Raw genomic sequence first — 63,985 nt, 5'->3', positions numbered from 1 at the left:
ACTCATAGATATATACGCATGAATGTATATATAAATGTATATGCATGTATATATGAGTGTACGAAATGTTTCTTTTTTTCCCTTTTTCCTGAAAAGGCGTGTCCATGCCATAATTATCGTGATAGGCGTGGTAATAACTGCTGTGCAATTATTATTTGATTGTGAATGGGATGCTGTCACGCGTCGCTGACATCACCCTCCCCAAAAACTGTTCACCTCTCCCCCTCTATAAATATTTCCCTTTCTCCCTTGTTTTTTCTTTTACGCGAACACTTGAAAAGAGAGAGAGCAATAAGAGATTTTACAGATATTTTCGGAGCTTTTCTTGTTGAAGCCTTCACATTTCCTTATGCTACTTGTAAGTGTCTTTGTTCTTTTTGCTTTCCTCTTACATTTTATTCCATGCATGCCGTCGTATTTGTGCGAGTTTCCCCCCCGATAATCTTTGGTTTTTTTGTTCGAGTTTTGTGGGAGTTGTGTTGTGTGTTTGGAGTTTTTTAAGACGATTTTGCAGTGTTGTTGGTTTGCATGGAGTTTTTGGAGTAGTTTCGTGTTCTAATCGTGTATAGAAGCTTGTTTTTATATGATTTGTATGGGGTTGAAAATGGGTTTTTGTAGTGTAACATGTATCTGAGCCCGGGGTCTGTTCTTGGCCTATATTTCTGGTTAAGATTGTATGATATCTCATAGATCTTGTTTTTGGGTTTAGATTTGTACATGAACTGTTTCTAAATCTCTCATGTTATTTGTTTTATTTTTGTTGTTGGGTTCGGGTTTGGCATTGACTTTGGGGTACGTATATATGTATGTAGTATATGCAAGGTAGGAAGTTTAAGAATACTGCTAACCTTAGAGTCCGATACCCAGAGTGGCCTAGTGGTTTGGGTGAACTATTTTCGAACCTCTCTTCCTCATCTTCTTCTAGTAGTAGCTCCCTCGAAATGCCTCCCCGAGTTGAACCACCCCAGCAAGTTCTAGCCTAGACTTTAGTTTTAGGGCCGGAGGACACTTTGGTCAATGACGATGGTTCCTGGGAGGACGTGGATCAGTATTTTGTCCAATATAGAAGGGACCCTAAACCTTTGAGTTTTTATTATAGGGACTTGTCCGAGGTGTATTGGGGCCCGGAGAGCTTGGACGGTAGGGAGCGATACAATGAAGCGGATATGGACATGAAATTCTTTAATGCCCCGGGTACACGTTATGAGTGTGGGGCCGTACATAAGGAGATTGGTGAGAAATACACCGATGAGCAGGTGGATAGTGCCCTTAGGTTGGCCTTTAACCTCGGGGACGAGTATGAGTGGCGGTGGCCCAAGGAGAACGAGAGAGTTTATCATTGACTGGCGGGGGGCTTTGTCGGGGTTTTCTTAGAGCATCTCCGGGGTATGCGTCTAGGGTTACACCAGTTTATAAAATCCCTCTGCCGGGATATGTATGGGATTCCCTTCACACAGTTAGCCCCGAATTCTGTGAAGTGGATTAGTTGGTTTCTGGATTGTTGCCATGCTAAGGACTATCTCCTAACCTTCAGACTTTTCCACCATATTTTCAAAATTAAGAGATCCACTGCCCGGCCAATCTTTGAGTTCTTGTTTAGGATAGAGGATTTTGGTTATCCTTCAGACAAGATGGTCCTCCCGGTTTGCATGTTAACCTCCCTCAAGGGTTGGCACCGGGAGTTCATTTTTATCCGGAGTGGGAATTTGGAGTTTATGCCACTCCATAAACTTGAATTAAAAACAGATAAATTTCCGGTCCAGCGGCTCGGGAAAGCAGCTCTCACGATGGTGTATGCCTTCTGTGGGGCACTCGGGACACAGTGGACCCGAGATTCATTTAATAACAACGAAACCATGCATGCTGCCGGCTGTAAGTCTTTGGCCTTAGCTTTATTTTCTGGTTTTAACTATCTATTGTTTGTCTTGATCCGGGGTTGATATTTTTGCTGTTGCATTTTCAGGTATTCCGAAGTTAATCCCCTACCCCCAAAACATGTCTGCTCAACTTAAAGATTTGGCTGCAAAGTGTAGGTTGATCGGTGGTCTGAACAGCTTGGAAACCGAGAAGAAAAAGGTCGGTGAAGGAGAGGAAGGCAGTGCCAGGGCCAGAAAGACTGCGCTGACCCGTCCTGGGCGGACTACAACGGTGATCAATGAGCCCCAGGCTGATTCCGGAAATGAAAAAGAGAATGAAAGGGAGCTGGTACCCCGGAAGAGGAAGGGTGCCCCTGTTGAGTCCGGAGAGAAGGATGGGGAGGGTTCTGAGAGCCGAGCTTCCAAGAAGATCTCTACCGAGTTGGCTCCGGACACCCCTGAGATCTTGAAGGCACCGATGGCTAGCTTTACTCCGGAGACACGCCAGAAAGAGCTTTTTGAGAACTATGCCAGGACTGCTGAGAGGAAGAAGTACCGGAAGGAACCTCTCGAGGACTTTCTGGTTTCACTTCAGGAGGAAATGTCTGCTGTAAGTTTCTTCCTCATTATTTTTTGTACTTGTCTTTTTTCTGCCTTATATCTTCTAGTTCTGACATGTAGTTTTTTCAGGCTAACTCCCGCGTTGCTGTATTGGTTTGCATTGCCCGGAGCTTGAAGGCGAAAGCTGAAGCCGAGGATGTTGCCAAAACAGAGGCAGAAAATATGGCCCGAGAGGTCAAAGAGCTGAAAGAGGCTAATGTGAAGGAGGCTGCAGCTCACAAGAAGATTCTAGATGAAATTAGGGAGAGGCAGGACCGTGCCGAGGCGTCTGTCCGGGAAATGAGGGCGGAGAATCAAAGACTGAAGAATGAGCTTGCTGGCCGTCCTTCTCCGGAGGAGATCTTGGCGGGTTTCCGGGGAACTCCCGCCTACTTCGAAGAGCTAAATGACAAGGCATTGGAGAAGATCCAAATATGCTGGAGGGTTACCTCCCGGTACCTCGTCGACAATCCCGGGGGTACCATCGATGTCTTCCTCGATAAGTACATTGAAGAAGAGACCCGAATGGAGAACGAAGCAAATGCCATCTTGGCCAGGGAATCCTGGAGATGGACCATCCACCACTGCGCCTCCTCTGCCCGAATCTCCTTTGGCATAGCAGCCTCCCCCTCCCCAAGACGATCCGGAGCAGGTACCTCCTTCTCCCCTCGAGCCACCAGCACAAGATTGATAATTCGGCCATAAATGGCATGTAATTTGACTTTGATTATGTTTAAGTGTTCCTGAACTAAGCCTTTTGGCTTCTTTATCTTGTTTGTATTTGAACGCATTTTGGTTTGTCTCCGAGGCTTGTTTCCCCGGATTTATTTCAATGCATTTGTGCTTTCCCTTTCATTTCATTGCTTTTATTTTGATTTAGGACTTAGAAAGTTTTCCAAGTACACATAGGGTGTGTTTTGTGACCCCGGGATGAGGTAAAATTTATAACATATAGAAATTTTCCTAAGTACACATGGGCTGTATTTTTATTGACCCCGGGATGGGGTAAAATTTATAACACGTAGAAATTTTTCTAAGTACAGATGGGCTGTTTTTTTATTGACCCCGGGATGGGGTAAAATTTATAACATGTAGAAATTTTTCTAAGTACACATGGGCTGTGTTTTTATTGACCCCGGGGTGGGGTAAAATTTATAAGATGTAGAAATTTTTCTAAGTACACATGGGCTGTGTTTTTATTGACCCCGGGATGGGATAAAATTTATAACATACATAATTTTTTCTAAGTACACATGGGCTATGTTTTTATTGACCCCGGGGTGGGGTAAAATTTATAACAAGTAGAAATTTTTCGAGGTACACATGGGCTGTGTTTTTATTGACCCCGAGATGGGGTAAAATTTATAACATGTAGAAATTTTTCCAAGTACACATGGGCTGTATTTTTATTGAACCCGGGATGGGGTAAAGTTTATAACATACATAAATTTTTTTAAGTACATATGGGCTGTGTTTTTATTGACCCCAAGATGGGGTAAAGTTTCTGACTTTTAAGAAATTTTTGTAAGTAGTGAATTTATTTAAATCATGCATTCGGGTATGCGTATGGTGACAGTAAACAAACAACATAATGCAATTGATTCAAGCTATGGGACGCTCAAAATAAAGTTTTTTTTTCAATTCGAAATATAGCAAAAATTACATTCTGTGGTGAATGAGAATAGTGTTTAAATCAAGATATCATAGTATGAACATAGAGATGATCCCAGAATGTGCACCTTTCCCTTACTGGTAGAACTTCCTTAGCCGGGCTCCGTGCCAGGTGTTTGGGACCTCGGTTCCGCTGAGGTAGTTTAACTTGTATGTTCCCGGAGGAAGTACATCTTTGACTATGTATGGACCTTCCCAATTGGGTTGTAGCTTTCCTTGGTTTGTTGGGTCTGAAGCTTCGGTGTCCCGGAGTACTAGATCTCCCACCTCATAATCCCTGATCTTGGCCTTTTTTGTGAAATAGAGCTTTGTCTTTTCCTTGTAGCTTTCCATCTTTTCCACAGCCCGGTCTCTTACTTCATCCAAGAGTTCCAGGTTGGTTTTAAGGCCTTCAATATTTGAGACTCCGTCAAAATTGATGACTCTGCGGGAGGGGGATCCGGTTTCTATTGGTAGCCGGGCTTCGGTGCCATAGGCGAGCTTAAAAGGAGTCTCTCCGGTTCCAGTCCTGGAGGTGGTCCTGTAGGACCATAAGACTTTCGGGAGCTCATCCGACTAGTTCTTCTTAGACTCCTCCAACCTCTTTTCTAAGCCTCAGAGTATTGTCCTGTTGGTGACCTCTACTTGTCCGTTTCCCTGGGGGTAGGCCATAGATGCTTTCTTATGCTTGATCCCGAGCTCTTTCAGATATGCTTCAAAGTATGAACCAACAAATTGCGGTCCGTTATCCGAGATCAAAACTATTGGAATCCTGAACCTCATCACAATTGAATCCATGAATTTGATGCAGTCCTGTTGATTGAAGATTTTCATGGCCTTGGCCTCTGCCTACTTAGTCATATAATCAATCGTCACTAGCACATAACGCAAATCCCCTTTGGCCCGGGGAAAAGGACCCATGATTCCGATTCCCCAAACAACAAATGGGACCGAGGATAGCACCGAGCCCAGAAGGCTTGGACTCTGTTTTGGCACATTGCTGAATTTTTGGCATTTGCTGCACCTTTTTACATATGCAACTGTGTCTGTGTGGATAGTTGGCCAATAATAACCTTGTCTAATGACTTTGTAGGCTAGTGCTTTGGCAGCTAGGTGATCTCCGCAGATTCCTTCGTACACCTCCTGGAGACAATAATCTGCCTCATCTAGATCAACACATTTGAGAGTGGGCGCAGAGATGGTTCGCCTATATAGCTGATTATCTTCTAGGAAGAATCGAGCAGCTTTATACTTGAGGTACCGTACCTTGTTCTGATCTTATGGTAGGGTTTTATCCCTCAAATAGGCTATATATGGAGTCATCCAGTTATCCGGGCTGTTGATGCACATGACTTCTGCCCTATCAATGCTAGGCGCCCCGAGTTCTTCAAAATAGACCGAACTACTTAAGTCTGAAGTGTTCTGCACGAGATTGGATAGCTCATCTGCCTTGGAGTTTTCTTCTATGTTTATCTACAGGACGGTGGTATCCGGGATGGTTTCCAGGATACCGCACACCATGGCTTGATATTGTGCCAGTTTGGGGTCTTTCGTAATGTACTCACCATGGGTTTGTTTGACCACAATCTGGGAATCACTATAGATGACCAACTTTTTTAACCCGAGTGACTTTGCCAGTCTGAGTCCGGAGAGGAGTGCTTCATATTCAGCTTGATTGTTCGTTGCTTTAAAGGCGAAGGTTATGACCTGTTGAATTGTAAAGCCATATGTGCTAGAGAGGATTAGGCCTGCTCCGGACCTTTCGACTGTCGCCGAGCCATCAACATACAATGTCCATGCATTATTGTCGTTAATCTCCTTTTCGCCTCTGGATTGGTTTGTCGGTACATCTGGGACTTCGGGGAAAGTGCATTTCATGACAAACTCGGCCAATGCCTGGGCTTTTATGGCCGTCCTTGGAACAAACTTAATGTTGAATTAGCTTAGTTCAATTTCCCAATTTACCAGTCTCCCGGATGCATCCGGTTTGTGATTGATTTTTCGGAGTGGCTGATTAGTAATCACCTTGATCTCCCGACCTTGAAAATATTGCATCAGCTTCCTGCTTGAGTGCACAAGAGCTAAGGCAAATTTTTCTAAGTTTGGGTACCGGGTTTCAGCGTCCTTAAGGACTTGACTTACAGAGTAAACTGGGCTATGTATCCCACCTTCTTCCCATATGAGGGCTGAAGAGACCGCTATTGCTCCGGCTGTAATGTAGAGATGAAGAGGCTCCCTGGGCTGTGCTTTTGAAAGTATAGGCGGATTCATCAGGTGTTGTTTGACTTCTTCAAAGGCCGCGTGGTAGTCCGGAGTCCAGTCGATCAGCTTTTTGTTCCGGGCTCCTTTTAGTAACTCAAAGAAATGCAGGCATCTTTCTGCCAGTTTTGGGATAAACCTGCGAAGGGTTGCCAAGCATCCTGCCAGTTTCTGAATGTCTTTCTGAGTCCGGGGAATTGCCATTTCCATAATAGCTTTGATTTTCTATGGGTTGGCTTATATTCCCCGTTCAGCTTCATGTTGTACTTCCTCAAATTGTCGAAACATTCCTTGAGGTCTTTGATATGATCAGGGATCGTGACTGACTTGGAAATCATGTCATCGACATAGGACTCCATATTCCTCCCAAGTTGCCTTTTGAAGATGGTGTTCATCATTTTTTGATATGTTGCTCCGGCGTTGATTAGTCCGAATGGCATCATGACGAAGGCGTACACAGCCCGGTGTGTGATGAATGCAGTCTTCGCGATGTCTTCTGGATTCATTTTGACTTGGTTGTATCCAGAAAAAGCATCCATGAAGCTTAGCATAATATGGCCCGAAGTTGCATCCATCAGCTGGTCAATGTTGGGTAGGGGTAGGAGTCTTTAGGGCACGCTGAATTGAGACTTGTGTAATCAACATACATTCTCCACTTCCCGTTGGGCCTCTTGACTAGTACAACATTTGCTAGCCAATCCGGGTACTTAATTTCGCAAATGATATCTACCTTCAACAATTTTTCCACTTATTGATCAATTGCTTGCTATCTCTCCGGGGTAAAGTTTCTTCGCTTCTGCTTGATGGCTCTTTGTTTTGGATCTACGTCCAGGATGTGTATTACAACAGATTCATCAATCCCTGGCATGTCCTCCGGGGACCAGGCGAATACATCAGCATATTCTTTCAACAGATCAATAAGCTCTTTCTGAAAGGTGGCCTCCAGGCCCTTACCGATTTTGATCTTCCAGGTGGGGTTCCCGGGCTCCAGCTCCACTTTCATTATCTGCTGGGCAGGTTCGACTTTTTTCTTCTCTTTGGTTTCTAAAAACTTCTGAATCCGGACGTCAGCATTGGTTACGCTATACCCCGAGTCTTCGATCATATTAACATCTAGTCTGGCCCTTTTACTGAGATGCTCATGATATTTTTTCCTGCTTTATCCCTTGGGTAGATTATCTTCTTTCTGTTTTCTGAATCTGTTTCTGCCATGACTAAGGCTTGGCCATAACACCTCCATGCCATCTCTCTGTCTCCTTTTAACTCTCCAATACCTCCCGGGGTGGGGAATTTGAGCTTCAAGTGAATTGTTGAGGGAATTGCCCTGAGTTTGGTGATCGTGGGCCTTCCCAGGATCATGTTGTATGATGAGGTTGCATTTATCACGTAGAACTTCATTATATCAGAGACCTGCTAGGGCGCGGTTCCAAAGATAATGGGAAGATAAATGACACCCCGGATGGGAATCATTATATTTCCGAATCCATACAAAGGGTCTTCGAGGCAGGGGTCCATGCGAAGATGACCGAGCTCCATCATGTTGAGTGTGTGCTCGAATACAATATTAGAAGAGGAACCATTATCAACTAAAATTCTTTTTACCTCGTCATTTGCCACATCAAGGGTTACCACCAAGGCCTGATTGTGGTCCGGATTGAGCCCTTCATAGTCAGAGTAGGAGAAGTATATTGGTTCATCCTCAAAAGGCTGGATCATCATCACATCATTATCCTGGTTCGGACTCCGAGGTGGAGAGGCCGTGCCTCCGAAGACAATATTTACCACATTCTTTCCGCTTCCCGGGGCCCTGTCCTTGTCACATATCCTCCTTTGAAGATACTGGTTCATGTTTCCTTTCTTGATTTGATCTTCGATGAACATCTTAAGAGAGAAACATTTTTCTGTTGTATGTCCGTGATCTTCATGATACCCATAATATTTGTCCCGGGCCCTGTTCTCAGGAGGTGCAAGTAAAGGTTTCGGCGGATAATAGAATGGCTTACCTTTAACTTCACGCAAAATGTCAGCATGGGGCCTATTGAGGGGTGTCCACTCTGGTTCCGGTTTGGGCTCTCTTTTAGCCATAGGTTTCCTCTCATTCTTTCTGGGTTCGGAGTAACTGTCCCAGGGTGGGGTCCCCCGAGATTGTTGGATGTAATTCGCTTATCTGTCTAACTTAGATCTTTTATCCTTCCGGGAGGACGAGCGACACTCCGGGGACTCATCGTCATCATGGATTCTCCTGTTCATCTTCATTGACTTGAGAAAGTCATTTTCTTTTATGAACTTTGATGCCAAGGCATAGGCAGATGCTAAGCTCTGGGGTTCTCTGTGAATCAAATCTTTGACATATCCTTCGCATGATATTGGATGCAAGTTCCTTCGAAAGATGTTTATAGCTTCCTTTTCTTCTAAGTTGGAGAGCTGGTTGACTGCTTCCTGGAACCTTTTAATGAATTCGAGAAGGGACTCTTTACTTCTCTGCTGGATTATCTCCAAGTGGCACATTTGCAGCTCATTCATTCGGTTAGCCCTGAACCTTTTTAAGAATATTTCGCAGAAATCTTTCCAGGAATCTACACTCCGGGACGGAATTTGGCTAAACCATTTTTGAGCCCCAGCCTTGAGTGTTGATGCGAAGAAATGGCACCTTGTGAGGTCGCTGTAATCGTAAATGTTGGAGATTTGTTCAAAGTAATTTAGATGCTCTTCGGGGTCAGCTAACCCGTCAAAGGAGTCGAAATTGAAGTGTTTGAGCCCTGATTCTCTGGGAGTTGATTCTAACTTTCTGGTAAAGGGGGTGGCCGTCGCACCAACTTCCATGTCACCCTCTACCTTTCTCTTAAGATCACGAAGAGCCCGGGCCATTTGCTCTTGTTTGGATTCTTTTTCAGGCTCCGAATCCGAGGAAACATGAATTCGGTGGGACATCTTTTTCAACTTTGCTTCTTCATCCCAGATTCTCTTCCCTATGATTTCTTTGGCATTGGCTTCTTCTTCTTTCTGAATCCTTTCTCGGAAGGCAGCTCTTTTGATTTCATCCCGGGCGTCTTCTGGAGGTTACTTCAGGTTTTTTGCGATTCGATCCAGGACTGATCCCCGGGATTCTCCAGAACGCTCCTCCTGATCCCCTGGGCGGGTTTCAGGTTCAGCATTATGCTTTTCCTTCCACAGGTTCATTGCAGCATGTATCTGATCCGGGGTCATGTCCCCCCAGGGATTGGCCGAAGTTTCGGCATACTTGTGAGCAGCTTTCTCAATGGTTAGTCTTTGATCTCCTGGTTGGAGATTTTGGGAGGGAGTCCGGGGTTATGGGGAGCCCTTCATCCACATCCTCCATTTCTCCGTCCCTGGGTTGGGGCGGAGGCGGCATGATAGAGGCGGAAATGGCTGTCTTGCTCTTTCTTGATGTCATGGTTGTTTAACAATATTACGAGTTTATAGTAATATATTCGCAACTTCAAATGCTAACACAGATATTTTAGATCTAAAGCACGCTGTAATCAACTATTGAGAGCTCCAGAATTATTATAATGTTACGACTAGAGTGGCTAAACAAGATCCACTAACGGCACTCAAAGCAAGTAAGTTCAGGGTAAAAAGTAGATCTGAGAGATTAAGAGTAAAGTCCTTACTGGAGTGTGGTATTCTGATTTCCTGGGTGGAGTAACAGCGGAAAATATGAACACCACTGGACGGAGGTTCGCCCCCTCCTTCTAGCGCCAATGATAATCCCAGATCACCCCGGGGTCTCTTCCTTGTTGAGCCCGTACTCAAACTATGTTTGGGCAGAAACGATGGCGGCGTGCGGTGTAGCTATAGGGTGATAACCTTAAAAACATAACCGGAGGGGGGTGGCGTCCCCGCGGCACCTCCGGCGTGAGAATGAGAAAGGGTTTCGAAGGAGAAAGGGGTAAAACGGGAATTATACGAATATATTGTGGTGTGTGTATATATGTGTGTATATGAGAGATGAAGTAACCACTTATACTCCTTTTGTTCAGCCTTTTATAGGCTTCCCGTTAGGGTTTAGGGGTTTGTACCTTTTGATCTGGACCGTAGGTGCGTTTTTTGGACTGTAGGACGTGTGGACGTCCATGATGAGCTGGTGTACTACTCAATCCGAACCGTAGGAAGGTTCTGGATCCGAACTACTTGGACGGTAGAGATATTGCCACGTGTCCTGGGGTCTTCCAGGGTTATTGCTAAACGGACCCTGGACTCTTCTTATTGGGCATTGGGCTCTTATTTCTGGGCCTGTGCTATTATAGGCTATCAAGCCCTACAACAACTTGTACATGTAAAACTGTTGGAAATAATAATTCAAAATTATTTGAATTGTTTTTTGGATTGATTTTGATTAGGTTGTTAGAAATAGAGTTTAAATATTTATTAGATAATGTAGTTTTTGAATTATAGATAAGGTTAGGGTTACCTATTTATTAGGTGTATTGGTTAAATGTACACCTATATAAAGAGGTGAATTATAATGTATTTTTATATATAGAAGTATGGCTTCAGATAATAAAATAGTTTTGTTTTAGTTTACTCTTTTAGAATATCTTTTATCAGTTATCATTTATTTATAAAAATCCAACATGGTATCCGAGCTATGTTCGATTGAGTAACTGGGCGTCAAAAAATTGCTGCGAACAAATGAAGAAATGGAAGACAACAGATGGTAGTATTGCTAGAGATTCATGAAGAATGAGATGTGTGTCTCAGGGCTTCAAAAAAAATATTTTTTTTGAGTTATTGGTGATTATGTGCACCATAAAGAAACTATGGAGAGAAGGACTCCCGAATGAAACTGTGGAGAGAAGGGCTCCCGAATGAAATTGTGGAGAGAAGGGCTCCCGAATGAAATTGTGGAGAGAAGTACTCTGCAACAATAGTAGAGGTGATGGGAAGTACATCACTGGTCAAGTAATTTTAAAATTTTGAATTAAGAGGGAGTGTTGGAAATAATAATTCAAAATTATTTGAATTGTTTTTTGGATTGATTTTGATTAGGTTGTTAGAAATAGAGTTTAAATATTTATTAGATAATATAGTTTTTGAATTATAGATAAGGTTAGGGTTACCTATTTATTAGGTGTATTGGTTAAATGTACACCTATATAAAGAGGTGAATTATAATGTATTTTTATATATAGAAGTATGGCTTCAGATAATAAAATAGTTCTGTTTTAGTTTACTCTTTTAGAATATTTTTTATCAGTTATCATTTATTTATAAAAATCCAACAAAAACATGTAACAGTATCAATCATATTTCCCAGCTGAAACTTTTTCTGTCTTGGTTGATGCATAACTACCTAAAGGGGCTTCTGAAACAATCGAACTGGACTAAACTACCTTATGAGTCATGGAATCTATGGAAGGAAGACAACAAGGCAGTATAGTCTTCCATAAAACCTTATAAAATATATAAACCCTGCTGTTTGGGAATGCATCTAAACTATCTGTCACAATGAAAATCACATATATACGTAATATCTACATCAGGGACACCAGATGCAAGAACCCAGTTTGTACCCATCTTTAGAAGACAGAAGAGTATAAACTACACAACTACCATTAAAAGCACAAGAAAAAGAAAAAAAAATTAGAACAATTACTTTGCTAGAACAGAGTCTAAGGATATTCGTAGATGAGTGCTAGAGAGTAGTAAATATCCATAAACAAAACCATCATCTAGATCATAAGTCATTAGAGTTGATAAGCAGAACTACAGAAGTCTAGCTTTGACAGAATATAGGTCTATGCTGGCTTGTATGATAAAACATGCAACAATATCGATTAATAGCATTACCCAACCGACCCTTTTCTCTTCTTTGCTCGATCCATAGCAGCCTGAACAACATTCTTAATAATTTTCTCAGAGGTAGAGAAGCCAAGACATTCTCTCCTGCAGGCATGAAAACATACTAGTTATGGCAGTTATATCTAAATTGGCTTATTTTTAACCTAGGGTGACCACTCTTACATCACTCCATATTTTTATTCATGCTTCACTTTCTAAACTAAAATTGAAGTAGTTGACAGTGAAAACATATAAGAGATTGAAATTCTTACAGTGCGTCCTCCCTTTGTTTCCTTTCTTCTTCTTCTGACTAGGAATCCAATTCAGAAGCATTGATTTGGAAAATACTTTCATCGTAATTAAGCACATCGAACGACTCTGGAAACCCATGAAGCGCAACATTCTTAAATTGATTCCTCTCACGGTCATACCACACAAGCCTATTATTGTCCACCATTAAAAGAATTTCATTCCGATCCTTTGAAAAAGCAACAGGATACATGAATTCGAAAGATCCTAGTAATCCTGGACCGGGTTGCTCTACTGATATTAACTTCGACCAAGATTTCTCCACCCTGTTATTGTTCAAAACCCACATATCTAAACGAGAGCCCGGGCAAGTACCAATGAAGCACAGACATTTATCAAAATCATGCAGAGCCTTTCCATTCTTCTTATCAAAACCAGGAGGAAATGAGAGCTCGCTTTGTTTGTGAACCCCGAGATCATAAGCATAAATTTGTCTTTTCCGAGCCAAAACAAAGACGCATTTGCAAAAACACCAAACTTACTGTATAAGCAATAGCTATTTAAGTCAATGGCAGTTGATTTAATAGCTTCAGCCCGTGCCCAAGCATTGTTTTTAAGGCTATAAACAGATACCACTATCTTACCAAGCCCATACCCAGAAGTTCTCACAACCTTGTAATCATCATTGACATGATCATACCCAAAGCCGACCAGTGCCTGCCCAAAAAGTCTGATAGGAATAAATATCATCCTCAGCCTCTTCAAGATCAGTCGGCTTCCAAAAGCCAACTACGCCATTGCATAACGCAAGATACTTGGTTTCAGATAGACAAGTCCTAACTGAACAATCGTCTATTTTTGTTGCAGTGAATCATACATGGAATCAACATTCACCGAATAATAAGTTTCCGGGAGTTGGACACTTGTAGCAATGAACTTTTGACCATTAGGAAAAATTTCATGTTTTAGTGCAAAGCTACTGGTAGTACTATCAGTATGAGAGCACAAGGGTTTAGACATAGTACACCTAAAACAACCAAGGAGAGGCTTAACCGGTAGACAACGGAGTGATGTATTCATAGTAACAGAGTGATAAAACTAGTGTTGAGAACAGGTAAGCCAAGAATTTGAACATCTAGCGCCAGATAAAAGAAAACAAAGACTCAAATTAGTAAAAAATGAGATATAATATAAGGTACAATAAATAGCATCATATATCTCACTAAAACAACAAATAAAGCTCTTGAAAATGTACTACTGCCACTATTAGCACATATGTACAGAATGTCAAATTAACTATTTCTGTCCGATAAGAAATTCGTCAGGAATCAGCTTTTCCAAATCACACCTATAATCGACATTCACAATGTAACGAATTTAAGATTAGCAATTAACTTTTGAGAATTAGGAAAATTTTAATGTTTCAGAATAAAGCTAGTGGTTATCAACAAGAGAGCGCAAGAGTTTCGAGACAGTACATCTAAAACGACTAAATAAAGGCTTCACGGGTAAATGATCGAGCAATGTATTCATCGTTATATCCTAATTTATGAAATAACAGAGTAATGAACCCTAAACCCTAATGTACCCTACACCTTAATGTTAAGAGCAGGCAAGCCAAGATTTGAACAAAGCACTCACAATATAAATGTAAAGAAACCTAAGCCTTAAATATTAATTTAAAATGTTCTCACAGTAACAACAAATATAATGAGTTCTTGAAAATGTACTACTAGCTGCACAGTAAATAGAGAGATATCTAAATGTGTATTTCTTTTTAATAATTAGGCTCACATGTAGTATCTATTCTAACAAATCTCGTAAACGAGCAAGAATCGAATCCGGAACGTGAGAAAAAAAGAAGAAGCACTTATCGAAAATTATTTTAAATGTATAATATAAATAGAGAATGGTAAATCATACTCAGATGTAAAAGAAGAAGCTTTGAGTTGTCTAAATTATTCTCCAAGATCAATGTTAAACTCTGCTGAGTGTAAATATGTATGTATAACCAAGAGGGAGAGACAGAAGAGAAAAAATAAAAGGCTGGCTGTAATATGTTTTGGACGGGGCTTTGTGTTTCAGGTGTTTGCAGTTGGCCCATTTAGTTGGTCAGACGATACTCAGCTGGCAGGTCCAATTATAATAGAGCAGTTTGATATTTTAGAAGCAGAAGAGTGCACCATAAAACTAAACAAACAATTTATAGCAAGGAAGAAATTTACTTGGCTAAGCAGATCAAATCTGTACTGAGAGATTGAAAGAAGGATGATAAGAAAAAGCAGGCAGCATTAGTACAAGTAATTTTTAAAACAACAGGGCATTGATCGAAATTACAATCATATATCTACACAATTTTAATATCAGGGACACCGGATGCAAGCGAGTTAATAACTAAACAACTACCATTAGAAGCATGAATCGCAATTTTTCCTTGCTAGAATAGAGTCTGCAGATATTTATAAACATATGACAGAAGGTAATATAATATATAGTCCCAAGATCCAATCATATACATCAAAAGAAGCATTTCCTCATATGCTAGTCAATATAACCACAATGTAGATCATTAATCTTAGCAGTCGATTACAAAAAGAACTGCTAGAAGAAGTACTATGGTCGGGCATATATAACAAAATATGGGTCTACTCCAGCTTGAATTATGAAAATGCAACAATATCAATCACATTACCTAACTGATTCTTCTCCATTCTTTTCGTGATTCAGAATTATCTTAATTGTCAAATCATCATACTCGATTCCACACTTATCAGGATAATCTGTTAAACAACTCATGTAGGCACAAAATTGCCCCATAACAGGTTCAGGTTGTTTCTAACATTTTACCTCGAGTAAGTCATCAACACTAGAAGGGGGCTTGTAAGAATATTAAACCTGGCAAACGTACCTCACGAGTCACAGAACCTCCTGAAGGCAACGAGGCGTTGCAGTCTTTAAGAACCTTATAATAAATTATAATCCCTGCACCGGGCCTTCTTGGGGTGCAATGCACAATTACAGTCACGTATAATCTAGACAGCATTAACATCAGGGATACATTTACCCATTATTCGATTTAAAGCTGAAAAGCATGATATATTCTCATGCTGAAACATTCTAAAGATAATCGAATGTAGATGGTATAGAATAAGCTCAAAAAAAACAATTTCGCAAGTTTCAGTCAACAAAGCCATACAATTTAATCACAAACTTAATTACTCAGGTCTAGCATTAACAAAAGATAGACCTATTACAGACATACTAATTTGTTTCATCCTTGATTGATCCATATCACCCTCAATAACGCTCTCAATTGACCGAGTCATCAAATTTGATTCCGCATTTAACAAGATAATCTATCCTGCAGACATACAAAGCATATTAACTGTGGTAGTTATGATATACAAATTGTGAAATTCATATGCTTATTTTTTAGCCTATCACGGTCGCTCTTGTAACACTCTAAAGTTGAAGTTATTGACATCAAAAAAATAAAGGAGATAAAATTCTTACAACGTTTTTGTCCTTTGTTCATCTTTTTCTTTTTCAGATAGCTTCCCATCCAATTCGGAATCACTGATCTGGAAAGGGCTTTCCTCGTAAACAAGTATATCAAATTTCTTTGGAAATCCGTGAAGTTCGATATTCCTAACTTCACCGGTTTCACAGTCATACCACACAAGTCTTTTCCTGTCCACCACTAAAAGAACTTCATTTTGAGCCTTTGAGAAAGCAACAGGATACACATGATAGGAATCTGGTATTCGTGCTTTCTCTACTGATAATAACTTGGACCAAGAACTCTCCACCCCTTTATTGTTCATCATCCACAAAATCAAAAGCAATAATTTTGTTGTTACTTTCCGCAAGCCAATACAAAGAACCATCCACAAAATGACCAAATTGTCCATAAAAGTTATAGCCAGTTGTATTAGTTTCAGCACGAGTCCATGAATTGTTTTTAAGGCTGTAAACAGACACCATTATGCCAACAAAATGACTATTAACTGTTCTCATAACCTTGTAATCATCACTGACATGATCATATCCAAATCCAATCTCGCAAGGCCTAATACAATTGGTTTTGGTAGGAATCATGAGATTAAGTGCTTCAGGCAATTTCTTAATCTCTGCGGTTGTTGGGTTCCATAGAAAAATATCATCCTTATCTCTACCATAAGGCTTCCACAAGCACACCAAGCCATTACAAGAACCAACAAAACAACTGTCTGATAGATATGTCTTAAGAGGATCATCAACTATTTTTGTAGCAGTGAAGTCACACATGGAATTGACATTCACCGTATAAGAAAAATCACTCTCTAGATAATGTCGAACAACAAAATTTTCACCATTTGGGAAAATTTCATCTTTTAGAACAAAGCTGCTGGTAGTAGTATCAGTGCAAAAGCACAAGGTCTTAGATATAGTACATCAAATGACCAAGGAGAGGCTTAACCGGTAGACGACGGAGTAATGCATTCATAGTAACAGACTGATAAACACTAGGGTTTAGAACATGTAAGCCAAGAATTTAAACATCTAGCACAAGATTAAAAAAAATGCAAAGACTAAATTAGTGTAACATGCAGATAATGTATATGGTACAATAAATAGCATCATATATGTCACAGAAACAACAAATAAAGTTCTTGAAAATGTACTACTTCTAGTCTACTACTAGCACTATTGCATTGTGTTTATATTAAATAGAGGAGTTGGTCCGGGATTAATTTTCGAAAGTAAAAAATTATTTTAAAGGAACAAATCTCGTGCTACTTACTAGATCCCCTAGGTCCACACACAGTCCAATATGCTAAAAATCATATGTTAGGAACCGGGACTCATCATATATTGTTTATTATAGGTAAATCATACTCATAAGAACAAAAAAGAAGCTTTGGGAAGAGATAGTACTAGATATTGATGGTGAAAGTGTGTTCCCCGTTTTTTTCCACCATCAAGTTCTGTTCTGCATACAATATGAGACGACAGAGATGAGGAAACCAAAATAAAAAGATATCAGAAACAGAAGTTAGGGTAAAAGGCAGTGCATCTGATTTATTATATTTTCTTTATTAACATCTACGAGAGGAAAATCATTTTATCAATTTATTATACCTAGGGATCTCAGGTCGTGTTTCTAAACTGGTCACTTTTGAATCATGTTAAAATTATCTAAACATTAAATGAAATCAAAAATTGATCAAGTGTCTGACAAAAAAAAATTGATAAGTGTATATATCTAGTCACTTTCAGGTTTAGCAGGTGGTGTTTGAGTCATTTTCGAGTTTTTTTCTCACTAAATCGAATGAGTTACGAATCAAATCAGGTTCAAGTTATATCTCACATTGGCATCTCTCATTATTTTGCAATTTTATCAAGTAACATAGTTATACTAAAAAAACATTTTTCATAAAAAAATTTGAAACTAAAGTATAATTTAGGAACACCACGTACAACTTTTACTTGTTCCTTACTGTTTTCTTCAACCTCATTTTATTTCTTCTTAAAAATTTCATTATCAGACCTCTTGTCCTGCAACATTTTCATTGTGAGGTGGAAAGAAATTCTGAATTTACACTTTGTAGACATCAATCTTACTTTAAGTTTTAACCATATACAAAAAATTTTAAATTAAATCTAAATAATCTTCATTTTAAATAGTTTTCTTTCATTCTCTATAATCTGCAGTATGAGTTTCATAAACTTCAAACAATTTTCATAACTTCGCCTCAAGCTATATATCATTCCAATTGCTTACACTAAATCAATTCAAGCACTTTGAACATCTTTGTTTAGGTAGGCATAACAGTTCTCAATGAAAAACATCAAAAGTTCAACTACCATTTCTCTCATTCATCTTCCTATCCTCTCAGTTCATCTATCATCAGTACTAGACATTATCGTTTCATCGGAAGAAAGAAGAGTCAGACCTCAATTGATTATCTGATTTGATATCAAACTTACTACAGACAACATAGCAGAACACGCACAATTAGGACAGATACGTACATCGGTCCCAAATTTTTGATTTGTTACAACATAAAAATTTTGCTCACCTAGCACAATAGCATTTTACTAGCAAAGTATGATCTTCAGGTAAACCATCTTCATCATTTAGATTTACTCCATTTTCCATGCAGTTGACCTTGCACCTCAATACCTAAAGGGCTTGTGAAACAATTAAACCTGTCTCAATTAAATACCTCAGTAGTCATGACTCTTGTAAAGTGAACGACAACAATGCATTATAGACTTCCATATAAACCTTATAAAAGATATAAACCCGCAGCTGACCTGCAACTTAAGAATGAATTTAGACTATTGGTTGCAATTACAATCACATATCTCAACACATTAAACATCAAGGACACCGGCTACAGGAATCCAAGTTAGTACCCATCTATAGAAGAAAATACACTACCCAACTCCCATTAAACATCCCCCTCCCCCAACTTAGTACCCATCTATAGAAGAGAATTCAAGTCAAATATCGTCTAATTCATATATAAGTGAGCTGGAACATGTTAATATACATTACTCAAAATCTATCATATGACATTAAAAGCAGCATTTTTCTCATATTTAAGTCAATAAAGCCATCACTTAGATCAAAATTCATAAATAGTTGATTACAAAAGGAACTATTGAAATGTAGCCTTAACAAAAGATAGGTTTACACCAGCTTGTATTTTAAAACATGCTATAACTTAAATCATTTTACCCAGATGACCCATTGCTCTTCTTTGCTCGTTCCATAGCTTTCTCAACAGCGTACTTAATATCTTTCTCAGTGGTCAAGTGTTCAGGCTTGAATCCACCCTCCTGAAAAAAATCTCTCCTGCATACAGGTAAACATAGTAGTTATGTTAGTTGTATTTGATTTAAAATGCTTATTTTTTTACCCAACTACTCTTATATCACTTCTTTATTTCACTTCACTTTTCAAACTAAATTTGAAGTTATTGACATTAGAAACATGTAGGAGATTGAATTTCTTACAGCGCGTGCTCCCTTTGTTTCCTTTCTTCTTCTTCTGATTGCCTCCCATCCAATATAGAATCACTGATCTTGAAATGCCTTTCATTGTAATCAAACAATTCAAATGACTCTGGAAACCCGCAATGTGCGATGTTCTTAACTTTATTGCTTTCACGGTCATACCACACAAGTCTTTTCCTGTCCACCACTAGAAGAATTTCATTCTGAGCCTTTGAAAAAGCAACAGGGTAAACATGTTGAAAAGATCCTAATACTCCTGATTGCTCCAGTGATAACAATTTGGACCAAGACTTTTTCACTCCGTCAATGTTCATCACCCAAATATCCCAACGAGAATCAGGACAGCACTCAATCAAACAGAGACTTCTGTTAAATTGCCACAGAAACTTGGCATTCTTCTTATCCACGCCAGCAGGAAATTGGAGCTCTCTGTGTCTATGAACAACGAGATCATAAGCAACAACATTGCCTTCTGCAATCCAATACAAAGACCCATTCGAAGAAGCACCAAAATTTCTATATAAGGAAATGCTAGTCGACATATTTTCAGCACGTGCCCATGAATTGTTTTTGAGGCTGTAAACAGACACCACTATATGATCAGGATAATGACAAGTTCTCATAACCTTGTAGTCATCATTGACATGATCATATCCAAAGCCGAGCAAGCAATTCTGAACAAAAATACGAGGAATAAGGATATTACTAGCTCTAGGTAATCTTTTAATCTCTCTAGTCATTGGATTACATAGAAAAATCTCATCCTCGACGTCGTCATTATTAGCCGCCTTCCACAAGGCTAAGCCATTACAAGACCCAAGAAATACTTTGTCAGGAAAAAAAACTCCCAAGTGAACGATCAGCTAATCCTTCCATTGCAGTGAAATTACACATTGAATCGACATTCACCGAGTAAAAAGCCTTATTTTCTGAGTAACTTGCAGCAATTAACTTATGACCATTAGGAAAAATTTCATTTTTCGGGACAAAGCTAGTGGCATTCTCAGCAAGAGAGCACAAAAAATTTTTTGAGACAGTAAATCTAGTACGACTAACGAGGCTCTTACCGGGTAGACGACGGAAAAATGTATTCATAGTATATGCCTGAAATAAAAGAGTGATAAACCCTAATGTTGAGAACAACTAAACCCCAAATTTAAATTTAGCAAAACAAATAAAACCAAGAATTTAAACAGCTAACACAATGCTTATGTAAAGAAAGCAAATCTTTAATCTTTAACATATAAAATGCAAAGACAATAAAGGGTACAAATATGAAATAGCATCACATAAAACCAAGAGATAAAGTTCTTGCAAAATCTACTAATAATACTCTGCTATCACAGTTGACACAAAGATATTATAAATGTTATTACATATTATATTTATAAATCAAAAGGGATGGAACATACCCAGAAGAAGAAAGAAACTCAGTGAAGAAGCACTACTAATGTGTTAACAAACCCTCTGTGTTATTTTGTGTACTGTGTACATATGGGAAGCTTCAGAATTATTAGACGGAGAAGAGGCTTGGGCAAGATGCAAGAATAATGTTTTATTGAATTAAGTTTGGAAAGTAAATTAATTTTTTTACGGTTAAACTCACGCATACACCAGAAGTCGAAACATTGACCTTTCTCCTAGAAATTAAGAGACCAAAGTACCAACCATTTGTTAGTTTTTTTTTTTGAATAAAAACGATTACATTAAATCAGCAGAGCATCGGACACCATAGTCCCAAACAAACACAAAGGAGGAGACGAGTTAACAACGAAGCTATTAAGCTCACCAGGAATTCTAGCCATTTGATGGGCTACCTTGTTTGCCTGCTTCCTAACATGTACTACCGAAATTCCACCTCTACTATGGATAATGTCTCTGCTTCGATGACTTGTACAGAGCCTGCAAATCGCCTTGTTTTTCCTGCGATATATTGCCCCTGGTGATCTCTGAGAACCAAGCCCACAGTAAATGAACTCTGACATTCTTTAACAGACGCACCAACATTCATTTTAAGGATACCTACATCAACTTTCTACTTCTCTCATGTCATACACATGTCATTCCCACACCCTTGAGCAAATCTACAATCTAACAACAGATGTAGCAGGTGTTCTATATCCCCACCGCACATAGCACAACCAACAGGGACAGGCACTCCTTTATGCCTGAGAAGATCTCGAACCCCAATGTTGTTACTGACATATCCTCCGGATGAAAATTTTGATTTTATGAGGTACATTTGTTAGTTGGTTCCTCTCAGAAAAAACATTTGTTAGTTAAGACAATTTTTTCTATTTTATGTAAATTTAGAAGTTAAGAGCATCTTGAGAGTACAAAAATAATGTATGATGCATCTAGGTGACATTCTTCAGAGAACATGTAAAAGTTTAAGCATTACAACCATATTTTTCTTGCAAAATTTGTAGATAACTAGTTTGAGCATTCCAAATTTCCATCCATATTTTGTATACATAGATGCTGTCTGTTCAATGACTCGAGTCGATATAGGGGGAATGGTTTGAGGTTTCACAGAACAAATGTTGCGAATTACATCCATGTTCATCTAGACTCTTTCACAGGGTCTGAAACTTGTGAACAAGCACAACCACTGCGGTAATAACTGAAATCAGGGGCTATACCTAAGTATCAAAATGTTGGGGGTAATTTAATGAGATCATAGATGCATTGTGAACGGAAAGAGTAATGTTCTAAAAGGCACATATAAGTTTGAAAATTTCGCTTACAATCATACAATTTTGATGTAATTTTGTACACGTAAAAGCACAAAATGAAGGCGAAGCAGAAGCACATCTATATATAGTGAGCAATATAGTTACAGAAGCACATACCTACTCGGTAACTAACACCAGTGAGTAAACTTGTGCGCCAATACTAGGGATGAAGACTGCAATCTAGCACAAAGTTCTTGGAATCAGCTCGATAAAAGGCATTACAGACTTCAATAGAACCTTATGTACGCGTCAAAGCATTGGTCACAATTACAATCACATATCAGGGACAACAGATGCAGGAATCCGAGTTGGTACCCCATCTTATATAGAGAGAACAATACACAACCACCATTAAAAGCATGAATTATTGTTTTTACTTGCTAGAATGAAGTCTACATATATTTGTAAGAAAATGCTAGAAAGTAACTTAATCCATAGACGCGCAAATCAAATCATATTACAGCAAAAGAAGCATTTTCTCAGAAGCTAGTCAATAAAACCATCATCTAGATCATTAGTCACAATCGATTATAATTAGAACTACAAAAACAGCAAAAGTCTGGCATTAACAAAGGATGGGTCTACACCAACTTGAATTATAAACATGCAAAAATGTCAATCATATTACCCATCCGATTTTTCTCCTATATAAGAAAAAGTGAAAAACCCTCTGTGTTGTTGAAACCCTCTGTTTTATAGGAGACAAAAGAGATGAGAAAGCTACAGGAGAAGTGGCAAATATAATGTTTTATTGAATTAAATTTTGAAAGTGCAAAATTATTCTATTTTACTTGTGTAATTTGGAACTTCGAATTTGAATTTTTCGCCTATAGGAAGAACTCTAATATCAAAATTTTAAGCGCAGGAGACGCCATCACGCGCCTCATGACGTGCCTTTATAATTTATGGCATTCTACTGCCTTCCTAAGAACCAAAATGAATTCCTACCTTCTCAAGATCAAGGGTCTTGAATAACTGAAGGCCTGACCAACTTAAGAACCTTTTAAAGGATGTAAACTCTAGAGTAGACTACCAACATAAGAGGAGAATAAGCTGTTACAACCACCATTATAAAACTTAAATCTATATATGTTCCCCTGCGAGAGAGTCTAAAAGTGGTAGAGGGCAAAGTTAATATAACAAAGATCCGTCATATTACACCAAACATCAATAGAAATACAACCAAGATCCACTGTATTAGATCAAACGGCAATAGAGAGCAAGTTAACCAAGATCCAGGACCCATCATGATAAATTAAACGGAACAATTGTTCAAATATCAGTCAAAGAAGCAAACATCTAAAACATAACAGTTGATTAGTTACGAACAGAACTACTAAAGTCCGGCTTAAACAAAATATTATCCTACACCAGCTTAAGATATTAAACATTAATGACATGCAACATTTCTGAATAGGCATTTTTCTGTGCTCATCTTCCATCTGCTACATCTTTTCTTCATGCAAAAACATACTATTATAGTTAATCCAAGTCCTGAAACAATATAAAATTGAAGTCATCCCACCGTCCTACTTGTATACTAAATAATAAATCTAGACCTCGGTGCTGTAAAAGAAAAGGAATAATACAAATAGAACTACAACCATATAAATAGTATTACCTAACCACTTTCTCTGCCTTCTTTTCTTGGCTCGGACTGTCTTACAGCATTAACTTGAATCCCTTGGAAAGAAAATCGCTCCTGTAGACATGTACACATAACACTTAAGTTAGTTAAATATAAACTGACATGCTTATCGTTAAACCTATTATAAATACTTTATCAATATCTCTTCTTCTTTTTTCGCTTCAACTTACTGAACTATAGTAGATGTTATTGACAATAAAACATAATAGAAACTGAATTTATTCTTACATCTTGTTCTGATTCCCGTCCAATTTGAAATCATCACAGAGCTTAGAACCGAGCTGAACTAGACTCTCAGTGTAAACAAGAAAATCAGCTGGCTGTGGAAACCCATTCAGAGTGACATTCTTAACCTTCTTCTTTCCATGGTCATACCACATAAGTTTATCTCCATCCACGAATAAAAGAATATTATTCCCAGTCTTTGAAGAAGCAACAGGGTAAAGTTGCTTATAAAATCCCGGTATGCTGGATTGTTCCACTGACAAAATCTTGGTCCAAAAATTTTCCTCAGCGTTACTGTTCATTAGCCAAAAATCTGTGCGAGAACGAGGGTAATTATTAATCAAGCAAAGACATCTTTTCAACGCAAACAGACCAATGGCAATTTTACCAGTCCTATCCATACCAGCAGGATATGAGAGCTCTCTGTGTCTATGAACCCCCAGATCAAAAGCAAATATATTGTTATCATCCGTAAGCCAATACAAAGACCCATTTGCAAAAACACCAAAATCTCCCCAAATGCGAATTTCATTTGAAATAGTATCAGCTCGTGTCCATGTATTGCTTTTGAGGCTGTAAACAGACACCAGAATGTTATAAATCTGACTATCATATGTCCTCATAACCTTGTAGTCATCATTGACATGATCATAACCAAAGCCAACCACGCAAGACCCTATAAGCATAAAAGGAATAGGGATATTATTTGCTCTAGGCAGTTTTCTAATCTTTCTGGTTGCTGGATTCCACAAAAATATATCATCCTCCGTCTGATCATTCCTCTTCCACAAGCAGACTAAACCATTACAAGTACCGACGTAACTAGTTCCAGACAGATCGGTCTTAAGAGAATCACCAATTTCTGCAGCAGTGAACTCATCCTCCGAATCCACATCAACTAAGTACTGTTTTCCTTTTCCACTTTTCGAAATCTCCCTAACGATAATACCAGAATCAGGGTTGCACTCAATACTTTTCTCAAGATGCTTAAGGCCAAAGCAAGTATTATCTATAAGAGAGCACCATGGTTTCGACACACATCTAAAACGCAGTAGAGGCTTAACTGGTACTCGGAGTAGTACTTCCAGAAGCAACTCTTGGGGTAAGTGAGAAGTTCCAGTTAGGTAACCATCTCCGCTACATTAACCAGAAATGTTTACATATACAATCAATAAAATTATACAGATGTTGAAAAAATCGATACAAATGTTGAACATAGGTTTAGTAAAAAAAACTCCATCCAATTTCAAGTGCTTTTGACTTTTTACACGGATGTACTTAAAAATCATATTTAGACATAATTATCAAAAGTTTTGACATAATTATCATTTCAAATACCTATATTAAATAAAATTTTAGAATTCGAACTTTAATTGACGTAAATCGAAATTTTATGTTAAACATAACCTTTACTTCTTTTCCGTGTAATATGCGTGTCAGGAAGTCAAATATCAGTTAAAATTGTGACAGAGGCAGCAGAACATAACTGATAGGGATAAATAAATTATGATTGTATAATTAAATACTGCATTAATTGTACAAGCTGTGGGCTGCTAGGCCCAATAAAAAGATATATGAAACTCAGACCAGAAAGGTCAAGCCTGATGGACCAGATCAGGCCTGATGGAATAAAAAAGGCCCAAAAGCCCTAATTATTAATTAATTTCGTAATTAATTAATAAGGGAAAAATCAGCTATTGAGAAGAGTCCCGATAAGGATATAAATCCTTATAGATTAGCCTCAAGGGGACCTAAAAGGATAAGGAATCAGCTTCCTACTTCCTAGGACTCCTAAGTCTATCCTAATTCAGAGGCTTGTCCACCAAGTCTCCTATACCAAGTCCAATTCAAGGACTCCCACATCTATATAAGGGGCCTCACCCCACAAATCAGAACTACGTTTTTTGGCTTGATTCTCTAATTCACAGAGATACGTAGGCATCTCGTAAAGGCAGATTGAGTCACGAAGTACGAGAGCAGCCATTAAAGGCCTTGAGCTCCCGAATCTTAGTATTAAATACAGCAAGTAATAACCTTGGTTTTTTATCCATAACATTTGGCGCCGTCTGTGGGAAAAAACGGAACAACAACCATGGCGAGAACACGGAGAACAATTGGAGCTCTAGAGGAAGGAACACCATCAGAGACAACCCAGGTGATTTCATCAACCGTGGAGGTTCCTCCCCATTCAACTTATGCATCTACTCAGGGGGAAGCCCAGACAGGGGCAACTCATCCTCAGCCACAAGGGACAACTCCCACGACTATTCAAGGTTGGAGGAAGCGGATATGCTGGGCGAAGCGAAGCACGAGGGCGGTCGCCCCCCTATATACGAGGTTTGGATCATATCCCTGAGGATCGGGAATTTTCTGGTCCATACACTGAGAGAGACTCCGAATCTTCGGATGATGAAGTGGCCCCGAGAAGGAGGCGTCCTGGAAAAGAGCCAATAGCCGATGGAAGGCAACGCCCCCAAAGCACCCCAGGGGCGAATCCCCAAGAAGTGCAGGAAAAGATCAGGGCTCATGAGGCTGAAATCCAAAGGCTGAGGCGTGATTTGGAGGCTCACCAAGCCACCAGACCCCACATACCTCCTAGGGGGAGAAATCCTCCTCCTATCATAGACCTGGATGGTCCGGTAAGAAGAAGGGCTGCTGTCCCAAGAACTGATCCGAGCAATCTCCTTCCCCTTGGAGATCCTGATGATCCAACTCCACCCTTCACAGAAGAGATAATGAATGCCCATATCTCAAGGAAATTCAAGATGCCCACTATCAAAGCCTATGATGGCACGGGAGACCCCGCTAATCATGTTAGGACATTCTCTAATGCACTGCTGCTGCAACCCGTGAATGATGCTATAAAATGTCGGGCCTTCCCTCAAACCCTGTCGGGTATGGCTCAAAGATGGTACAGTCGCCTACCCCCAAATTCTATTGGATCATTCAGAGAATTAAGTCAGGCTTTTATTAAGCAATTCATCAGTGGAAGAGTCCATGAGAAAAGTTCAGCATCTCTTATGAGTCTTGTGCAGGGAGCTAAGGAATCCTTAAGAGATTACCTGAATCGTTTTACAAAGGAGGCTTTAAAAGTCCCAGACCTTGATGATAAGGTAGCCATGATAGCACTGCAACAAGGAACTAGGGATGAGTTTTTCAAGATGTCTTTGGCCAAACGACCCCCTGAGAGCATGTTGCAGCTCCAAGAGAGGGCAGGGAAGTATATCAAGGTTGAAGAAAGTATGAGGAAGACCGTAGTAAGTAATGAGCCCACTGGAGGCAAGAAACGAAAAACTGATTTGGAGTATATTGCTAAGGACAAATATCCTAGAACCGAACAAAACCCTGATTCAAACCCCAAGAAGGGAGGACCTGGGCAAAAGTTCACTGAATACGCTAAGCTGAATGCTCCCAGAAGTCAGATTTTGATGGAGATTGAGAAAGACAGAGATATTCGCTGGCCTAAGCCCTTGAAGGCTGATCCCGCCAAGCTAGATAAGGGCAAGTATTGCAGGTTTCACAAAGATGTTGGCCATGACACCGATGAGTGTAGGCAATTGAAAGATGAAATTGAATTTTTGATTCGAAAAGGAAGATTGAACAAGTATACTGGAGATGGAGGGGACAGAAATAATAATGGAAGGAAGAACTTTGAAGATCGTAGGAGGGACCAAGACGATCAGGGGCGAAACCCCCATCCTAGAGGACCAGTTATAAACACCATTTATGGAGGGCCGAGACCTCGAGGGCCTGTGATAAACACGATCTTTGGAGGTCCAACTGCTGCTGGATTGTCCAAAAATTCTAGAAAGGCATATACTAGAGAGGTTATGCATATTGTTGGAGAAGCCCCGAAAAGGGCCAGGACAGAAGTAACATTGGCTTTTGATGACTCCGACCTAGAGGGTGTGAAGTTTCCCCATGACGACCCGCTGGTCATAACACCAATAATAGGAAATAGCCCGGTTAAGAGGGTCCTTGTGGATAATGGTGCTTCTGTGGATATCTTGCTCCACGACACCTTTCTAAGGATGGGGTATAACGACTCCCAGTTGACACCAACCGACATGCCGATATATGGATTTGCTGGAGTAGAATGTCCTGTGGAAGGGATAATTAAATTGCCAACCACCATAGGTACGGAGCCAAGGCAAGCAACGCAGATGCTGGATTTCGTGGTGGTAAAGGCTAGTTCAACTTATAATGCTATCATGGGGAGAACAGGGATACATGCCTTCAAGGCAGTCCCCTCTTCCTACCATTCAGTCATGAAGTTTCCCACCCGAAACGGGATTGGAGAAGAGAGAGGAGATCAAAAAATGGCTAGAAGCTGTTATGTGGCCTCTTTGAGGGCAGATGGAGTCGGGGGGCAGGTTCTTCCTATTGAAGATATGGACGTTCGAGAAAATGATGAGAATAGAGGAAGGCCAGCAGAAGAATTGGTTTCGGTTCCTTTAGACCCCGAGAATCCTGAGAGGACGACTTTCATTGGAGCCACATTAGAGGAGCCCCTTAGAGGGAAGTTAGTGAAATTTTTGCAAGAAAATAGTGATGTGTTTGCATGGTCAGCAGCTGATATGCCAGGCATAGACCCGGAGTTAATTACTCACAAGCTAAACGTAGATCCAAGCCGGAAGACAGTGAAACAAAAGAAAAGAAATTTTGCCCCGGAAAGACAAGAGGCTATAAAGCAGGAAGTGGAAAAGCTTTTAGAGGCTGGTTTCATTGAGGAGATTCAATTTCCGGAGTGGTTAGCAAACCCTGTAATGGTGAAGAAGTCTAATGGAAAGTGGAGGATGTGTATAGACTTCACCGATCTGAATGATGCATGCCCCAAAGACTGTTTTCCGCTGCCTAGAATTGATACTTTGATTGATGCCACCGCTGGACATGAGATGCTGAGTTTCATGGATGGGTTTAGCGGATACAACCAGATCAAAATGCATAAGGATGACATTCCAAAGGTATCATTTATCACTGACTTTGGTGTTTATTGTTATCTTGTTATGGCGTTTGGTCTCAAGAATGCAGGAGCCACCTATCAAAGGTTGGTGAATAGAATTTTTAAGGGTCTTATTGGTAAGACTATGAAAGTCTATGTTGATGACATGTTAGTCAAGAGTCTAGTGAAGACTGATCATATAGCCCATTTAAGGGAAGCTTTTGAGGTCCTGAGGTACCATAAGATGATGTTGAATCCGACGAAGTGTGCTTTCGGAGTAGGATCTGGAAATTTTTTGGGATTGATGGTCTCGAAGAGGGGAATTGAGGCAAACCCCGATAAAATAAAGGCAATCCTGGACATGGAACCCCCCAAAACTGTCAAGGATGTTCAGAAGCTCACAGGAAGGGTTGCTGCGTTAGGACGATTCATCTCCAAGTCAGGAGACAAGTGCTTGTCATTTTTCAAGTCACTAAAGAACATCAAAGACTTTGTATGGAGTGAGGAAAATCAGAAGGCATTTGAAGAGTTAAAGAAGTATATGGGCCAGGCCCCGTTGTTGGCCAAGCCAGTTCTGAATGAAGTTTTATTCTTGTACTTGGCTGTTTCAGAGAGCGCCTTGAGCGCCGTGTTGGTTAAGGAGGAACTGAAAGTCCAGAAACCCGTATACTATGTTAGCAAAATTTTGCATGGTGCTGAGTTGAATTATTCAGCCATTGAGAAATTCGCTTTAGCCTTGGTAATGGCTTCAAGAAAGCTGCGTCCTTATTTTCAAGCTCACCAAATTGAAGTGCTAACAAATCAGCCACTGAGAAATATCATTCACAGTCCCAAGGCAAGTGGGAGACTGATTAAGTGGGCAATAGAGTTGGGAGAGTTCGATCTCAAGTATAAGCCACGTATGGCCATAAAAGCCCAGGCACTAGCTGACTTCGTGGTGGAATGTACCATACCCAACCAAGAAGTCGGGGGGCAGGAAGATACCATACCTCAAGACAAGGGAGTCGACAATGGGGACAGGCAGAAGAATGATAAGGAGAAAGAATATTGGGTTCTCTATTTTGATGGAGCATCAAAAACAAATTCCAGTGGAGCAGGGTTGGTTTTGCAAAGCCCTGATGGGTTCTTAATTGAGTATGCTATGAAGCTAGATTTTCCAACCACAAACAATGAGGCAGAGTATGAAGCCTTAATAGCTGGCCTTGGTCTAGCTGGGACACTTAGAGTCAAAAACTTAAAGGTCCGTGGAGACTCGAAGTTGATCATATCCCAGGTAAAGGGAGAATTCGAGGCAAGGGATGATACGATGGCTAAGTATGTCCGCCTAGTAAGGGCTGTGATGACCCAATTTAATGAGTGCCATGTTGAACACATTCCAAGGGAAGAAAATGTTAAGGCAGATGCGCTATCAAAGTTCGCTTCGTCTGAGATTGAAGAAAGTTCAGGAAGTGTGTACTTCCGTGTTTTGAAGACACGAAGCATAGATGTTAAGCTTGTGGCTCCCGTAGGCTTGGGGACGTCATGAATTGATCCCATCAAGGCTCATATTCAGACCGGTTGGTTGCCAAACGATGCAATTGAGGCACGGAAGTTAACTGTTCGAGCACTAAGGTACTCTTTGATAGATGGGATTCTATATAAAAGATCTTTCGTGGTTCCTTACTTAAGGTGTCTCAGGCCCGATGAGGCACGCTTAGCTCTTGAGGAAGTGCATGGAGGTATTTGTGGGCAACACTTGGGGGGCAGGGCCTTGGCTCATAAGATAACTCGTTTAGGCTTCTATTGGCCAGAAATGATGGCTGATGCCAAAGAATATGTAAAGAAGTGTGATCGTTGTCAGAAGCATGCACCAGTCGCCAGACAACCCCCCGAGATGCTGACCTCTATCAACTCACCTATTCCCTTTGCTATGTGGGGGATGAATATTCTAGGGCCTTTTCCTATGGCCACAGCACAAAGGAAGTTTCTGATTGTAGCCATTGATTATTTCACCAAGTGGATCGAAGCCAAACCTTTGGCCAAAATCACAACTAAGCAGGTTGCACAATTCCTGTGGGAAAACATTATGTGCCGATATGGAATTCCCCGTATCCTCGTCACTGACAATGGAACACAATTCAACAACGAGGAATTCAAGAAGTATTGCGAAGAAAATGAAATTGAGTTACGGTTCACCTCTGTGGCTCACCCGCAAGCCAATGGGCAAGCGGAGGTAGCAAATCGGATAATCCTGGATGGACTAAAGAAGAGGATCGAAAAGTCAAGAAATAATTGGGTGGATGAGATACTTCCCATATTATGGGCCTATAGGACTACCTGTAGAGTCACGAAAAATGCAACTCCTTTCATGTTGGCATATGGGGCAGAAGCAGTAGTTCCCGTGGAGATATCACATTCCTCTCCAAGGATTCAGGCTTTTGATGAAAAAGAAAATGAGGAAGGGCAGAAGTTAGCCCTGGATTTAATCGATGAAGTGCGAGATAAAGCACACGCAAAGATAGTAGAATATCAGAAAAAGGCTTCATTCTACTACAACCTAAGGGTTAAAGAGAGGTTTTTCAAATAAGGTGACCTAGTCTTGAGAAAAATAGAGGCTTCTGGTGTCGGACAGAAAGGAAAGCTTGCCCCAAATTGGGAAGGGCCGTATAGAGTCAAGAGCGTTCAGGGTAGAAGAACCTACAAGCTGGAGACTATGGATGGTTTTGAAGTCCCGAGAACCTGGCACGCACAAAACCTGAAGGTTTACTACGTTTGAGATGGTCGAAGTACGATTCTCACTGGTCATTATGACAAGTAGGTTTAAAAGTACCTCGAAGCTTTGTTTGCATAGGATTTTTATTTTTTAGCTATTATAGATCAGGGTCGATCCCATATTATGTAAGGTTTAGGAAAACCAGACTTGAAATGGAAGAGTTTGAAATTATTTCAACCCGTGGAAGTTTGACTTGTGATAATACTTGTGTGGCCCATTAAGCCGAGTTTGAATATTAAAGTATCGGAAACATGAAGGAGAAAATGCAAATAAGGAAAGTAGCATAGCCCCGCAGGGTAATAAGTTTTAATACAAACAAAAGTCCAGACATAAATTAAGGATAAAATTACAGAATAGAAAAACTACTCCTCCATGCGGGAGCCTTCATTCTCTTTCTCCTTATCAGCGCCTTCAGCGTCCTTCGCAGGAGAAGCGGGAGGAGAAGCAGTGTTAGGATCCAAGATGCGATCATCTGGCTGAGGAGAGTCGAAGAGGGCGTCTATGCTGTCCTCTGACTCAGCCTGCTCAGGACTTATAAAGTCCTTAGGGTCGACTAAGCCCGGGTACTTCTCAGAAACAGCCTTCACGGCCGCATCCCATCCCTGAGTGAACTGTAGGGAATAAAGACCCTCATCATGAATCTCCATGAGATTCTTAAACTTTTCAGAATCCATGTAGTCATCAATGAGCTTATCCTTATCGCTCCTAAGTTTCACCAGCTCGGAATGAGCCTTAGCCAGCTCCTCTTTCTTCGTGTCCAGCTTCTTCTCCAGGACCTTGGCTCTCTCCTCCCACTTCTTCATCTCCTTCTCAAAAACATCAGAGTTACCCTTCCAAGATCTAGCCTGATGTAGGGCCGCCTGGAAATAGGTATTACTCTGCAAAGAAATATGTATGAGTTGGCGCAAATTCATTGGGATACAAGAAAAGTTGAAATTCACAAAAGGAAGAGAAGAAAAAAGAAAATTACCGCAGCTTGGGCTTGAGAACCCAGAAGCTCAATAGTCTCGACATCACTCCCCGTAACAATGTCAGTGAAATCATGGGGAGTGATGGAATGGTACGACCAATCCTTGGCATGTTTGGTGGATCCAACCACCGTATCGCTCCTCCTGAAGCCCCAGTTAGGCCTGAAGGAATGTGCCTTAAGTGGAGGATCCACATCGTCCCCCAGCTCGACCACCGGGACGTGGGGCTTAAGGAAAGTAGGACCGTCAGGTTTGCTCCTGGGGTCCCTGTTTAACTTGGCCCTCTTCTGGCGGCCAGATTCCCCCTCCTTGGGCCTATTGACATTATTAATAGCCTCACAAGCTGAAAGGAAAAGCAGAAGGAATATTAAAATCCAGAAAAAAGAAAAAGTGCGATTAAAGAGAAGGAAAAATAATTACGCAGGTATAAATTTACCCTTATCACTGGCCTGGGAGAGACCAACTTTCTTCAAGGAAAATTCCTCTAAAAGGGTCCAGGTGTCTGTTTTCCCATCATCTGAAATTAAGGCTTGGTAGGCCACCTCCTCCTCATCAGTTAATCTGATGCTACCAGGACTACCATCTGATACTTTGCAAAATGGCCTACGGAAGAGTGTGGCCCAATCACCCCCAGCCCAGGTCAGCCTGACAAACTCATCCCTCCATTTAGGGTTGTTCTCGACTATAGAGTTACTATCAAAGATATGGGGAATTTTGGGCCGTTGGCGAATTAAAACCCAGCCTGGCTGACTCATGGAACTATTATAGAATTGGAAAACTTTCCTAAAGACAGCTACGGAAAGAGGGAAGCTATTCCTGAGACAAAGGACCATAAAACAGATAATGTTCCTCCAGGCGTTAGGAGGGAGTTGACAAGGGTTGATTCGTACATCGGCTAGTAAACGAGGAATAAATTCATGGAATGGGAACCTAAGACCTGCGGTCAGGGCTCCTCGATAAATGAACAGGGTATCCCCCTCCCAATTACAAGTCCTATCCCCAGGGGCGGCTGGAGTGATCCTAAGGTGGGGTGGAAGTCTGTACAAGGTGTTCATAGACTCTATCCTACCATCTAACTCATGAAAAGTGTTACCATGATTATACGAATCTAACTCAGATAGAGAAGGATATTCATCACCTCTCGAGTTAATCATATCAATGAGGGAAGTATATGGAGATTGAATTTGAATGTTTGTACCTCTTTTAGAGACATTCATCTTCTGCAAACGAGCCAGGTCACGGTCCGCCATTGATATGCTTCGGTTGAAGGCTTGAAACCCAGAAATACTTGAAAATGGTGGAGCTGCGGTGGCTTTGGCAGCCGGAAATCGCCTTCTCAAAGGGAGAACTCTAGAGGAAATTGTGAGAGAAAATGAGAAGTGGGAAGTGAAGTGAGGGTTCTCACTCCACACTACACTTATATAGGCGAAAAGCTCGGAATACGAGGCGTTTTTAGGCCCATTTAGCCAGGCCCAACCTAGAGGCCCATCTACAAGAAGTATCAGGAACAATCTAGAAGCTCCTGTGGAATTTAAAAAGTCAAAAATCGACCAGAACCTTAATATGGTTCGATCAGAGTCCTGATCGATGCAAAAGAGGATCCTGATCAACATCTTATTCGAACAGGAGGGAAGAAATCCTTTAAGATCGATCAGAGTCCTGATCGACACAGAAGAGAGTCCTGATCGATATCTTATTCGAACAGGAGGGAAGAAATCCCCTAAGATCGATCAGAGTCCTGATCGACAGAGAAGAGAGTCCTGATCGATATCTTATTCGAACAGGAGGGAAGAAATCCCCTAAGATCGATCAGAGTCCTGATCGACAGAGAAGAGAGTCCTGATCGATATTCCATTCGATCAGAATGGTCGAGAGCCATTTAATTCGATCAGAGTCCTGATCTAAATCGATCAGGAATCCTGGTCGATTAAGCCCGTGTAACAATCGACTAGGGTGTCACTTTGAAGGCCAATTCGGTCAGAATCCTGATCGAAATCGATCAGGAATCCTGTCGACCAGAGTGTAAGATCCTGAGCTAATTCGATCAGGATCCTGATCGATTTTGGCTGCATCCTGATCGATTTTGTCTGCATCCTGATCGATTTTGAATGCATTCTGATCGATTTTAAGCCAGAAATTAGGGAAAAAATCCAGAAATTAGGGAAAATCCCAGAAATTAGGGAAAAAATCCAGAAATTAAGGATAAATCCCAGAAATTAGGGAAAAATCCAGAAATTAAGGATAAATCCCAGAAAATTAGGGAAAAATCCAGAAATTAGGGAAAAATCCCAGAAAATTAGGATAAATCCCAAAAATTAAGGGAAAAATCCAGAAATTAGGGAAAATCCCAGAAATTAGGGAAAAAATCCAGAAATTAAGGATAAATCCCAGAAAATTAGGGAAAAATCCAGAAATTAAGGAAAAATCCCAGAAAATTAGGGAAAATCCCAGAAATTAGGGAAAAAATCCAGAAATTAAGGATAAATCCCAGAAAATTAGGGAAAAATCCAGAAATTAAGGAAAAATACCAGAAAATTAGGGAAAAATCCCAGAAAATTAGGATAAATCCCAAAAATTAAGGGAAAAATCCAGAAATTAGGGAAAACCCCAGAAAATTAGGGAAAAATTCCTGGAAATTAAGATAATTTCCGAATAAAAGGAAGATTCATTGTAAATGTGTAGGTCGCTCCACACTTTACGCAAAAACGAAACCCTGAAAGGGAACGAATAACTTCTGCGAAACCTAATCAATGTTTCCCAAAAGTTGGGGGGCAAATGATAGGGATAAATAAATTATGATTGTATAATTAAATACTGCATTAATTGTACAAGCTGTGGGCTGCTAGGCCCAATAAAAAGATATATGAAACTCAGACCAGAAAGGTCAAGCCTGATGGACCAGATCAGGCCTGATGGAATAAAAAAGGCCCAAAAGCCCTAATTATTAATTAATTTCGTAATTAATTAATAAGGGAAAAATCAGCTATTGAGAAGAGTCCCGATAAGGATATAAATCCTTATAGATTAGCCTCAAGGGGACCTAAAAGGATAAGGAATCAGCTTCCTACTTCCTAGGACTCCTAAGTCTATCCTAATTCAGAGGCTTGTCCACCAAGTCTCCTATACCAAGTCCAATTCAAGGACTCCCACATCTATATAAGGGGCCTCACCCCACAAATCAGAACTACGTTTTTTGGCTTGATTCTCTAATTCACAGAGATACGTAGGCATCTCGTAAAGGCAGATTGAGTCACGAAGTACGAGAGCAGCCATTAAAGGCCTTGAGCTCCCGAATCTTAGTATTAAATACAGCAAGTAATAACCTTGGTTTTTTATCCATAACAATAACAGAACAATGCATACTAAAGAAAATAAACAGAGTGATAAAAACCCTAGAAAGCAAAGCAGTGTTAAGACAAGAAATCAAGAAAAGTAAAGCACAACATATATAATAAAGAAACATGTGTAAATATACAAGAGTACCAAAGAATATGAAAAGGGTAAGCACAATATACAAGAAAGTAGAAACCAAACCCTAATCACAAGAAAATGCAAACAACATACAATATTACCTAAAGGGTACAGAAATAAAAGAACAATGTGTGTAAATGTAAAAAGTGGATCAAAATGAAAAGTAAAAAAAAGGGTTTTTACAGAAGAAAGAAACTTACAGTATTTGAGCAAGATCAGAGGTAGTTGAGCTTGGTAATGTACTAGTAGACTTGGACATTTTGCAAGCTTGTTGAATAAATGTATGTGTAGAATGTTTGGATGTATATTGTTGAAGAGACAAAGGAGGAGGCTACAGGGATCTAGATGACAGTTATATATGCAACAGACAGAGGCTAAAATATGTATGTGTTAAATAAATTTTATCTTTCAGTTTTTTTTTTATTTTCCGTTATAAATATTCGCGGAATTTTTTTTTTCTTTCTGCGGATTATTTTAGCGAAAAAGAAAAAAAAAATTCCACGAATATTTATAACGGAAGGTAAACAAAAAAATCTTGAATCTGGGTTTTTAAAACATAGATCTAACGCCCCTATAATAATTGTGTGTTATTTAAACAGTTTTCAAGAGACGATTGTAAGGGGCCAACCCAAAATTAACAATGTTGTCGGTAAAATTTTATTTTCATTTTATTTTCCTTAAAAATTAGTTATAGATGTGATTAAATTAAAGATGATGTACACTTTCTTTCTTTCTTCAATGGGATGATGTAGGCTTTCTAGAAAAATAATATTTGGTATTTTATGTTAATCTAACTTCTAAGCACGTTTGGGTGAGTATAAGAAATATTTTAATGAACACGGGGTATTGTTTACAGTATTTGGTTCAAAATTACAAATCTTTTCATTAAAATACGGCGTGTACTACTTATATAGCTTCGCTTAATACGTATTTAAGTATTTATATTTTTTCTAATATTAGTTCTGAAACTTATATTGTAATTATATTTCGTCGGTTGAATATTTTATAATGAATTTGACACTTCTAACATAAATTTCTTTTAAGAAAATCGAATATGTTACATAAAGTTATGAACACTTAAAACGACTTATAACGAAAATTTCACATCAACTATTCAAATAAGGTTAACTCAGAAATTAAGAACAATTGTGAGAGTAATTTTCGAAATATTTAGAATATCATTTTTTATACAATTTTTCTGTGGTGTGCTCATGGGCACAGAATAAGCATAAATTTCTATAATTTTGATTTGTTTTGACAACAACTCCACCAATTAAAACACTCCAAATTTTATAAATTTTAGTGTTTAAGCATGTGCACACAGACAAAACCTTCTTTATATACATGATCAATCAGTGCAACGACAGTAGACGGATCATAGCAACGCCCCGGGCCTTATACTTAAAAATGTTGGTGATAAAGCCCAACTCTAAATTTATTGTTATCGTTGAACCCAACTACCAATGTATTGTTCCCTTTCATATGTAATGACTACATTCGGTTTTGTTAAAGAAAAAAATAACTTAGAATTTAAGTATAGGTGCAAAAGTCCATTGCTAAATGAAAGATAATTATAAGTATGGTTATAATATAATATTAAAAGATATTTTTTTAATGTTAAAATAGAAATTACACTTTAATCATAATTTCATAACCAGTTTAAAATTTAAATTGTATTTTAATTTTTATCTAATTTAATATCACTATGGTATTTTATGATGTACAACATGAGTAATTATTTAACCTTTTTTCTTTTTTCGTGATGTAGATCATGCGGCGAGGATGCATATGTGTATCCTTGATATATAGAATCAAATATGTATATTTGTATTTAAGTATGTTAACCCTTTTAAGTTATTTTTTTTAACATTTGGTGGTATATATAATAATGGAGTCAGGATAGCACTACAATGGAGTGAGAAATGACCATAGTGTTTTATAAAGGATGTATTTGGTCAGGATCAAATCGATTTTACGGTAAAAGTGAACAAAACTACGAAAAGGATTTAAAAAAAAATTAACCGCAACCGCATTTACGATTAGCCGTATTATTGACGGTTAAAAATTTAGGTTATTGCGGTCAATTTGTGATTCAACCAATTAATATAAAATATTAAGAATAAATAAATAAATAAATTGGAACCTTAATAAATATGAGTTCGAGCTATTTGATCTGGTTAGCAATGAGAAATAAAAGATATAAAGTAGTATAATGTAGAATAATGTAGTGTAGAGATAGGGCCTAACACTTAAAAGAGGCAGATGTTCGACTAACAAAATGAATGTTAGTTTATAAATCTTAAAATATTTAATAATAAAAATTTAAAGAAACAAATGTGTTCAATTATTAGTTAATATACTATTAAAAATATATTTCATTATAAAAATATTTTGTGATTTATAAAAAATTAAAATCGCATCCAAATTATAAATAACTGATTATTAATAATTTTATCCGCAACCAACCATATTACGTGATTATTCACAAAATACGATTTAATTATGAGAAATTAATACGATTGAACGGTTAGTTCCTATACCTCATCTATATTATATTATACTTTAGACATGATGGTACTTTATATAAAAATAGATTAAATCATTAAAGAAAATTTGTATCATTGTAAAGTAATACCTTTTCCCGATGATGACTTGCCAAATTACTGGGTTTAGAAACATTTTCATGAATAAAACTATGCTACTTATCCACAATCTACTTTAACCTTGCCCCCTGCAAAAAGATGCTACATTAGATTCCCATTATATACCACTATTTAGATAATCCATTTTGTCAAATAATGCACTCCAGCCTTGGCCTACTCAACAATAATCATGTTAAAATTTCCTAATCCCAACAACAAGAATTAGATATCACATAATTGAGATTTGGTAACAAACACTTCAACTTAAAGAAAAGTAAATTAAAGTGGTCACCAACATGAACAATAGTATAAAAATGGTGTACTATATTATGCATTGAAAAGTTGGCAAAGCGAAGCCAATGAATGGTGGATCTTGAGAATCAGTGTCCCACAAAACCATCAACTGTTTTTACTTGGGGAAGCTGGATTGGACTTAACCGGATCACTCCGAACATGAGTAGTATGATTTTTATACTAGAAACTGGCACTATTTTAACATACCATTAGTACTAGTAAGGTAAAATTATACTTCACTGCCTGAAAGTTGGATGTTTAATTTAAGTATTAACTAAATGGCACCACGGATGTTCATGAAATTTTAGTCGAGATTAATTTATAGAATATTAGTATATTTAAAATAAAAGTAGCACAAGCTACTCTAAATTTATTCTTGGACATTTTTTCTAACAGATATTTTTAATTTGTGAATTACATATACATGCACGAGTGACCTTAAAACAATTATCATGTATATATGTTATCAATATTATAAAAACCGATAATTGGAAGAGATCAGTCTAAAACTGATTTAGCATTAATTAGAGAATTGAGAATGAATCGGAGAAAAAATCGGATGCATTTTATATTTTAAATTATATTTAATTTGATATCCTTGTTTCAGTATAAGTTATAAGTCAATATATATTTATAATATATATAATTTAAATTATTTAACTTTAATTGAAATTCTATATTATATATAATAATTTATTTATAATATACTGATTAAGAAAAATATATAAGGATTAATCAAATTTTAAAAATCAAACCAATCACGTGACTTTCAAAATATTAATCGAAAATTAATAATAAAAATCTCTGCATCTATGAAAGAAGTGAGCAACTCTCCATCCATCTGTGCGGCTGTCTTCTACTGTCGACATTAAAATACATCCACTAGTAAATATATGTTTGTAAATATGTATTTAATTTTAAATTTAATTTTAAATTATGAGTTTTAAATAATATAATTACGGCTGCTATTTTAAAATTTTATGTTTATATTAAATTTCTAAACATTAATTTTAGGAAATTCATCTAATCAAATCGCTACTTGGTTCAATCCGCTATTTTTTCTAAAATCTTTTACTTTCAAAACATCTAAGTTTACAACTTATTTTAAGTAAAACCACACAATAGTAAACATAGTTGTTTATTTTATTTTATTTTTTAGCGGAAGTATTATATATTACCAAGCATATTTTTAAATTTTTTTAATCAATGTGAATTATTTTGAATGGTATATTTCATTATAAATATGACTAATATAGTATTATAATATTAATATATAAATATATATATATATATATATCTGATTATTATTCCGCTTAGTTCTTTCTCATTAGTTTCTAATTTCTCAATTCCTAAATTAGTACCTTAGTCAATTAGCTATTTTTTTATAATAATGACGGTAAGAGATAAGAGTAGTCAATGAATTGTTTTCGCCTAGTTAAATGGAAAGAAACATAAATGTTAAAAGCATAGATTTTTTTCTTTCAACATTCAAAATAATACTCCCACATTCTCCTCCATTTCTTAAACCAAAAAAAGTAAAAATTTTAATATAAATTCTATTACATTCAGTATTTTATTTTATTTCACCGTATACACTTTGTATATTAAATATTACTTAATTATAATATTTTACTTTTTCTTAATTTTTAATATTAATTTATATTTTTACTTATCCCCTGTCATAATTTAAAAAATGGTCAAATTAATAATGAAATCCTAAAAAGCACATAATTCTGATCCTCATGAGGAGAATGGATAACTCTAGTACTCTACTTTCCGCGTCCGTGATTGGTGGGGTTTAGTTGTACACCAAACACAACTTTCTATCACATGTCACTTCCCATACGCATTACATATTTTACATTTGCCCCCACTCATTTTTCCCGTTCCTGTCTTTATTTATAAACTGGTATATAATATTTGGGGATTGTTTTTATTGTAAATTATAATTTTAATATTTCATTGACATGATTCAAATTTTATACCTCTTTAATAATATTAATTTTAAAAACTAAACTCAACGGTTCTCGTTAATTCTGACGACTCTAGATTCAGAGTGGGTGACCAATAATCAGCAATCAACGACCAAATTTTTAATGTTTCGTCTTTAATATAATAATTTAGATATCTGAACTGCTATCTATATCTACAATTCTCCAATTTTAAGTTTTCACCCTTGAACTGTTATAAGTTTGAATTTGTTTATTCTTATACAACATTTAAGAGTCTATTATAATAAATATTTAAATATTTAAAATTACAAAAAAATGTTATAAATGTTAATAAAGTAATTTTGTGCATTCAATAAGTTGATAAGTTTACACGTTGATAGATTCTAATGAACGGGTTAATATATGATTATATCTCCTGAACAAGAGTCTGTCGCTTAAATGCGGGTTAGTTTGCTTAACGTGATTTGCAGGCTATTGCATGAGTCCGTGGGGTTTACCCAGTGCGCACCCGAAAAGTAGCGACTGCGATTCCCGAAGATAAAAAAAATTCAAATTCCTTTCTTAAAATATTTCGGATGTTGAGTTATCATTATATTATAAAGTGTTTTTACATTAATAAAATGACCTCTTATGAATATCTCAAATAACATGAAGTCACTTGTTCTTTTAAAATAAATTAATATCCTTTTCGATGAATATAAACATTACTCTAGTGATCACTTTTAGTCCCCATTTATTTTACCCTCTAAACTACCCCATAATTATGGATTCCCTCAAGCTTGCACTATAAAAAAATATGATTTATTAAATAGGTTTGGCCGTACTTTACACTCATTTTCAAAAAAGTTGTCATAGTTACAATTTTTAAGAAAAGATGCCAGACTTTATTTCCGCCTTTTAGCATAATGTCTCCCGTTAACTCCCGATTAACAAGACTAACAGAACAGGGGTAAAAATCGGTTTTATAGTAGTATTATAAAAGGATCTCCAAATCAAAAGATCATCCATTACAAAAGGTTGTTTAAATTGTATCTCAAAAGATGTTATACTAATGAAAAGAACATACGACCAACAGTTATAACTAGTTCTCCATTGGTACCAAAAATAACAGCCAAATTATGAAATAGTAGTTATGTCTTAAACTAAATAGGATCAATCTTGATATCTCTTGTTAGCCTTCTTCTTTCTAACATTCCTTGCCCTGAGGACCTCGGCTCTTGTTGTCACAATCTTTTGCTTCTTCTGCCATGCTTTTGGTGCAACACCACATGCACCAGTTGGTTGTCTAGCAGAAATTTGCCCAAAAATTCCTCCCTAGCTATCATTAACTTCATTTGTTGGCTGAGATTCACCAGGTGTGAACTCAGTTGCATTGTTAACCTCTTCAGCCCCTTGCTCAACAAATACTCTTTCCTCGTGGACATTGTCTTCAGCATGTTCAACTCCTTCCTGCTCCAGTTGCGCTTGATAATCTCCTTCTTCAGTTGCAATGTTAACATGTCCATCCCCTTGCTCAGTTGTCTACGTTTGACATGATAACATTCTTGTTCAAACATGGACTATATTACCATAAGCATATGGGAAGTGAATTTTTATACCTTATTCTTGCAGGTCCTTCGATTGTGTCCCCATTGCTGACATTTTCCACATCGCAAGCTTCTTTTCATTATTTTCAAGGAGGTTGCACCAGGTGGAACAAATGTGTCATTCTTCTTGTTTCTTTTCATTTTGGGCATGCATGTGCTAGGCTTCTTATTAGGAGAAAGGGGATGTGTGTAAGCAGTTTTTGAAGGGTTTTTAGCACATAAACGCAACGAAAAATGTAAATTTAAATCATAAAAATCGAAACCCTCCGCAGGATCCATGCGAAAGACAATATTTAATTCATAGTTCAGTATGTTTACCTCAAGAAGTTTTACGTTAATGGAAAGATGGAGGTCTTGAATGATCACCACGGAGCCCGTCGCTAGAACGATCTACGCCTTGAAGGTATCCACACGAATGATCGCCCGGAGGATGGGTGTGTACTAGCACGTTATTGAGGCCGCCTTCTTGCTCTCTCTATCTCTCTTCAAGCTACTAAGGTTTATGTTTTATCAAATAAAACGTGTAACCCTAATTCTATTAGAAAAAGATATTATATAGGTAAGAGCTAATTGGGCCTCCAACCCTAAACTGAATTTTAGAGTTATTATTATTATTAAATTCGAAATTCTAATTATTGTATTATAAAGTCTCACTTAATCATCCAATAACTTAATTTCGAATTTAATATTAAATTCGAATTTCCTATTTATTTAATTAATTAAGTCACACTTAATTAATAACAAATAATTCGAATTACTTATATTTAATTTAAATCTGAATTTAAATTAAATAATCCTCCAATCATTCTTTGTGCGACCCTTTAGGTTATTATTACGTTGATAACAATTTTAAATCTAATTTAAAATCATAAACAATGAGCGGCATCTAGTAATACATCATTGTTACCCAAGTAATAATAATTAAATCGGTGATCAATTAAACATTTCGTGAATAATGTACAATGTAATATAATCCCTTTAGCCTTATATTGTAGATCAAACTCGAGGCATGCATTGTGTCATCATCTGTTAACGTTCAATCCTTTTTTCCTTGATCAATGAGTAAACTAAAAAACAAATCAGTATTTGAGCACGACCATGCATTTTATAGTCTTACTCAATCAAGAGGCCAATAATATCACTCATTTAATAAAGGAGGGCTAAATCCCATCATATTTCTCATACGATTCATAATGTACCCAATGTCTACTTTTATTATTACCCGGTCAAGGATAACTTTTAATAGTATCAAAGTATATTAATTCTAGTATAGAAATATAATGATTTCAGGTCAAATGACCAATACATCATTATCACTGTGAGATTAACTTATGACACTATAAACATGTAGTATCTCACAACGGGTCAATCCAGCACCATGTATTTAATACATTTGCTTGTATTTTGACTTTAGTATCACCATACCTATGATCAATGATATATGATCATCAGCCAACAAACACACTAGTCTCAATGTATTTATTAACGTCCCTTAACAATAATATTTGACTAGGGATCTTTAGGAATATCAATACTATTCTCATAATCTCATTTCTAAGTCACGTACTTAGAGATATAAATTTACATATCATATTCCAAGGAAATATCATATTCCAAGGATATTTATTAATCTAACATCTTATCGCAGAAAATAAAGATTTAATAAATTACTAAAGAATAATCCATATAATCATAATTAATAATCCAAATATTTCATAATATAAACATAATAGTGTTGTCTCAAGGGCACAAACACTAACAATCTCCCACTTGCACTAGAGCCAATCACCCATGTATCTAATACCCACGGAACTAGTATAACATTCGTGCTTTTGCTGCGACAAAGCCTTAGTCAGTGAGTTTGCAACATTATCATTAGTATGCACTTTACATATATGTATATCTCCTCTTTCATTAATCTCTCGAAGGAGGTGATATCTCCTGAGTATATGTTTTGCCCGGGAATGGGACTTTGGTTCTTTAGCCTGCGCGATGGCTCCATTATTATCACAGTAAAGATCAACTAGATCTGTGATCGATGGAACCACACTAAGTCCCGTTATGAATTTCCGTATATCCAAACAGCCTCTTTGGCTGCTTCACTGGCAGTAATATACTCAGCTTCCATTGTAGAATCAGCTACTGTCTCTTGCTTTGAACTCTTCCAGCTTACAGCACCTCCATTAAGGCAAAACACAAAACCTGACTGAGATACTGAATCGTCTCTGTCTGTCTGAAAGTTGGCGTCAGTGTAACCCTTTACAACCAGCTTCTCATCTCCTCCATACACCAAGAATGAATCTTTGGTCATTTTCAAGTACTTAAGAATATTCTTGACAGCTGTCCAGTGACCCTCACCAGGATTAGACGGGTATCTGCTCGTTATGCTCAAGGCATACGAAACATCAGGACGAGTACATATCATCGCATACATTATAGATCCAATTGTCGAAGCATATTGAACTTTGCTCATACGTCCCTTATCATCTAATGATGTAGGGCAGTTGTCTTTTGAGATCAATATCCCATGAGACATTGAGATATATCATCTTTTTTCCTCTTGCATCCCGTAACGATGCAATACTTTGTCAATGTATGTACTCTGACTTAGGCCGGTTAATTTCCTTGATCTATCTCTATAGATCTTGATCCCTAATATATAGGTAGCATCACCTAAGTCCTTCATCGAGAAACTATTTCCCAACCAAGTCTTAACAACTTATAAAGAAGGTATGTCATTCCCTATTAGTAATATGTCATCTACATATAATACTAGGAATGCCACATGGCTCCCACTAACCTTCTTGTAAACACATGGTTCATCTTCATTTTGAATAAAGCCAAATTATTTGACTATTTCATCAAAACGACGATTCCATCTCCTTGAGGCTTGCTTCAATCCATAAATAGATCGAAGCAACTTACAGACCATCTTAGCAAACTTGGGATCGACAAAACCCTTAGGTTGTATCATGTATACATCCTCTTCAAGGCTCCCATTTAAGAAAGCGGTTTTGACATCCATTTACCAAATCTCATAGTCGTAGTAAGCAGCTATTGCTAGAAAAATCCTAATGGACTTGACCATAGCAACTGGTGAAAAGGTCTCATCATAGTCTATACCATGAACTTGTTTGAAACCTTTTGCCACCAGTCGCGCTTTATAGGTCTGTACTTTACCATCCATGTCAGTTTTCTTCTTGAAAACCCATTTGCATCCTATAGGTTTTACCCCTTCAGGTGGATCAACTAAAATCCATACTTTATTTTGATACATGGATTCTATTTCGGATTTTATGGCCTCTGGCCATCTCTCGGAGTCTGGATTGTTCATAGCATATTGGTAGGTAAGAGGCTCATCATTATCTATGAGCATTACTTCATCATCTTGAGTCAAGAGAAATCCATAATATCTCTCTGGCTCATGACGAGCCCTACTAGATCTACGAACAACCTGTGTTTCCGAAGCAGGAACATCTTGATGTACTTCCTGCCCATTTTCCAACGTTGGTTCAATATTATTTTGTACAACTCGATCTTCATCGATATCTATAGTCCTCCCACTAATTTTCTTTGAAAGTAACTCTTTTTCAAGAAATACAGCGGTTCAAGCAACAAATAATTTGTTCTCGGTAGGATTATAGAAACTATACCCTTTAGTTTCTTCAGGATATCGCACAAAATAATATTTATCCGATTTTGGTCCCAGCTTATCAGACACCAAGCGTTTCACAAACGCTTCGCATCCCCATACTTTCATAAAAGACATGTTGTGACGTTTCTCAGTCCACATCTCATATGGAGTCTTTTGAACCGATTTATTTGGAACTCGATTTAGTGTATATGCAGCCGTTTTTAGAACATAACCCCAGAAACTTATTGGAAGATCTGCTAGACTCATCATCGATCGTACCATGTCCAACAAGGTATGATTTCTACTCTCGGAAACTCCATTCCATTGAGGCGTTCCAGGAGGAGTAAGTTGTGATACGATACCACATTCTTTCAAGAAACCTTTAAACTTGAGGCTTAAGTATTCTCCTCCACGATCTGATTGTAGAACTTTTATACTTTCCCCTGTTTGCTTTTCCACTTCAGCCTTGTATTCTTTGAACTTTTCAAAAGAATCGGATTTGTTCTTCAAAAGATACACATATCCATATCTACTGAAATTATCAGTAAAAGTAATGAAGTAGTAAAAGCCACCTCTTGCCATCGTACGCATTTGACCACATACATCACTATGTATAAGTCCTAATCGTTCGGTGGCCCTTTCAACTTGTCCGGTAAAAGGAGCTTTGGCCATTTTGCCAATGAGACAAGATTTGCATTCTTCGTATGATTCAAAATTAAACTTATCCAAGTAACCATCTTTATGTAATTTGTAAATGCGCTTCTCATTTATGTGACCTAAACGACAATGCCAAAGGTATGTTTGATTTGAGTCTTTCATTTAATACATTTATTATCATTATTTATGTTATAGACAGAAGTATTTATATCAAGAACATATAACCATTAAACAAACGTGCAATCCCGTAGGTAACATTATTGAATGAAAAAGAACAACTATTGTTCTGAATCAAAAACGAAAAACCTTTCTTGTCCAGACAAGAAACCGAAATAATGTTTCTGCAAATCGCAGGCACGTAAAAACAGTTATCTAGTTCTAAAACAAGCCCAGCGGGCAATGTTAAACGATAAGTCCCTACAGCTAAAGCAACAACCTTTGCTCCATTTCCAACTCGTAGGTCGACTTCTCCCTTCACCAATGTCCTACTTCCCTGTAGTTCCTGCACATTTATACAAATGTGAAAACCACATCCAATATCTAATACCCAAGATGTAGAAGTAGAAAAATTGACTTTTATAACATAAATACCTAAATTAGAAGCAGTAACAACAACCTTCTTCTTCTTCTTCAGATCCTCCAAATAAGCATGACAGTTCCTCTTCCAATGATCTGGTTTCTTGCAATAGTGACAATCACCAACCTTTGGAACACCACCTTTAGGCTTCAAAGCCTTGGTCGGATCAGGTTTCAGATTGGCATTCGATTTAGATCTCATATTCCTCTTACCTTTCCATTTACCCTTTACTTTGGCCTTCCCCTTATTCACCATCAATAAAAAGATTTAACATTCATGTTAATTTTGTCATGAAAAGTCAAGAAAACAACAAATTTGGGCCAGAACTTTGTGGGTTTGCCGGAAAATCACTAGATTATGCCAGAAATGATGTTCTTAAGTTGATCAACAAATAAAGTTAAGAACTTAACTATAACTGCCAGTTTTACAGCCATAAAGCAACTTCAAAAAGAAACTATTAAAATGTAAACTATAAGTGTAAAATCTTGCAAAATTTATACTAAAAAACAACATAAAAACTACTAGTTCAAGAAACTTCAAGAACCAATAAGCATGGTCTACTTAGAAAATGGATCAGAAAAATAAAATCTTGATTGTTTGAGATTAAGAACTTGAGAAAGAAGAAAAATGGCATTAAAATATTACCTTTTATGGTATGATACTACAAATTAAAAAGAATATAAGACAATGAGAATGAAGAAATAGAGAAGAATGAAAGAGAGAAATAAATGAACGGAGGGGACGAATGAAATGAAAATAAGGCAAAAAAATCGTTGTGATAAACAAGCCCAGTGGGCAACGATAAACGATAAGTCCCTACAGCTAAAGCAGCAACCTTTGCTCCATTGCCAACTCGTAGGTCGACTTCTCCCTTCGCCAATGTCCTACTTCCCTGCAGTTCCTGCACATTTATACAAATATGAGAACCACATCCAGTATATAATACCTAAGATGTAGAAGTAGACAAATTGACGTCTATAACATAAATACCTGAATTAGAAGCAGTAACAACAACCTTCTTCTTCTTCTTCTTCAGATCCTCCAAATAAGCATGACAGTTCCTCTTCCAATGACCCGGTTTCTTGCAATAGTGACAATCGCCAACCTTTGGAACACCACCTTTAGGCTTCAAAGCCTTGGTCGTATCAGGTTTCAGATTGACATTCGATTTAGATCCCATATTCCTCTTGCCTTTCCATTTACCCTTTCCTTTGGCCTTCCCCTTATTCACCATCAACATGGGAGCAGGGGATGCCTTATGAACGTTGGTCTCAGCAATTTTCAACATAGCCAACAGTTCGGTGGGGTTCTTATCTATCTCATTCATATTGTAATTCATCACAAATTGAGAATAAATGTTATTTAAAGATTGCAAAATTAGGTCAATCTGGTGCTCCACAGCAATCGGGGCACCCAACTTGGCAAGGTACTCAATATACCCAATCATCCTTAGAACATGCGGTCCAACCGGATCACGTTCTCCCTACTTACATGCATGAAATGATTTAAAAGTATCAAACCTCTCCTGATGAGCATGTCCTTTAAACATACGTTTAAGGTGCTCAATCATATCATAAGAACCCATATTCTCATGTTGTTTCTGAAGTTCAGCACTCATGGTCATTAACATGAGACATTGAACATCCGTGTCATCATCGATATGTTTTCGATAAACATTATGTTGAGCACGGGATGCTCCTTCAGGGAGAGGTGCAGGGCGAGGGATGTCTATGACATAGAGCTTGCGCTCTTGTTTGAGGACAATCCTCAAGTTCCTCTGCCAGTCAAGGAAGTTTATTCCTGTCAGCTAGTCCTTCTCAAGGACTGATCACATTGAGAAGTTGTTTGAATTGATTGCCATTTGATATCTACAATGTTTAAAGTGCATAAGATAAATTAGTTTACAGATGATTATTAAATTATGTTCAAGTGAATATTCATATATATTCAAAATATATATCTCCCACTATTTTATCAAATTAATAGCCCTAATTATTAATTCAGAAAGAGTATCTTCTATAAACTTTCTAGTGAGCCAAGATCCAAATATTCACAACGTTTTAGTTCAACTTTGGATTTACTCCTAAAACATGATTCAATAAGGTAGACAACATTTATCAATTATATCAACTATATAACTCTTGGATAATTTAGTGGAACAACATTTATTCTTATTTATCCAATAAATCTCACCAAACTCTATGCCTCTAAGTTCACAATCCTATTGTGGTAACTTAGTTAAGTTAAAACCCAAAGGTCTAAAAAGTATCATATACTTCAACACGCCATCCCATGATAGATGGGAGTACTTCGCTCTGGTGAATCCACTCCTTATCGATCTAGGGGTTAACGCGTTGGACATATTGGAAGGCATCTAAATAACTTAATATAAACATTAGGGTTTTGTTAGTATTATAACGATCATGATCCCATCATAAAGAGATTCCAAATTTTTTCTTGAATAAAATACTTCAAATCAATACTCGTCAATGGTTTGATTTCCAGGTAGTGGAGGAGTTACATCGGTCTCGCTTAAAACCCACAGCCTTACAAGTTTTATGAACCCGTTGTTGACAAAATTGTCCCATGTCGGAAATAAAGAAGATTTCTATTTCATTCCGTGTTTCATAAACACGAGAATCTCATAATCGTTTGTAAATTTTAAAATCTTGAGTCGTTACATATTTTATCTTGTTTAGGCATGGCATGGGTAACGTATCTAATACATACATTCATGCATGATTAATCTAATTAAAGCATGCATCATTAACTATTCTATGCATACATTCATACATTAATATGTAAAGTGCAATAAAGTAAATGTGTTTGGTTATGGCCCTATCCTATGTGATCTTTATCAAGCTCATGATAAAGATAAAGGTCAATCTAATGTGGTGATGGAAATAAATATAACTACTTATTACATAAGTCTTCTTCTTTGTTTAGACTTCTTGTATGCCTCGTCTTCTTCTTTGTCTAGACTCCTTGTATGTCTCATCTTCTTCTTTGAATAACCTCCATTGGATAGCCTTCTTGAGTCTTCAATTACATTACATGATTGAAAGTAAAAATAATCTAATGAACTTACAAGAATAACTCGAGTTACATTCGAGATTTATGATTACAAAGATTGACGACATGCAAGTCATATTTAAAACCAAAACCATTACACTAAGGTCGAAAGGCCATAACCATCCACCATGCTCATACAACACATAAAAGCATGTTAAAACACATAATATGATCTTAACATATCATATTATCCATGATCTAATCATAAAAAGAAATATGACAAAAATCAGAAAAATCATAATCAAATCAGAAAAACAAGAATCACTGTTTCCGGGCAGTAAACGACGTCAAACGCCTTACAGACGAGTCGATGATAGCTTTAGCTACCTGTTTTGTTAAGACGCTCATTTACCTATCGAATAGGGTATTCGTTTGCGTAAATCGGACACCAGACCCAGATTTCAGCAAATATGCAGCAGCCAATTCAGAATCCGTATCTAATACGATTCTCATAATTAGAACAAACATAAATCATGTATATATGAGTATATATACATATTACATAATCATCTTATGATTATACAACTCACATGAATATCATATATTCAAAATCATACATATACAAACATATTATATCAACATCAAATCATGGCAAATCACGTGCATGCTCATATATCGAAAACGGTTAAATACATAAACGAATTAAAAACTTTTCGCAAGTAGCTCTGATGCCATTGAAGGGTTTTTAGCACATAAACGCAACGAAAAACATAAATTTAAATCATAAAAATCGAAACCCTCTGCAGGATCCATGCGAAAAATAATATTTAATTCGTAGTTCGGTATGTTTACCTTAAGAAGCTTTACGTTAATGGAAAGATGGAGGTCTTGAATGATCACCACGTAGCCCGTCGTTGGAACGATCTACGCCTTGAAGGTATCCACACGAATGATCGCCCGGAGGATGGGTGTGTACTAGCACGTTCTTGAGGCCAACTTCTTGTTCTCTCTCTCTCTCTCTTCAAGCTGCTAGGGTTTATGTTTTATCAAATAAAACGTGTAACCCTAATTCTATTAGAAAAAGATATTATATAGGCAAGAGCTAATGGGCCTCCAACCCTAAACTGAATTTTAGAGTTATTGTTATTATTAAATTCAAAATTCTAATTATTGTATTATTAAGTCTAACTTAATCATCCAATAACTTAATTTTAGATTTAATATTAAATTCGAATTTCCTATTTATTTAATTAATTAAGTCACACTTAATTAATAACAAATAATTCGAATTACTTACATTTAATTTAAATCTGAATTTAAATTAAATAATCCTCCAATCATTCTTTGTGCGACCCTTTAGGTTATTATTACGTTGTCGACAATTTTAAATCTAATTTAAAATCATAAACAATTAGCGGCATCTAGTAATACATCATTGTTACCCAAGTAATAATAATTAAATCGGTGTTCAATTAAACCTTTCGCGAATAATGTACAATGTAATATAATCCCTTTAGCCTTATATTATAGATCAAACTCGAGGCATGCACTGTGTCATCCTCTGGTAACGTTCAATCTTTCTTTCCTTAATCAATGAGTAAACTATTAAACAAATCAGTATCTGAGCACAACCATGCATTTTATAGTCTTACTCAATCAAGAGACCAATAATATCACTCCTTTAATAAAGAAGGGCTAAATCACATCTAAATCATTCATATTTCTCATACGATTCATAATGTACCCAATGTCTACTTTTATTATTACCCAGTCAAGAATAACTTTTAATAGTATCAATGTATATTAATTATCGTATATAAATATAATGATTTCAGGTCAAAGGACCAATACATCATTATCACTGTGAGATTAACTTATGACACTATAAACATGTAGTATCTCACAACGGGTCAATCCAACACCATGTATTTAATACATGTGCATGTGTTTTGACTTTAGTATCACCATACCTATGATCAATGAGATATGATCATCAGCCAACAAACACACTAGTCTCAATGTATTTATTAACGTCCTTTAACAATAATACTTGACTAGGGATCCTTAGGAATATCAATAATATCCTCATAATCTCATTTCTAAGTCACGTACTTAGAAATATAGATTTACATATCATATTCCAAGGACATTTATTAATCTAACATCATATCGCAGAGAATAAAGATATAATAAATTACTAAAGAATAATCCATATAATCATAATTAATAATCCAAATGTTTCATAATATAAACATATTAGTGTTGTCTCTAGGGCACAAACACTAACAGTTTTTGCCCAAGCTTCTTTACCATTCATTGGTTCAACATGATGAGACTAGACCTAAATGTATGATTCATAATTAGACAATACTAGGATAATAATTGACATGAAACTAATATATGAGTAAGAATATCTACCTTTTAAAACATGTTAATGATATAACACTTGTGCAACCCACTCTCTAGACTAATTCCCCTAGAATTCATACATGTTACTGCATGAAAACATGGCACTCCAGTAAGCTACCACTTTCTACAAATACATATTTTTGCTTCCATGTCAACTACAAGTTCGTAACCTCCTGAAGAGGTTTGAACTAGAAACCTTGGGCCTCCTGACCACCATATGGGCCTCTCAGATGGCACCCATCCAAGCCCACAATAGGCCTACATCCTACAACATAACCTTTATTAAGAGGCCCAAGACATATGTATATTCTCTTAAATCTACCCCTATCTTGTCTAGGTTCAACATCATCCAACTCAATTGCCACAGTGGAGTCTGACATCACCCTTTTTAGCTCATTTCCATAATCCCAAATCATTGCATAAGAATCTTCATATGTTTCATTAATCACCTTCAAAGCAATATTTTTTGCCCTGTATAGCATGGACTTGTTAACATTACACCCCAAATCATTTACCACCTTCTTCTGAAATGCATCAAATTCCCGAGTAGGGTTCATCATTATATCATTCTCGTACTTCTTTGCAATCCAATCTGCAGTCACTTGTTTATGATGCCAAGTTTGCTGACATGTGTGCTTTGGAAAATATGTCCTGATCTGGTAAATGTCACTTTTTTTACACTTATTTGCATATATTTTCCAGCTACAGGGGGCTGTGCATTTATACTGAACCTTGTAACCCATATTTGGACACCTAAGTACAGGCCTTCTTTCAACAATATCATGACTTCTAATAGCTCTCCTCAGGACATCTGCACCACTAAAGAGCATGCCAAGCTCAATATTTGGGTTCATCATATCAATACGCTCATTAAATTATAAAAAATAGCATCAACCTCATCTTCACTACTCAACCATCTTTTCATCTTCACTACCACCATTTGTCTTATCATTAAACTCAACATGATTCGTATCCCACTCTTAACTTATGTAATCAGTCTCATTCACATCATTATCTACATCAAATTCCATCTCATCTTGTGTGGAGTTTCCATCATTTGAGCTGTCAGGATGCCAATCTATGTCTCCTTCACTATCTTCATTCTCTACTCTTTCCCACCCTCTTCATTCACTTCTCTTTCTCCATCTGCATTCTCTTCATTTTCCTCATCATTCATTTCATTTTCCCCATCTTGACCATTCTCCCTCTCATCATCTGCAACTTTATTTTGATCATCTTCAAAGATTGATCTTTTACATCTCTTCTTTTTAGGAGTAGGTTTTGTCCCGGCCTTTTTCACCCTTTTTTCTTAAGCTCAGGAGTTTTCTCTCTCTAAATACTCCCTTCCCAACTAGAACTATCAGTACATTCCTCTTCACAAATCACATTATCATCAACGTCTATAATTGGTGGACTTGAGAGTGGTGCAGTTGGTGTGACTCTAATTCGAAAACCTTCAATACTAACAGGTTCTATAAAGACAACAAATACTTCTACATACTGAACTTCCTCATATACAAGACCAGTCATGAGCAATATATCACTATCAGTTTCTAATTTTCCTAACTCATCCATGCCCTCATTCGAGGATTTAAAATATAATTCAGCCCCTGCAGAAATACGACCAGTAGACTCGGACACCATTGCACCAATTTCAAACATTGACAACAAATCAACATTACAAAAATAAAAGTAATCTATCTTACAATCCACAAACTTGGAGTTCAGATTCTCAAAATAACCATCATAATACATTTTTATAGTAAAAAAAGAGGGGTAATCTGCAATAGACAAGAAACATGCAAACAATGATCTTTTATACAATTATAGCCAAAAGGGAGACACATGGGACTATTTTAAACATTATCAAATGAAAAAGCAACATTTTTGGGACCACTTGATGAGTATAAATTTTATGGATTGAAAACTAGGTCGTATTTTGTTAGGAATATATGTGCATTAGTTTGATGATATGTTTAACAAAACACTTAAGTAGAAATTTAGTGTCTGTAGCCTCAACGGATAAGACCACTTTGGCTATCCGTTGATGGTGTAGCTTTACTTAGAAATAAGTCTAGTATTGTAGCATATTTCAGTCTCTGTATTTAAAATGTAATTCTTAGAAGTTGAGAGAAACTATGAGTCATGTTGACTACTAGATGATATGCAGATAGGAAGGCCAATTGTAAATATTTCATGCCTTGTAATTTTGTATAAATGAAGTGGTATCAACGGATGACTTAAAGACCTTCAACGGATGAGAAGCTAAGCTTCAACGGATGTCTCTAAAGCTTCAACGGATAACATCCTTCAACGGATGAGAGCATCAACGGATAAATGCATCAACGGATGAAAGCTTCAACGGATAACATCCTTCAACGGATGAAGTCATCAACGGATGAAAGCTTCAACGGATGTTCTGCTAATTAGCCGTTGATAAGTGGTAGTTGTACCTACAAACAGAGGCACATGGGTTGACAGAGAAAAGTGAGATGTGGTAGCCGAATTTCAGGATCAACAGAAAAAGCAGCCGTTCTTCTTTAGTACAAAGTTGCAATAGTCAACAAAGTACTTGAGTGAGCAGGAAAAGAAGCAAGTGAAGAACTTATTTTACTATTGTAATTTTATATTGTTTTTCACTTGTACACTTGGTAATATATAAACCAAGAAGAAGCTAGTAATTAGAGAGAGATTTTTCCAGAGCTGTTAAGAAATATCTTGAGAGAAAATTCATCTAGTTTGTACTAGGATGCAGCTGTGATCAACATTGTTGAACACAGATTTTCTAATATACCATCTCTGGTGGAACAACAAATCCATCAGAAAAGTTTTTAAAGTTTGTTGTGTTCTTTACATTTTGTGTTTAAATATATATCTGTCTGCATTAGCTCAAAGCAATTCATACACTTGTTCATCTAGAATACACTGCTTTAATAAACTTCTCAAAACCTGAAAAAGTTTTGAGATTTACATTCAACCCCCCTTCTGTAAATCTCATTGTTAGTCCTCTAGGAATAACAATTGGTATCAAAGCAAGCTCTTGACACACAAAGAGTTTAAAGATCTTGGAATCTAACAAAGATGAGTAAGAAGGATATTGGAGTAAAGATCCCAGTTCTTGACAAAGACAGTTATCACCACTGGAAGGTGAAAATGCACCTTCATCTACTCTCCCAAGATGAAGGTTATGTAAACTGCATTGAGAATGGTCCTCACATTCCCCACAAAGTAGCCACAGTTGCTACGGCCACAATTGCTGTTGGTCAATCCATTCCAAAACCTAGAGCAGAATGGACAATGGAAGACACAGAAGAAGTCCACAAGGATAAGAAGGCTATGAACATTTTGTTTAATGGTCTTGAAAAGGATATGTTTGATAATGTGATAAATTGTTCAACTGCCAAAGAGGTTTGGGACACAGTTCAGCTGCTGTGTGAAGGTACAGAACAAGTAAAAGAGAACAAAATGCAGCTTCTCATTCAACAGTATGAGTACTTTCATTTTGAAGAGAATGAATCTTTAAATGACACATTCAATAGATTCCAAAAGCTGTTGAATGGACTGAAGCTGTATGGTAGAGTGTACCAGGTGAAGGATTCAAATCTTAAATTTTTGAGATCCTTACCAAAGGAATGGAAACCATGACTGTTTCCTTAAGAAACTCTCAGGATTATAAGGACTTTACTCTTGAAAGATTATATGGAATCTTGAAGACTTATGAACTAGAGTTGGAACAGGATGAGGTATTGGAGAGAGGGAGAAAGAAAGGAGGTTCAGTTGCATTGGTAGCTGAAAATGAGAAAGCATGCAGAAAAGAAACTGTGAGATCTACATCAAGCTCCAAAGATGGTGTAAGAAATCCAGAATCAGACAAGGGTAAAGAGCAAGTTGCTGAAAATGAAGACAACTCCAGTCAAGATGACTCTGATGGTATTGATGAGCATCTTGCATTTCTGTCCAGGAGATTTGCAAAGATGAAGTTCAGGAAAAACACTAGAGCCACTAAACCCTATAAGAACATGGTGGACAAATCCAAGTTCAAGTGTTTTAATTGTGGTATAAGTGGACACTTTGCAAGTGAGTGCAGAAAGCCAACCTCTGAAAAGAAGAAATTTGAACAAGTAGATTACAAAAAGAAATACTTTGATCTGCTCAAACAGAAGGAAAGGGCTTTCATTACTCAAGAAAAGGACTGGGCAGCTGATGGAGATGAAGAGGATGAAGATGTGGATTATGTCAACCTTGCTCTCATGGCTGATTCTGAAGAAAACGAAGTTAGTTCATCAAGCAATCAGGTAATCACTACTGATTTAACACAGCTTACTAAAGAAGAGTGCAATGATGCTTTCAATGACATGTCTACTGAATTGTATCATTTGCGTGTGTCTCTTAAATCTCTTGCTAAAGAAAATAGTAGGATCAAAGAGAACAATCTGTTTTTAAGCAATAGAAATACTGTGTTAGAAAATAAGTTGATTGACCTAGAGAAAACCAAATTGCATTGTATATCTGTTGAGAATGAACTAGCTGAATCTGTTAAGAAAGTAAAAATACTTTCCAATCAATTAGAGAAAGAGCAAGAGGTGATTAAAGCCTGGAAAACATCTAGGGATGTAAGTGCTCAAATTGCCAAAGTCCAAGGAATTGAATCATTCTGTGAAACTGCCTGGGATAAAAATAAAAAGAAACTGGAATTAATTGATGGACTGTCAACGGATGTGGAATCAACGGATGATGAAAGTTATCCGTTGAAGGAAGAAAAGGAACATCCGTTGAAGGTTCCTCAATTAAAACAGGCAGATGTTTCTAAAAGAGAAAATCTAAAGAAACTCAACAAAAAGTTTGGTTCAACTTCAAAGAACTTTGTCAAAGAAGAAGCAAGCACATCCAAAGATGTCAGAAAGGTGAATGTAGGGCACATGACCTTAGAACAGTTAAACAATAGGCTCAAGATGGTTGAGGATAAAAAGGAATCCAAAAGGAAATCCAACAGAAATGGGAAGGTAGGAGTTAACAAACATAACAATTACACACATGATAAGTATGCTCCTAGAAAAAGCTGTGTGCATTGTAGTAGTGTTAATCATCTATCTGCTAATTGTAAATCTATTAAGAAATCTCCCATAACTGTACCCTCTTCCATGCCTAACATGTCTGTATCACCTCTACATGCTATGCCTGTTATGTCTCAACAAAATCCTTATGCACATTTTGCAAACATGCCATATTTTAACAATCCTTATCTTGCTGCATTCAGTATGCCTCAATTGCCATACAATATGCCAATGTGGAATAACATGTATGCACAATCCATGCCTAATAATTCTATAAATGTGCTGGATAATGTTGTGACTAACCCTACACCTCAACCAACCACATCTAAGACCAAGGTTGACTCAAACTCACCTAAGTCTAAAGATGCAGGAGGAATGAAGTCTAGGAGAAAGGCTAACAATAATGGACCCAAGGAAACTTGGGTACCAAAATCAAATTGATTGATTTTGTGGTGTGCAGGAAAATAGAAGAAATCTATGGTACTTGGACAGTGGCTGTTCAAGACACATGACTGGAGATTTCTCCCTGCTCACAGAGTTTAAAGAGAGAGCTGGCCCCAGCATAACCTTTGGAGATGACAGCAAAGGGTTTACTATGGGATATGGCTTGATTTCAACAAGGAATGTCATCATTGAAGAAGTTGCATTAGTTGATGGTCTCAAGCACAACTTACTGAGTATCAGTCAACTATGTGATAGAGGGAATACAGTTTCCTTCAATTCTGAAGCCTGTGTTGTCACTAGTAAGAAAGACAACAAAGTGGTTCTAACTGGAGTTAGAAAAGGAAATGTGTACTTAGCTGACTTCAACTCTACAGATGCAGAATCTATTACTTGTCTCTTCAGCAAAGCAAGTTCAGTTGAGAGTTGGCTATGGCACAAGAAGCTATCCCATTTGAATTTCAAGACAATGAATGATCTAGTCAAAAAGGACTTAGTAAGAGGAATTCCTCTTGTTGAATTCTCAAGGGATGGTCTGTGTGATGCTTGTCAGAAAGGCAAACAAAGGAAAGCATCAATTCAGAAGAAGCTTGAAACAACAATTGATGAACCTTTACAGCTGCTACATATGGATTTGTTTGGACCAGTCAATGTATTGTCAATAGCAAGAAAAAGATATTGCTTAGTGATTGTAGATGATTTCTCAAAGTTCTCATGGGTCTGTTTTCTTGGATCAAAGGATGAAGCAAGTGAAATCATTATCAATCACATCAGGCAAGTCAATAATCATCCTGACTTGAAGGTAAGAAACATCAGGAGTGACAATGGAACTGAGTTCAAGAATTTGACATTAAGGCTGTTCTGTGAAGAAAATGGAATCATGCATGAGTTCTCAGCTCCAAGAACACCTCAGCAAAATGGGGTAGTTGAAAGAAAGAACAGATCTTTAATTGAGGCTGCCAGAACAATGCTTGAAGAATCAAAGTTACCAACATATTTTTGGGCTGAAGCTGTTAATTGTGCCTGTTTCACTCAAAATATTTCTTTGATCAATCAAGCTAAAGGCATGACTCCTTATCAGTTGTTCAAGAAAAGAAAACCAACTCTAAACTTTCTTCATGTCTTTGGATGTAAATGTTTTATACTGAGGAATCAATCTGACCATAAAGGGAAGTTTGATGCAAAGGTTGATGAAGGAATATTTGTTGGTTATTCAGCTGGAAAATCTTATAGAGTCTACAATCTAAGAACCAACATTGTTATGGAATCTGTGCATGTTGTGTTTGATGATAAAAAGATTGATGGACTAACAGATGAGGAACATTATGAGAGACTCAAATTTGACAATATTGAAATATATTGTGATGATAGTGAAGAAGAGATTGATGGAGACGACACTTCAAAAGGAATACAAAATTTGCTCCTGGATAATGCACAAAATTCAGCATCCGTTGAAAGACATTGTGCATCATCCGTTGAAGTACTTAATGAAGCATCCGTTGATCATAGCTCATCAACTGATAATCAATTTACATCATTAATTGATGGAACTCCAAGTTCCCTGCAAAGGACCAACAACTCAGGGGGAGTTTCAACTAATCAAAACTCTATCTCACATCATGACAATACTGAGATCACCTCATCTAGAGCTCATCTTCCACCTCAAAGGAAATGGACCAAGAATCATCCCTTTGAACTGATCATTGGTGATGCATCATCTAAAGTGCAAACAAGAAGAGCTACTCAAGATGAATGTCTGTATAGTAGTTTTCTATCTCAGGAGGAACCTAAGAAAGTGGAAGAAGCCTTATTGGATCCAGATTGGATATTAGCTATGCAGGAAGAGCTAAACCAATTTGAGAAAAACCAAGTTTGGAAGCTGGTACCCAAACCAAAGAACAAAAGTCCTATTGATACAAAATGGGTATTCAGAAATAAGATGGATGAAAATGGCATTATCATAAGGAATAAAGCCAGATTGGTTGCTAAAGGCTATTCTCAGCAAGAGGGAATAGATTTTGATGAGACATATGCTCCTGTTGCAAGACTTGAAGCTATCAGAATCTTTCTAGCCTATGCAGCCCATGCCAATTTCAAAGTCTATCAAATGGATGTCAAGAGTGCATTTCTAAATGGAAAATTAGAGGAAGAAGTCTATGTAAGTCAACCTCCAGGATTTGAAGATCCAAATTTTCCAGACTATGTGTATTATCTGTTGAAAGCACTCTATGGACTGAAGCAAGCACCTAGAGCCTGGTATGAAACATTATCAAAATTTCTTTTGGAGAATCATTTCACTAGAGGTACTGTTGATAAAACTCTCTTCTTTAGAAATGTTAATGGCTCTAGTATACTTGTTCAAATTTATGTAGATGACATAATATTTGGTTCTAAAGACAATAAACTTTGTAAAAAGTTTGCTAAGCTAATGCAAAGTAATTATGAAATGAGCCTAATGGGAGAACTAACCTATTTTCTTGGTTTACAAATTAAACAAGTTAATAATGGAATTTTCATTAGTCAAACTAAATATATTCATGATCTTTTAAAGAAGTTTGACTTAATGGAATGTTCATCTGCAAAAACTCCCATGGCCACTGCCACCAAACTTGAATTAAATAAGACTGAAAGGTCTGTGGACATTACAAGTTATAGAGGCATGGTTGGTTCACTTTTATATTTAACTGCTAGCAGACCAGATATAATGTTTGCTACATGTCTGTGTGCTAGATTTCAAGCTGATCCTAGGGAGTCTCACTTAATTGCTATCAAGAGAATTTTCAGATATCTCAAGGGTACACCAAATTTAGGAATTTGGTATCCTAGAGAATCTGGCTTTGATCTAATTGGTTATTCAGATGCAGACTATGCAGGTTGCAAAATAGACAGGAAAAGTACAACAGGCTCATGCCAATTCCTGGGAAACAAGCTTGTATCATGGTTTAGCAAAAAGCAAAATTCAGTCTCTACTTCTACAGCTGAGGCTGAATACATTGCTGCTGGAAGTTGCTGTTCTCAAATGTTATGGATGAGGAATCAACTCCTTGATTATGGACTTCATGTTGATAGAATACCTATCTTTTGTGACAACACAAGTGCCATAGCCATAACAGAGAATCCTGTGCAGCACTCAAGGACCAAGCACATTGATATTAAATACCACTTCATCAGGGAGCATGTCATGAATGGTACAGTGGAACTACATTTTGTTCCAAGTGAACAACAAATTGCTGACATATTTACCAAGCCACTTGATGAATCAACATTCACAAGATTGGTAAGTGAGCTAGGTATGCTTAATTACTCTTAAAATTCATGTCTTCTTTGCAATTTGATGTGAAGCCTGAAATATATTAGTTGCTAGAACAAATTTGACTTTTAACAGTTTATTCCATCAACGGATGTTCCCTATCCGTTGAAAGTCAAAATTGCTCTATCAACGGATATTCATTATCCGTTGAAAGACAAGTATATCTCTGGAACTTTTATCCGTCAACGGATAAAGCTGAAGTACCTTTCAACGGATGACAATTTACATTATCCGTTGAAATGTCACATCAGACGTTTGAGGTGTTCCACAGCCGTTGATTCTATTTTCTTAACCGTTGATACCATACATACATCTGTATGTATTGGTTTTAAAGGTAGTTATTAGAATACTTACAGTTTATTCTTAAACGGCTGAAATCCACTAACACCTATTTATTGATTAATCCTTTATTTATTTCTTTTTCTTTGAAAGCATATAAGCCCTTCTGATTGTTCATTATTACTTTACGCTTTCTTAGAATTTCAAGCATTTACCATTTTCTCTCTGCAAAACCTTCAAGTTATTCTCTGCAATTTCTACTCACAACAATGGCACCAGTCGTGAAGATTATGTCTCAATCTGGGTTCATCTACGAGAAGAACAATTTCATAGCTCTGGTAGAAAAGAATGAAGCCCACTCAGATTATCACAAAATGATGGACTTCATCAAAAACTGTAAACTTAGCTATGCAATGCTGGAAGCCCCAACGATTTTCTGTGAAGTAGTTGAGGAGATTTGGACAACTGCTGAGTTCAACTCCATGGATATGACTATCTCCTTCACTCTCAAAGGTAAAAATCACTGTACTAACTGTGATGACTTACAAGCATGTTTTAAATTACCTGAGAACAATGCCATGACACCACACACTGATAGTGATGTATCCAGCATGTTAGATTCCATAGGTTACTCTCTTAACTCTGCTAATTTAGGGGGTATTAGACGAAAAGGCCTTAGGAAAGAATGGAGTTTTCTTGGGGATGCCTTCATAAAGGTTTTCTCTGGGAAAATTAGTAATTTTGATGCCATAACTTCATCTCTTGTTAATATGTTCTATATGCTTGTTTCTGATAGGTACTTTAACTTTAGCAACTATGTGATGCTAGAATTAGGTACTAGATTAGGTAACAAAGCTAATAGACCTAATAACATCTATTATGCTAGATTCTTTATGTTATTGGCTAACCATGTTGCTGAAAATTTAGTCATTATCAATGAGAATAATAAACTCAAGTGTTGGGCACAAGAGAAAAGAGTTCTTGCAGACTTATTGAGAATGGATCTCAACAGCAGTGTGCAATTGGTATATTTACCAATCATGAATGCACCCCAGGTAGGTGAGGTAATTGCTTCTACAACTCCTACTTCTTCCAACCCCTCTATTTCTTTATCTTCTAGTGTGGCCATGAAATCTGTGTCAATGCCCCAACAGATTTCTACCAAGGTCACCAAATCTAAACTTTCAAAATCCAAGACAAAGAAAACCACCTCTGCTGTTTCTCAAAAGACAACAGTTGTAACAACAACCATTAACCCTGAGGGAAGTGAACAGGGTGTGAGTGGTGAGGGGAGGGGTGAACATCAAAGAAACCCCCAGGATAAGGAAGGAGAGTTGAGTGCTTCCCAAGCTAGCCAAGCCCCAGTTTCTCAAAAAGCTGTGGTGGTTGAAAAGGTTTCTAGCACATCCCTAGTAGCATCCTCCCAAAAAGATGTTACTATTGAAAAGAGTTCCCAACCAGGAACACAGAACAAAAGAGGGAGGGACACTAAGGCCAAACACTCACCTACAAAAGCTTTTATTAGAAGAAAGAAGGCTAGAACCCAATCTTCTACACAGGGTGCACACACTGCACAGATACATCCATCTGTCTCTGTGCCTTCTCAAACTCAGTTTGATGTGACTCCAATAAATGTGGAGTCACAGCCCCATTCTCTCACAATAACTACACATCAATCACCAAATACTTCTTCACCATCTCTGGATGTGGATATGTTATTCCCATCAATTCCTGATTCTCCCTCTTTACAACTCAGGGAGGAGCCCCACTCAAATACAGGTGATCATCATCTTTTAGATGATTTGTTGGATCACCCGCAAATTCTTTCAGATATAATTGAAGGATCTGTATCAACACATATCAAATCAATCTATACAGATTCAACAGTTGTATCACTTTCAATTTCATCTTCTTTTCCTTCTTCAACGGATATCACTCATCCGTTGACAAGTGGTTGCTCTTCAACGGATAAG

General features: G+C 37.4%; 3 protein-coding genes across 8 annotated transcripts; all 3 read right to left on the bottom strand.

Moving 5' to 3' along the window:
* Positions 1-4,955: 4,955 nt before the first annotated feature.
* LOC141679323 (uncharacterized) lies at positions 4,956-6,569 on the bottom strand. Its single transcript, XM_074485825.1, has 3 exons — positions 6,132-6,569; positions 5,618-6,032; positions 4,956-5,272 (listed from the first exon to the last, which is right to left on the bottom strand). The coding sequence occupies exons 1-3, from the start codon at positions 6,567-6,569 to the stop codon at positions 4,956-4,958; spliced, it is 1,170 nt and encodes a 389-aa protein (XP_074341926.1).
* A 1,209-nt stretch (positions 6,570-7,778) lies between these two features.
* LOC141679322 (uncharacterized) lies at positions 7,779-8,450 on the bottom strand. The gene has a single exon (XM_074485824.1). It carries the CDS (start codon positions 8,448-8,450, stop codon positions 7,779-7,781), a length of 672 nt encoding a protein of 223 aa, XP_074341925.1.
* A 7,093-nt stretch (positions 8,451-15,543) lies between these two features.
* Positions 15,544-36,485, bottom strand: LOC141678660 (F-box protein CPR1-like). Of its 6 annotated transcripts, none has more exons than XM_074485013.1 (9): positions 36,366-36,485; positions 24,036-25,169; positions 23,781-23,861; positions 21,214-23,653; positions 19,425-20,528; positions 18,482-19,263; positions 17,337-17,391; positions 15,933-16,961; positions 15,544-15,780 (listed from the first exon to the last, which is right to left on the bottom strand). In XM_074485013.1, the coding sequence occupies exons 1-3, from the start codon at positions 36,422-36,424 to the stop codon at positions 23,822-23,824; spliced, it is 1,233 nt and encodes a 410-aa protein (XP_074341114.1). In that variant the 5' UTR covers positions 36,425-36,485; the 3' UTR covers positions 15,544-15,780; positions 15,933-16,961; positions 17,337-17,391; positions 18,482-19,263; positions 19,425-20,528; positions 21,214-23,653; positions 23,781-23,821. The 6 variants fall into 6 exon arrangements, with proteins under 6 accessions (XP_074341114.1, XP_074341113.1, XP_074341111.1 ...); XM_074485012.1 differs by having other exon boundaries at positions 15,933-17,391; positions 18,482-18,593; positions 19,147-19,263; XM_074485010.1 differs by having other exon boundaries at positions 15,933-17,391; positions 21,214-21,373; positions 22,277-23,653.
* Between the last annotated feature and the right edge of the window lie 27,500 nt (positions 36,486-63,985).

Source organism: Apium graveolens, chromosome 8, assembly GCF_009905375.1.
Source record: "Apium graveolens cultivar Ventura chromosome 8, ASM990537v1, whole genome shotgun sequence".
NCBI lineage: Eukaryota > Viridiplantae > Streptophyta > Magnoliopsida > Apiales > Apiaceae > Apium > Apium graveolens.
The sequence above is the reverse complement of the archived record's forward strand: the minus strand, read 5'-3'. Positions and strand labels throughout refer to the sequence as shown.

Coding starts and splice junctions, on each gene's coding strand:
- LOC141679323 (XM_074485825.1), bottom strand. CDS start 6,569: ATGGCAATTCCCCGGACTCAGAAAGACATTCAGAAACTGGCAGGATGC. Junction 6,033..6,131: donor TTCAAGGTCGGGAGATCAAG/GTGATTACTAAT, acceptor TTCAACATTAAG/TTTGTTCCAAGGACGGCCAT. Junction 5,273..5,617: donor ATATCAAGCCATGGTGTGCG/GTATCCTGGAAA, acceptor GTGTTGATCTAG/ATGAGGCAGATTATTGTCTC.
- LOC141679322 (XM_074485824.1), bottom strand. CDS start 8,450: ATGGCTAAAAGAGAGCCCAAACCGGAACCAGAGTGGACACCCCTCAAT.
- LOC141678660 (XM_074485009.1), bottom strand. CDS start 36,424: ATGTCCAAGTCTACTAGTACATTACCAAGCTCAACTACCTCTGATCTT. Junction 25,170..36,365: donor TCTGATCTTGCTCAAATACT/GTAAGTTTCTTT, acceptor TGGTTAATGTAG/CGGAGATGGTTACCTAACTG. Junction 23,862..24,035: donor GACGGGAATCAGAACAAGAT/GTAAGAATAAAT, acceptor ACATGTCTACAG/GAGCGATTTTCTTTCCAAGG.